We start from the raw sequence: 72,089 nt of genomic DNA, 5'->3' as shown, positions 1-72,089 counted from the left end.
TTTCATATTAGGGTTACAAGCTCTTCTGTATCTAGAAATCCGTAGAACCTAGTAAGCCTAGGATAAGATTCTAGGTTCATTCTTTTAGTAATGGAAATGGTGGCTATTACTAAATTTTGGGTTAAGGTAGTAATTAATACTTTTGTAAGAATGATTTTTGGCCTTATTCTGATAAGTGCCTTGTTGTTGATAAGCAGAAGTGAGTTGAGTAGACGAGGTAAAGGCCGAGAGAGAAGTCAAGGCACGACAGAAACGGGACGGGTTTCGAATCAGACCATTGATTCGATAACAAAGTTGATATCATTCATAAGATAGATGGTTGAGTCTCAAGCCAAGTTCAGAAAGGAAACGATCGAGTCACAGGCTAAGCTAATCGATGAGGTGGCTGAGTTTAGGTAGCACTAGACAACTTCACAGGGAGGTATATACTGTTCTACCCCAGGTTCCACCACAGTGACCACTACCAGGTTGTGCCTTTAAAGAATGAGAGAGTTTCCCAACCCCAAGTACGAGTAGATCCGAGGATATGGCTAAAGAACTTCCAATAATTACATATACTGAGATTTGGGGGTTTTTCCAACCCAACTAAGGTCGCGAAGTGGGTTCTAAAGACTCCAGAGATTTTGAGTGCCATACATTGCCCAAAAGACCAATGAGTGACAGTGGCTACATTTTAGTTAGACGAGGATGTCAGTTATTGATGGCGTTCCGAGAATAATGTATTGGAAAATGGATCGTTTGAGTAGGCAGATTTCAAGAGGATATTTCTCGATAGATTTATATTCGAGATTGCTCAAGAAATTAAGCACCATGAGTTTTTAGGATTGGTGCAAGGTAATCTATTAGTTACAAACTACGAGCTGAAGTTTACTCGGTTGGCATATTATGCGCTTGAGTTTATTTCGATAGATTTGTAGAAGGCCCCAAGATTTTTCAAAGGATTGCGACCCTATCTAAGGGTTAGGATGTCCATTATTGAAACTACTAGTTATAGGGATACAATGAGTCGAGCTTAGAGAGTTGAACAAGAGGAGATGTAGTTACAGACTTCTAGGGGCAAATTTGTTAATCCCAGACTTCTTTTCTTCCCAAATCAGATCTGGCCAAGAGCCCAATGTATTCGAGGCTAAGTGCCTCTAAGTCAGCATATTCATAGTACAGAATTCCCCAACTATCGAGCTATAAAATAATTAGGGCTCTAGTGAAGCCAACATGGCCAAGGGGACTAATAAGTCAGATTCAGAGACCAAAGGCTCCAACTTATCGATCGTCTGTTCCACCAAAACCTATATAGACGAGACCGTCAACATGTTTCACGTATGGCCAGGTGGGACATTTCAAGAAAGAGTGCCCTCTATTACAGTCGCAGACAAGGGTTATTCTTAAACTCAAGGACAGGATAAATCTTTTGACTAAGAGGTACTTGTTTCTGACGAAGTTTTGGAAGATACGATTTTAATTTATAATGTTCAAATATGAGTTTTATTCAATATTGGCTCTTCTAAATCATACATTCTACTAAGATTGCACATTTACTAGAGGTAGAAATTACTAACATGGGCTGAATGATGAAATTATCTACACCGTTGAGTGACAATCAAATAGACCAAAAACTATGTTGAGACTGTGTAATTAGGATAGAGGACCAGGAAATGATTATTGATCTCATGTTACTAGATGGTTGTGATTTTGATGTTATCTTGGGGATGAATTGGTTAGTATAGAATCATGCCTTTGTCGATTGCTTCGTGAAATAAGTTGTTTTTATGAAACCAGGGTATCTGAGGGTCAAAATCTAGGGGTCCACATACAGAAGAGACGGTTCTTTATACAAACAGTTAGGAAATCTAAGAGTGTCAGAGATAGAGACGACAGTGGATATGGTAGAGGTAGTTAGAAAATTTGGAGATGTCTTTCCAGAAAAATTATTGGGTTTGCCACTGTGTCACGAGATAGAATTCTTGATTGATTTGGTACCAGGCATAAGGCTTATTTCTATTTCACCATACCAAATGGCCTGGTATAAATCCAAGAATTGAGAGTGCAGATTGATAAGCTTATGAGCTTGAGTACGGGTTCTCTTCGTTAAAAAGAAAGATGGGTCACTACGATTGTATATTGATTACTAAAATCTAAATACCCCCTTCAGTGCATTGATGATCTGTTTGACTAACTAGAAGGTGCCCAATACTTCTCTAAAATCGATTTACAATCTGGGTACCACCAGTTGAGAATTCTGGAGGTAGATATTCTGAAGACTATATTTTGGACGAGGCTAGGAAACTTTAGTATCTAGCCTTTTGGTCTGAAGAATACACTGATAATATTTATGGATCTTATACACTGAGTATTTTGAGAGCACCTTGACAGATTTATCATTGTATTCATAGATGACATCCTGATCTATTCTAAATAGAGGAAAGATCACGAGAAACACCTTAGAATCACACTATAGATTTTACGAAAACATAGGCTATATGCCTAATTTAGCAAGTGTGAGTTCTGGTTTCGTAAGGTGAAATTCTCATGGCACGTAGTATCAAATGAAGGGATAGCAGTAGACCCTTCCAAGGTTGAAGTCGTGATATCGTAGAAATAACTAAAGATAGTGACTGACATCAGAAGTTTCTTTGAGATGGCATGATATTATAAAAGATTTATTAAGGAATTTTTCACTCTTGCAGCACCATTGACGAGACTGACTAAAAAAAATGTCTGGTTTGAGTAGGATGATAATTGCGAAATTGCATTTCAGGATTTGAAGAAAATATTAACTACTGCTCCAATTCTAGTATCTTCAATTTCGGGTGAGGGTTTGACTATCTTTACCGATGCATCTGGTATTGGATTGGGGGCTATACTAATGCAGTTTAGGAGTGTAGTGTTGTACACATCCAAAAATTTAAGAATTGTGAAAAAACTATCTTGTTCATGACCTTGAGTTGTCTGTTAAAGTGTTCGCACTACACATATGGAGGCATTACCTATATAGAGAGAAGTTTGAAGTATTCTCCAATCATAAAAGCTTCAAGTATATATTCTCACAGCGAGAATTGAATATAAGATAGCGATGCTGCATGGAATATCTAAATGACTATGATTTTACCCTTGAATATCACTTAGAAAAGACGAATGTAGTTGTTGACTCGTTGAGCAGGAACAGTGTAGCACATATGATGGTAAAGGAATGATAGTTGCTTGAGCAAGCCACAGAAACATTGTTTGAGACTCTGAGGTAAAGGTATAAATTGCACATTTATTTAGGTTCACTAAAGGTAGAAAATGAATTAATAACTCAAATTAGAAAATCTTAGATAATAGATGAGGATATGAAGGAATACGAATTGAAAGCTAAGGAACTAATAGACCTAGATTGGTCAAAATGATCAAATGAGGTTCTCAGATTCAAGAATAGGATGTGGATACCTCAAGACTCACAGTTGGGGTTCGATATACTGGATGATGCACACCATTCTCGATATTCTATTCACCTAGGAAGTACGAAACTATATTATGATTTGCGTAGAAATTTCTGGTTTCCAAGTCTGAAGAAAGTTATCGTAGAATATGTGAGTAGATGCCTAATGTGTCATCAGGTTAAGGCAGAACACCACAACCTAGCAGGCTTACTCCAGCCATTACCATAGTGGAATGGAAGTGGGAACATGTGACCATGGACTTTGTAGTTGGGTTATTGAGAGCTAATAACGGATCAGACGTCATATGGGTGATTGTGAATTGACTAAAAAATTGGCACATTTCATTCCGATTCGAGTTTCATTTGACATCGATAGACTGAGTCAAATATATATAGTTGAGATAGTTTGACTGCATGGAGTGTCAGTTGCTATCATGTCAGACAGGGATCCCAAATTTACTTCCCAATTTTAGAAGATTCTACACAAATCCATAGGTACTTAATTGAACTTCAGTTTGACTTTTCATCCACAATCAGAGGGACAGTTTGAGTGGGTGACACAGATTTTAGAGGACATGCTACAGGTTTGTGTTTTGAACTTTGGAGGAAGTTGGAAATGTCACGTACCATTGGTAGAGTCCTCTTACAACAACAATTTTCAAGCCAGTATCGGCATGGCACCATTCGAAGCTTTATATGGTAGACCGTGTCGATCACCAATATGTTGGGTAGAGACAGGAGAGGCCATGGGTTTGGGACTTTAGATTGTTGAGAAAACATCAAAGATAGGACACATTATACAAGTAGATTAAAAATTACCTAGAGTAAACAAAAAAGCTATAGAGACAAGTGACATAGACATTTGGAATTTCAGGTTAAGGATAGAGTATTCTTGAAAATATCACCCCGAAAAAGAATCTATAAATTTGGTATGAAAAGTAAATTGAAGTCGTGATTTGTCGGACCATTTATGGTAGTGGAACAGATAGGGCGAGTGGCTTACAGATAGAACCATTGAGACAACATCAATGCAATATTCTTTTTACTTCAAACCTAATTCAATTTTACGTAACCGATTAAAAACAATTTTCGATAATAAGTTATCTAAAATAAAACACTGAAAGAAGGTATTTAGAATACTATGAAGAAGTGTAGATTGGTCTAATCCACCATTGCAAGTTCTTTTAATAGGTTTGTGGTTCTCTATTTATCTCAATCCACTAAACAAAGTGAATGTTTGTGAATTGGAAAATTGAACTGTTATATTAGAAAGAAAATTTAAATTATGTGATTAATGTATTAAGTCAAGATTATAGGATAAATATTAAGTATTCTCTGTGAAGCATGGTTTAGCTTGAACTTATCTAAGAATAAACCATCAAAACTGAGGAACAAGTAATATTAATTCCGATAATATTTACTTAAAAGTAGAAAAATAAAATAGTAAGGCATTATTATGGGAATAGTAAAGAGATTAATAAAAATTTGCTTCCTTCACTGATTTAACAGAAAGTTTAGTCGATAATCATTGCAAGAACAATAAAGTAAAAATAAAAGAAAGAAAACATGAAAGTGAGAGAGGAAAGATGATAAAAAAAGTATTCTTTATTGATTCTTGATTCTAAAACTGACAAACCTTCTTTGATTACAACTTCTTTTAAACAAATGCTCAAAGAAAAATATGAACTAAAACTACTAAAACTTTAGATATACATTTACAAATCTCCCTATTTAATAGATATCCTTTTAGCTCTGGTCTGATCTCCTATTTATAGAGACCAAGTTAGGATTTCTAGAGTTCAGGACTCTTTTGTAAACATAAAAATTATAAAATCCTAATTTAATGCTAACAATATTTAGTCGCAAAGTTTCTGCGTGAATCTCGAGGTTGGATTCATCGATTTAACCATGCCAGGGTCCAAGTGGGCCAAATTGATCTAGGTCTTGGTAAATTGACTTCTCCCAAGTCCTTGATCGCAATGACTTCTTCTACTTTTCTAAATTATTTTTAAAAATTTACGACTTTTTCATGTTATACGAAAATAATAGCAATCAATTCCAAAATATATCACTTTATTGAAATTAATAATTATTATGGCCTAACAATGAACTATATCTAATTAGAGGATTTAGTATATAATTTACTAATAAAGTCTATGTAATTAAGACCCTAGAAATCACTTTCTAGACCTTGATCATATCCCAAACCTATATTTTACTAGTCCTGAGCAAAAATAAAATAAAAACTAAGTTACATACCACTTTCGTAGGTTACACAATTGCATTTAGCTAATACAACAAGCCATTAAACCCCTAGGTTATGCCTAGTGGATGAGTTGGACTCGTGAGGATTTATAATGAATATATCCACAAAATTCAAACACTCTATAAAAATATCAAAGTCAAACTCAACAGATGTAAGGCAAACATAACGATATTTCACAAATCAATCACAAGGCCTTTACGTTTGAGCAAAGTTCTAGTTTTCATTTCTCACTTTAGAAAATTTTAAGAATAACTTGAGTACTTATGCAATTTTTTTGATTTTTTTTTTAAAAGTAACATTTTTTTTAGGAACAAGATTTCACTTCTAAGGGATAGTAAAATCATGTTTAGGATTGTGAGAGGTGTGGATGTTCACTTTAATACCTCTAAGGGATTTTATCTGTGATATTACAGTTTACTCACATTTTTACCATTGACAGCTTTCACACCATTGAAACTATTTGTTCTCATCGGACTCTTTTCATTGTTGTACTTTTTCAGTTCAAACATTTTTGCTTTGATTTAATCTTCTTCACATTTTTCTGCTTTTTAATTTTTAACTTTTTCTCACATTACCATTTTTCTGGTATTCTATTTCAAAATGTAGGTATCCCTTTTCAAGGTGCTTAGTCTAATCTTATGGTTGTTATCTAAGTCATACTAACTTCAATTCTATTTTTTTCTACTCAGCCTACCAAAGGACAAAGGGGTCATAGTTCACTAGATTTGATTTCTCCTAACATTCTAGACAGAGAAGAGGGTCGACTTTTGTTCTATAAAATCTTATTTTTACTCAATCAAAAGTGTCGTGAATTTTCAAAGTAATCTTTTGATTTTCTTGATGAGGAATAAAAAGAACGCATGATCAAAAATTAAGACATGAGCTTGGGATTTGAAATTCATATGTAAACTCTACATACAAGGATTTTGAAGAAAATATTTCAAAAGTGTTAAATATTTTTAAAAATTTTCATCTTTTTTTTAAAACTTCAAAATAAATTAACAATGCAATTATAAGCTAACCTAATACCCCAATATGCAAGTAGTCAAGAAAGAGAGAAAAAAGATTAGATCACACCTGAAACGGATGATTACAACTAATCTGAAAAGAGTGAAAGTTATAATAAGTATAATTTTTGAAATAGTTTTGCATAAATTCTACCTAAGAATTGAAAATTAACCTAACTAAGAATAACATCTTAATCTAATAACTAAACTCATCCTAATCTGAATATGAACTTTCAGTGACCCATGCACTCACACGTTTCTTCTTCTCCACAATATAGGCTAACATTTGTCTCTACTACTCAATCAACAAATGCCGACTAGTCTATAGTCCTAGTAGCGCTGGTTGATTGGTTTGGTTGAAAGTTGGCTTGAGGAAAAAGATAATGAGAAAGAGATTAGTGTTTGTAGGTTTTTAAGTGAAATTTTTCCAGGCAGGAAAATAAATTTTATCCTTCAAAAAATTTCAAGAAAAAAAAATTTGCCAAGAAATGCTTTTAAGAAAAATTCATAAAATTTCAACCATTGTACCCCTTTTGGTGAGTTCAAATTGAGAGAAAGAAAAGATACTAAGTTCCTAAGTAGAAGCCTATTATGTGGTTAGAATCCGATGAGCGGTGCTGATGAACTCTGCCACACGGTTCCAAAGTTAATCCTTCTACCTCATTACTAGTGCTAGTATAGTACTTGCCAAAAATTCTCTAACACTTAAGTTAGAAAAGCAAAAGATAATCTAATCAACTGGTTAAACCTCCAATCCTCCAAAAGATCCTTTCCTATGTGCTAATCGTTTATTTATGGATCCTTTCTACGAATCAGGGTTTCCCCTTCTCACAAGGGGTGATCCCAAGGAATCCCCTGATTCCTTGGATCTAAAATGGAAGGGAAATCTTCTGGATTTGATGTACTATACTGAAAAAATCTCTTCTGAAATCTCTAGGCTTGACGTGCGTATATCAAGATTACGGGTAGTCTTTTACAAGGTCTGCCCTACTTAGCAGACCAGGTTTTATTCAGTGTTTTGTTGCCCTTCTAACAAGACTAGGTACTCTTTACTTTGACCTACCCTGTTGTTGGGTAGCGCCCGTATGCTGATCAGCACATGGTACCACTCAACCGGCTTGGACATGTATACAGTCTAGATAATTGATTGATTATTTTCCTCTACAATTACCCCCTATTAAAGAGATGTGAAGTCTCGCAGTCTTCTCAAAAAACGTAACCGCTTTCTCATTGGCTGTCTTGATTCTCTATAATTACTTCTATTCTTAATGAATCAAAGATTTAATGCAATGTTGTTTCAAATCATTTCTGATAGCTAAGATGAATTGTCCTTCATCTGTGTCTATCCACGTGCCTCACTATCATCAGTAATAACCCCAAAACTACGACGTTTAGGTTGGATTAGACTATCTTTTCAGGTGTACGTAATCCTTTACATTCTCTTATAAATAGAAAAGTTAGTGTTAATTTTCCCTCTTATTGTGCTATTACTCTCTATGATCTCGTCTGTCTACATTTTACGAAAAACTCTTTCTCTTCTTCTTTCTTCTTTGTCGTCATTTTTACCTTTTTCAGACCGAAGTAATCTTCTTCTCTTTTCTGCAAACTTGATTTCTTAATGACTGCTAATATGACCCAATTTCGGAGGGGACTTTATATCCTTACCTCTGTGTCTATTCGAGTCTGCAAGGACCCTAACGAATGTCATTAGAGGGAAATTATGGTCTATGCCAGCCAAATTAAGGTTGGCCTTAGTTTTCCTCTCTTTCCCCTTCCTTAGGGAGATGTTGAGTAAGATAAATCGGGTCCCAAGTAAATATTTGGCAACTTCTACCATCTATTGGAGATAGTAGAGAAGATGGGTATAACCCTTAATGACTTCCTCTTCAAGTATAATCTAAAAGCTATTCCCTAGTACCTTAGATATTACTTGTTGTCCTCCAAGAGTGCAGCAGTTGAACTGGCTCCATCTCTCCCCCAGTGTTGACAAAGGGTGGTATAAGGACCCCTTGATTGTTTTCGAGAATTGGGAGTTTGCTTTTGGCGTTCCTTGTGAGGGATTTAGAGTCTCTCGGACCTTCTAGGGTAAAACTAGTTTTTTGATACGTGACTATGTCTTATTTTTCGATTTTGTCTGTAACTAAATTTGATTTTAACTTTGCTTTCCTTTCTTTCCATAGATTCTTCTATCCTTCCTACTATTGAGGCTAGGAAAGAGTAACGCAAAACATCCAAAGATAAGAGGCTAGTGGCAGTGGACCTCCAAACTAGAGCTGTTGAGGGGGTGGTGGAGAGAGATCAGATCTATCTTTCCCCTTTTATTTTTCCTCGGCCACCTACAAGATGGGTTTTTTTTTATAAAGCCGAGCCGACCTCAGAAGATCTTTCTTCTCTTTTTGAACATTGACTTCTTGAAGTTCCTTTTACCCTTCTCCCATGTCGTCAAGGCTACCCCTCCTTTTTATCAGGGTAAAAAAAAGAATTTGGTCCCTCATGCCTCCACTTTCACTAGAGAAACAGGTTAGTTGACACTGGTGCGTGGTGAACGAGATGACCCAGCTTCTACCTCTGCTTCTGTTTCAACTTCTTCTGTTGCTGTTGCAGCTGTTGTTCCTACTGAGTTTCCTGACGAGATTCAAGCTCAAGAGATGCAGAGCTCGAACACCATCAAGGAGAGCAGCCTTATCTCTAAACTTCAACCACGCAAGAGGCAGAGGTTGATTAGGAAAAGTTTGAAAAGTCATTCCCCTCTAGAATAGTCTGCGCAAGAGGGTCCCAGTCACCTCAAGTCTCCTCTAAAGGAAATTGCATTCTCTTAGAGAAGTCGTGGGGCCTTCCTCCAGGATAGAAATGAGAACAATGATTTTTGGTCCTGTTTTAATCATGTCTACAATAAGAACTGCAGAGGTAAGGAACCCTTTTATTACTGTCTTTTTGCTATCCCACTCTATTTTTTCCAATGATTGGGATGTTGCAGACCGGGCCAATGCTAACCTAGACTTCGATCAATTTGTTCATGGCCTTTTTCAAGTAATCCTTTGTTCTTTCCACTCTACTTTTTACTTTTTAGACTTTACTCACTTAATTACTTTATTCTTCTCGCAAGCTAGTGCCCATGGAACCTTGGCATTCCTAAAATGGCGTGAGGATAAAGACCAAGCGGCTGCTCCAACTAGGGAGCATGAGGAAGGCATTGCTCTATTCCAGGCTGAACTGGCCTCCTCTAGTCAATTTTCCCAAAAGGTTAAAAAGGAGATGGAGACTAACTTGACCCAATTTTTCAAGGCAAACTTAGACTTGGAGGCCACCAATAAGAAGCTAGTAGATCTCTAGGGTGTTATTTAACTAGAGTTGGCCAATTACAAGGAGAGAGTACATAGGAAAGACGTAGAGTTGGTAGATCTCCAAGAAAAAGTACAACAGCAAGAGCTTGAGTTAGGTTCCCTTAGGACTGGTCTTGAAACGACTAGGGAAGTCCAAGTCAAGGAAGATGAGGCTAAAACCAAGAGACTACTGGGGCAACTACAAACCCAATACTCTCAGTTGGCAGAGGAAGCTTCTTATATGGCTTAGTATGAAGATTTTAAGGTGCTTGACTTCATTATGAGGAGGACAAAGAAGATAAGGAGGATGAAGGTCCTACTGGTCATCCTATCAAATAGATTTTTAACAAGTCTGGTGACTATGGGCAAGCCCCACCCTTTCAATTAGATGAGAAGAGGAACCCCATCGTTGTCTTGGATTGAGTCCTTAGTGATCTTATGAAGATTGGTGTAAACACCCTATTTTTGCATCTGCCCAATTCAATAATTCGTCACCCTACTGTTGTGGATTCCTAATGATGAGCATAAAATAACTCAAAGGCTTGTGAGTACTGCTTGATTCCTTTTGTTTCTTATCTTTTAATCTCCCTACTCGTCACAACTCGACATAGAAAGTTACACACGCTTAGGATCGCTACATCTTACGCCGGACTTAGCAAGCACATACGCATAGGTTTACTATACAGTTCGATGACTTAGACACCACGCTAACAGGGGCACTTCCCTTTGTTACTAGATATGTTTCAGAAATTCAGATGAGGTATCTCAAACTAACAAAACTGTAAAAACTATACTACGCTAGGAAAATATAACCCCCAAAAACATAGAAATCATCATCTTGTAGACAAAAAGAATTTTTATGATAAAAATCACTAAAAATGATGGAATGCATTGGTAAGGTACTTTTTGGTAACACTTTCCATAATTGCCTTGTGTGTGGCTTCATGGGAAAAATGCAATTTTGAATTGTTAAGGGAATCACTAAACGTCATATTTCCTTTAACATATTCAATATTTGCGATCTTTCCTCTTAGAAAATAACTTTCAAAACCCTACCTTCTTATCATCTATCTTTCCATGCCGTCATCGCTCCTTGTCAACACATTTACCGATTGAGGAGTCTACTGCAAATCATTTGTCTAATGAATGACGTTTGATCGCCAATTTTATTGAACTTGTGAAAAATGATGAACACCAATTGTTTTCAGCCTTCAAATCAAGCAAAGATGTTAAAATTCTTAACATCGATTCTCAAAAATGTAGAAATAAAAACTTAATAGAGAGAATCGAAATCTTAAAAATTCCCAAAAATTATATAAATAAACATACCTCCAGCCATTGATTTTCAAACTCTTCCGCTGTGATTTTTGCATCTCGATTGGCACTTCCAAAACTCGGATTCATTTTTTTAGATAGTGTAAAAATGAAGGAGATTGAGAGAGTGAGAAGTTTTGGGGATCAAACGGAGCTTTTATTACCAAACTTGGTCGAGGCTTCCATCAAGTACTCGTCCACGTCTTGGTTCGTTGTCACAACTCAGATATATAGTGGGTCACATTTCCTAACTACAAGAAACGTGTTGGAGACATCGTGGACCACTTCAAGAGCTCCGAAAGAGAAGGGTTACAGATTTGTTTTAGATCTGTCTACAAGAATCAGGGCTAACATTTTCCCACTTGGTCCACAATACAAATGTCCTATCTTAAACCAATCAATAATCTGTATTAAGTAATAAACACATGAATCATGACGATAATTCCTCTAATGACGAGTATCACCTTCCATGTATTACAATATATTTATTTCTTAATATTATACTTTATGTGGTAACATTTCTTAATGAATAAATCCTATATTTATTCTGGTCCTACACAAATGAAGTTTCTTAAAATAAATTAAGGTGCACATAAATATAAGAAAACATATCAATCATAACAGTTTCATTAAATAACATTGTACATACAATGAAAAACTACATAATGGAACCAAGTCCCATTTTTACTACATAATCCTTAAATTTCAACGATGGTATGCTTTTAGTTAAAGGATAAACGATCATGAATTCAGTGCTAATGTTCTCAATGACCACTTTCTTTTCTTTAACACGTTCCATTATAGCTAAATACTTAATGTTGATCTATTTACTTCAACTTCCACTTTTATTGTTCTTCGCCATGAAAATAGCAATTGAACTGTCGCAATACATTCTCAATGGCTTAGAGATAGAATTTATAATTCTAAGTCTAGATATGAAACTCTTAAGCCATATACTATGCGAAATAGCCTCAAAATAAGAAACGAACTCGACTTCCATAATGGAAGTGAAAGTCAAGGTCTGCTTGGCACTTCTTTATGATACAGCTCCACCGACCATCATAAAAATGTAACTTGATGTTGATTTGCATGAATCAACACAACCAGCAAAGTCCGAATCTGAGTAGCCACTTACTTTCAGATTGTCCGTTCGTCTATACATAAGCATGTAGTTTTTAGTTCCTTGAAGGTACCTCATCACTTTCTTTGCAGCTCTCCAATAGTTTAAACTTGGATTACTCTGGTATCGTCCCAACATTCCCACAAAAAATGCAATGTCAGGTCTTATGCAGACTTGAACATACATTAGGCTTTCAACAGCAAAAGCATGTGAAATATTTTTCATTTGTTCCCTCTTAATGTCGTTCTTTGGGCATTGGTCCAAATTGAATCTATCACCCTTCACAATGGGAGCAATACTTGGTGAACAATCCTTCATCCGAAATCTCTCTAAAACCTTATTGATATAGGTTTCCTACGATAGACCCAAGATACCTCGAAATTTGTCTCTATGGATCTTAATGCCAATGATATAAGACGCCTCACTCATATCCTTCATATCAAAGTTTTTAGAGAGGAATTATTTCACCTCATGCAGCAAACCCTTATCATTGGTTACTAGCAAAATGTTATCCACATATAAAACGAGAAAAAAAAATTTACTCCTACTAACCTTTTGGTATATACATTGATTCATAATATTTTCTACAAAATCAAATAAAGAAATTACATTATGAAATTTTAAATACCATTGGCGGGATGCTTGTTTTAAATCGTATATGGATTTCTTGAGCTTGCAAACCAATTGCATACCATCAATAGAGGGGCATCCTTCAGGTTGTTTTATGTAAACCTCCTCCTCTAAATCTCCATTAAGAAATACTGTTTTCATATCCATTTGTTATAATTCTATGTCAAAATGGGCTACTAATGCCAAAATAGCGAGCAAGGAATCTTTCTTAGATACAGGAGAAAAGGTTTTTGTGTAATTGATTCCTTCTTTCTGAGTGAATGTCTTAGCAACGAGTCTTGCCTTGTATCTCTCAATATTGCTTAATGAGTCTTTCTTTGTCTTAAAGACCCATTTACAACCAATAGTTTTTGCACTATTAAGCAACTCAACAAGGTTCTAGACTCCGTTACTCTTCATAGAATTCATCTCTTCTTCCATGGCATTGTACCATAATTCTGATTCTTTGCAACTCATGGCTTATGAAAAAGACTAGGGATCATTTTTAGCTCCAATGTTGTAGTCATATTGTTGCAGATATACCACATAATCACTAGGAATTGCTGACCTCTTAGTTGTAGCAGATCTTCTTAATGTCGCACCATCATTTTCCTCAAAAATATGAGGTTCAACTCGTTGTTCAGAAGTTTTGGGCAACTCTTGAACAACCTGATTTACCAGAATGTTGTCAACAACTTGTGAAACTTCAATGATTAGTTGTTCAACACCAGTTTGTACTTGAGGGGCATTGTGAACAATAACTAATTTATCACCTGAAGTGGAAGGTTGAGACTCTGAATGATCCTTCTTAGAACCTATAGTCCTGATTTGATAGCTCCCACTGATCAAGTCATTTTCAAGAAACTTTACATTTCTTGATTCCATAATCCCAGTACTATAAGATAGACAAAAAAAATCAGTAATCTTTAAACCTTTCAGCATATCCAATGAAATACCCATTAATGGTTCTTGGGTCCAACTTCTTTTCTTGTGGATTATAAATTCTTACTTCAGACGGGCATCTCCAAACGCGCATATGTCGCAAACTTGGTTTTCAACCTTTCAATAATTCAAATGGCGTTTTAAGAATAACCTTGGTTGAAACTCGGTTTAATATATACACTATCGTCTTAAGTACTTCAGCCTACAAGGAATTAGAAATATTGGAGTTGCTTAGCATACTCCGTACCATATCCAATAATGTTCGATTTCTTCTTTTTGCGACATCATTGTAATCCGGTGAACCAGGAATGGTGTATTGGGCAACAATCTCATGCTCCTGAAGAAACTTTGCAAATGGCTCAGGTGCTTGCCCATCCTTTGTGTATCTAACATAATATTCTCCACCTCTATTTGATCTCACGATCTTAATTTGTTTGCCGCATTATTTCTCTACTTCAGCTTTAAAAATTTTAAAGGCATCTAATGTTTCGTTCATGTTATGAAGCATATAGAGATACATATATTATGAATAATCATCTATGAAGGAGATGAAGTATTTTTGACCATGTGAGTCCATGTCTAGATTACATATATCAGTATGTATGATTTTTTATATGACCGAACTTCTATTAACATATTTCTTTGACTTATTGGTCTACTTTCCCTTTATACAGTTCACACAAGTCTCAAAATTAGTAAAATCCAGAATACTAAGTGCTCCATCATTAACTAATATTTTAATTCTTTCTATTGAGATATGACCTAATCTCCGATGCCATAATGTAGAGGAATCTTCATTAATAACACATATTTTGGTGCCAATTTGAACATGCATAGCATTATGAGTGGTATTATTTCATAAATTAATGCAGTAAAGACCATCAGACAAAATATCATTCTCAACACAATCAAATTTGCAAAATAAATGAAAACATATTTCTGAAAAGTGAAAGGAATATCTAAAAACTATAAGTCTTGAAACTGAAATCAAATTTCTAGAAAAACTTGGACCATAAAAGGTCTTTTTTAACTCTAGAACAAAACCACTACTTAAAATTAAGCAGCATGTCCCTACAGCCTCTACATGTGAGCCCATCTTATTTCCAGATAAGATGTTTTGCTCACTTCTCACTGACTTCCTTAGGTTTTACAAACCCTTCAAGGAATTTAAAATGTGGATTGTTGATTCAGAATCAATCCACCATATGTTAATATTTACATTAACTATATTATATTCATAACAAATAAACGAGATTGAAATACTTTTGTCCTCAAGTCATTTCTTAAATTTGGCACATTCCTTCTTCATATGTCCCGTCTTTTTACAAAAGAAACACTTGAAATTTTCCTTGATATCAGCTTGGGGAGGTATTTTACCTTTCCCTTTCTGATTAGCCTGAGATTTGCCCTTTCCTCACGTAGTCAGCATTGCACTCTCACCCAATTCCATCTCCAGTCTCCCTTCCTCTTGAACATATATGATCATGAGTTTATTAATTGACCATTTATCTTTATGTGTGTTATAAGATATTTTGAAGGGCCCATATTGATGCGGAAAGGTATTCAAAATGTAATACACTAGAAAGGACTCTGATATTTCAACATTGAGATTCTTTAATTGAGTCGTAATATCCTTCATATGCATGATGTGCTCGCGTACACCTTTGACACTAGTGAGCCTTAAGGAGGAGAATTTCATGATTATAGTACTTGCAAGCATCTGTCTGAAGTGACGAATTGATCATCAATGGCTTTTAGTAAGTTCCGGACATTATCACACTGATGTACAAAATCATGAATACTAGTAGAGATTTTTGTCTTAATGAACATTACGTTTAGATGATTAGATCGCTTCTATTTTTCATAAAGCCTAATGTCCGTTATAGAGTTGGTATTAAAAATTGCAGGTGGTTCGTCTTTTCTAATAGCATAATCAATGTCCATCTACTCTAAGTGAAGGAGAATCCTCTCTTTCCATACTTTATAGTTACCATCCTTTAATTATGGAATATCACATCGGATATTAGAAAAATTCACAGTTTGTGAAGATGCATAAATTAAAAATTACATGTTTATGTTAAAATTGATACCTAAATAAAATTTTATGTTTTACCAATGTAAATCATACTTCAAAATTAAATCTAATGACAAAAAATTGCATGTGGGCAAAATTTTTAATTCAAAATATTCAATCATTCTTTATGATAAAATTTATCAAATTATTTACTTAATTCATAATTATAAAGGGTATATAATTATAATTTGATATATATTTTATCTTAAATTAAACTTTATGATAAAACTACAGAATTATTAATTCATAATTCCTGTAAGTAAGTTATGAATAATTTGATATTTTATCCTAATTAATTATATAAATATAATAAAAATTCCTGTGGGATAAAATTTATTATATTAAATATAATCAATTATAATTAATATTTAAATAATCTTACGTGATCCTAATTAATTATAGTTTTATTTAATTAAAGATGTCGTGGCTATTATCTAATTAATTAAAATTATATGGATGACTTAGACATTATTCTTTTATACTTAAAATATTGTTTTGCATAAAAAATAACTGAAATTAACATGTCATTACTATGCATAATCATTCTTATAATTTCAAGCATAAATATTACATATTTTAAAAATAATATATTATGCATATCACTTTAATTTCATGCTTTCAAACCATATATACTCATCCAAAATTTTGCATAATTAATTTAAGCAGAATAATTAATTCATGCAAATATATAAATATGAGCATAATTAATTTAGGTTTTGCATAATTTTTTAATTAAATTTTATTATTATTATAAATTGCATACGATTAAACAAACTGAATAACAGATGCATAAATAAAAAATAAAAAGAGTAAAAAGTATGCATGTTTCTAAATAAATGTCTAAATATTTCTAGAATTTATTTATTTTTATTTTATTTTATAAATTGGTCATCTTCAACCTTCAGCAGGGTGGTTTCGACGACCTGATTTCGATCCGACGCAACCCAACAGCCAAAATCGATCTCCAAATCATCATTTTTATATCAAAAAGATTGTTTAAAAAATAAATAAAATTTAGAAATCTAATTTCTCAATTATTTCTAATTCCAATATGCATCAAACTAAAATTTCAACCAAAAATAGAAAATTATATATTTTCGAATGCATAAAAAATATCAAGGTATAGATTTTGTGGCTCTGATACCAAATGTTAAAATTCTCAACATCGATTCTCAAAAATACGGAAATAAAAACTTAATAAAGAGAATCAAAATATAAAAAATGCCCAAAAATTATATAAATAAATATACCTCCAACTATTGATTTACACACTCTTCCGCTGTGATTTTTGTGTCTCGATTGGCACTTCCAAAACTCGGATTCACTATTTCAGATGGTGTAAAAATAAATGAGATTGAGAGAGTGAGAAGTTTTGAGGACCAAACAGAGCTTTTATAACTAAACTTGATTGAGGCTTCCATCAAGCACTCATCCACGTCTTGGTTCGTTGCCACAACTCAGATCTTTAGTAGGTCACATTTCCTAACTACAAGAAACATGTTGGAGGTATCGTGAACTACCTCAAGAGTTCCAAAAAAGAAGGGTTACAGATCTGTCCGCAAGAATCAGGGCTAACAGAAGATTGTCGATAATAATGATCATTGTTATTTTCAACCAAAATCCATATTGAAAATATGTGATATTTGGTTGTTGGATATTTACCTATATTTAGGCCGATTTTTCTCCAATTTTTATTTCTTTTCTTCACTCTTAACTTGCCTTTCTTATATATTTTCTCATGCCTATTTGGTTAAACAATAATTCTACAGGAAAAAAAAAATGGTGGTGAATTATTTGTCTTTTGTGTGTCTATGTTTGTGAGTTGGTTATAAGCATTAACATATCACTATTTTCACTGTGTCCTTAAAGTGATAACATGTGACCCTTACCTATGTCTTTATCTCTAAGACTTAACATAAATGAGCGAAATGCCATGGTCTTCAAATTCTATAGAATCCCTTCAGCCTTTTTTTTCCTTGAAAATTTGTCATCTTCAAAGCTATTTTAAGTAAAAAAAACCTTTCCTTTTCTCCCAACGATCCTTCATAGTCAAACTTTAATCCATGGTTATCAACTTAAGGTTTAACCTGTTGTTGAAAACCCTTGATATTTCTATCTAAAATTAGTTATTGTCGTCTTCTTCCCCCAAAATTCATATCACGTTCTTGAGATCTGTAAGTTGAAGTAACTAGAAAATTTTCAAATAATGCTAGAGTGACTGTGCAAGACACTACATTTAACAATGAGCTGACATCATGGTATGCACGACATCATAGATGCTTTTCACTCGTGCCTCGAGAAAAAGCATTTATGGTTCTATGCATATCTCGACATCTGTGCAGTATTTAACTCAATGTCATAGGAAGTCATTTAGCAATTTTCAACATTTTGAGGTTGAAGATGAGGTGAAATATTTTACCCAAGAGATTGAAAATGGATGGGTTTGGGAAAATCCATCATTGATTTTCTACCCAAAACAAGTAATCGTCTTTTTCTAACCCAAATTTCTATCTCAGTTTGTAAGTTAAAGTTGGTATAATTTTCAGCTTTAAAATGGATGATTTTGGGAAAATCCATCCTTGTGATTCCCCTAAAATCCTATATAGTTATTGAAGTTTTAAGGTTTAAGAAGATGACATGTTAAGGTTAAAGACTTGAGGGATAAAATCAAGGGTTTCTCTATGTAGAGGTTGAAGAGAAAAACATTTAGGTTATTTATTATACTCTCCCCAGGCAAGATCACCAAGGTCAAGGGGGCATTTCATTAGTTTGAAAACACTAGGTTATCTCTGATAAAAATATTTAAAATGATTTAGCAAGACAACCCATCATTTGAGACAAAACAAGTTGACCAAGTCAACCTGATATTACAGACGATTGGACGAGATGAGAAATCGATGAGCCTGGATGATTGGATAAATAAAGAATATTAAGGGCTGGTTCATAGATCAAGTGGCCTATTGGTGCAGAGTATATAGTAGGAGGAACCGACTATTTGAACATCAGCTAGTACCCGTTGCACTTCATCACTTAAAACCATTTTCCCTCCAATGTTATGATTGCACTCCAAATTCCAAAATAATAATAATAAAAAAAATGTATTGCTTTTCTTCTTCTTGAAAACAAGAGAGGAATAACAACACTAGAGCTTCATAAACTCCAAATTTAATTTTCAAAGCTTCATGATCTACAAGTAGATTAAAAATCTATAAGAACTTCAAATAATAGGTAATGGTGTAAAATTCTTTCTTGGGGTATAACAAGAGAGTCCAACTTTGAAGCTGGCGCCCGCTTCAAAATTTGAAGGAACCCTCCTTGTCACAAGACACGTGGCATTTATAATTTATTTCACCCTAAATTTCCAACAAAAATGCCACATGTAATCCAATGGAGAGGGACAGGATAATAATAATAATAATAATAATAATAAGGGTGAAGTACCATTTTGTCAGCTGAAAATGAATTATTTACTATTCGGCCTAACTATTCATTTTAATTACCAAAACGTTAATGATCATGTTTTCAATTTTTTTTTTTTTTTAAATCAGAACTCTAAGGGATTGCGTGACTCATTAATATAACAACAACAAAATCATATCCCAAATATTTGGGTCGGCTACTCGAATCCTATTACTTAATTTATTTATATGATCTATGTTTTTATTCTTATTGAGCTAACATCTATTAACTAACTTATAATAGAAAATAATAATTATTTAAAAAGATGACTCATTTGAGAGAAGACAACTCGGACGAGTCAACTTGATCTTGGCGGGTGACCAGACGGGATGAGAAATCCATTAATGAAGAATATTAATCCCAAGATAACTGTATACTTAGAAAAAAGTGGACTCACCCTTAGAAAGATTATGCTAATCTGTATGAAATCTGAAATTTTCCTCTAATCCTTACCGTCAGTTTGATAGTGAGCCACAAATTTAGAAAAGCCCAACAACCAAATATAAAAAAAAAAAAAAAAAAAAAGGGAGAGAGAAAATATGCTAACCTTTGAAAGGAGGGTACTGATAAGTTTTATTAGATCGAAATGAAGGTACGTACACAGTTCATTCTTTCCTCCAAGTGCCGCTATCATCTTTGTCCAAGTCAAAAGGGAGTGTTTTCAATTTTGGACATTTGACAACTTTTAGGTGTCTTAAAAATGGCATTGCCTTTTGCATTTTCGACCAGTCCTCCTCCAATTCGTATAGCCAGCCAAGGTATAAGACTTTCAATTTCCAAACAGTAGTAGTATTGTCATCTCCAAAGAATTCTGGACTCATATGCCTGAGATATTTACTATTGTCAATGTAAAGATACCGTAAATTGGGAAGAGAAGTTGGATTGAGCCAAATAGGTGTCTCTTCTCCTACTTCTCCTAGAAGATATAACTCTGAGAGCTGGTTAAGAGGTGAGAGTAGTCGTTCCTTCTCCACATCAACATCATTGTTGTTGTTGCTTGGAAATCTTATACACAACCACTCCAATTGTGTGAGTTCTGACAACACCTTCAGTTCCCCTTCTTCTATTCCATCTTCTGCAACTATGTCAATGGAAAGTTGTTTGATCTGAGTCAGATTCTTCAAACCAGAAATGCGAAACCCATCCTTGACTTTTGAATTCACGGTAAAAGAGAATATACACAGTTGTCGAAGGTTTCCAATTTCACTGGGGAGGAATTCTGTAGACTCACAACCAAATAAATCCAAGGTGCATAATTTCTCCAAGGATGCTATATTTTTTGGCAATCTCTTTAAATTAGGACAATTCACTAGGCTTAAAATTTGAAGACTTTGACAGTTTCCAATAGAATCTGGAAGCCTCTCCAATTCAGAGTTTCCTATCTGAAGACAAACGAGATGCTGCAGTGATCCTATCCCACTCAACCAATCTACACTTTTAAGTTTCTTCTCACGTGATGAATCCTTAAAATGAATAACCAAAACCCTCAACCATTTTAATTGGCATAGATTTGATTCTAGATTTAGAACCAACTCCTCACTCTCTTCTAAATCAATCCCTATTATTGTCCGCAATGATTTGAAATTGGTTTGCTCCTCAGACATACAGAAATTCATATCTGTATTCATCACCATTCCTACTCGACGACGTGATTGGATTTGGATAGAGGAAGACTGTCCCCCATCATTCATGTAAATAAAATCTTCTTCATCCGCGACCCTTCTAATCATTTCTCTTACCATATCATGTACTCTTATCCAAAGAGCTTTTGCCCCAGAAAACTCCTCAATTTTAGCAAATAATAAACATTGTCTGATTAATTCATGAAGATAATCTTTTCCAATATCATATGCAGTCCTTCCTTGTTTCCCTATTCGAACAAAGCCCTCACCAATCCACCAACCAATAATTTCTTCAGATGATATATCACAATCTTCGGGATACACAGCCAAACACAACAGACATGGTTTCAAATGACAAGGAAGCTCATCATAGCTTAATTGTAGCATAGAAAAGATTGGTTCACCTTTGATATCCAATTCTTCGCTTAGGTTCTTAGATATTCGCTCCCATTCCTTGGCCGAACTTCCTTTATTTATCATCATTCCTCCCACAACTTTGATTGCCAATGGGAGTCCTCCACATCTATCAACAATCTCCCTACCGATACTCTCAAGCTCAGAATTCATACACTGACCCCCTTCCTCTAAAAATGTTGTTTTCATGAATAATGACCAACTGTCCTTATCAGAGAGAGGTCGTGGATGATGTGTGCGTGTCTCAGTGGCTCCCATTAAGCGAGCCACATCCATATCCCTTGTTGTGACAATGACACAACTACTGCTGTGAACCAAAACTGCCTTCAAACTTTCCCACCATAAGCCTTCATCTAGTCTCCATACATCATCCAGGATAACCAAACATTTCTTCTTCTCCAGTATGTCCTGTAGTTCCTTCAGTAAATCATATAAATTGATGTTCAAGAAGTCTCTGGGCCCGCCAATTTTTTTCAACATACACTTGATTGACTCTTCAAATTTGAAAGTTTGTGAAACAGTCACCATCAAGACATGATCGAAGTAATGCTTCACATCATCATCATTATGTACCTTTTGAGCAAGGGTGGTTTTTCCAATCCCACCCATACCGACTATTCCAATGATGTTCAACGGCGACCCATGTGGGTTTAAGACCCACCGTTTAATTTTCTTCATATCTTCCTCCAGGCCTACTATTTCAGCATCTTTCATTAGAATTGGGTAACTCACCGGTCGATTACTTCCTAACTGATCTTGGTTCAGAGGGATAGGAGGAGTTGCAAGAAGGTAAGAACTCAACCTACCTCTATGAATCTGTATTTCTTTATTTATCCCACCAAGCTTCTTTCCCAATCTATAACGGGATTTCCAGGATGAATGAAAGCAATAACGCTTGAACTTTGAGACCCTTTTTCTTCTTTCTAAAAACAACTTGCAATCTGATAGAATATCTTCTGCATCATATAGTAACTCTCTCATTTGTCCCACACAAGTCTTAAGAACTTCATTTTTGTCCTTCCTCCTTACTCTCTCTACTTGTTTGATGTAGCTCTGCATTAACTCGAGCTCTTGATTCACAATCTTAAATTGCTTGTGGAATTTAAGCACATGACAACTTTCATGTAGGAGACTTTCGACCAATTTTTCTATAAGAATGTTTAGGATTGCATCTGTCATTTTCCTGCACATTTTTTATCGAAATATCGCAATCTTTTAAAACGTAAAATTAGGAAAGGACAAAATTAACAACTTAAAAGTTAAATATAGTGTCATTGGCTATAGTTATTCCAATAGTAGAGAAGAAAACTAAAGCATTAATAGTGCAAGCAACTAGTCGAGGAGTTTAATATTAATCTTTAAATTGAACTTTAAAATCAAACCATGAAAAACGAAAGATTAATGGTATGTTTATTTGTGCATTTGTTGGGTAATTGAGTTTTGGTTGAAAGCCAAATTTTCCATGATCACAAATATATATTTTCTTAATCTTCCAATCAATAAAAGATATTTCCATGGGTAGAGAATTCTCTTACATTAAATCCTTCTGTCTATGAGAAAGTTTTTTCGACTTATTAATCATTTGCCTCCGAAAACAAACATATCCTAATATAAAATACATGAGCTTATGTTCCTATCTTTCAGAGTTATGTATAGTAAGATTAGAAACGTCATTGCTGAGATAATTAATTATTACTAATAAAAATCTATCTATTTCTTGTAAATTTTAGAGATGCTTAATTCACAGTAACGCCTATAATTTTTGTGCACAAGGATATCCTGTCATTTGGAGTTTTCATTTTAACGTGCGAGCATATGTATGTATGAATGAGTATATAATGAGCCTATTTAATATATCAACAATGTAATATATTATTAATTTGTACCATATAGTGTACAATCCTAATTATACTAGTCATGAAAGCACTTATTGTAATTACCACAAATAAGATCATGTATTAATGAATCTGAGATCCATTGGTACTGAGACTAAATTAAAAGAAAAAAAAGCATATGATGAAACTAATTTAATATACTTTGAATTAAGTGGAAAAGTCAAGATTTGGGGTTACAGCTTGAAGTCTAAATTCAACCTTCAAATCTCAAAACAAAATAGGATATTTGAAGCATGATGAAGAAAATTGTTTAGAGGTTGAAAGTTTGAAAATGACTACTTTTAGGAAGAAAACAAAGGGTTTTGGGTTCCAAATTTAAGACGAAGATATTGAAGTCATCAGTCATCATTTTGTTAATCTAAAAAGAAGACCAAGACAAAAGAGATTTTAAACAGTCTAAAAACATGGGGGAATCTAAAATTTTCATCAAAAGATAATAGGGAATTGTCAAAAGTTTGAAAACCTTGGGAACTTCAATTTGGGAAGGGATCGGCTTCAAAGTAATTTCTCACAAGAAGAGACGTAGGGAATTGTTATATCAACCATTTGGATTTTGTGTTTAAAGGGTTGGGACCATGTGTTTTTTTCATGAGTCATTCTTAGAGGCAACGGATCCCAATCTCATTCTAAATACTCTAACTTTAAAGCAGTGACTTGAGAGTCCAATTAGTCAATCTCAACCTATTTTGATTCAATCATCAAGATTGACCATTTTTACAAGAATTGATCTAGATGATCGAAATCATCAATAGAAGATTACAAATGATTGATCTTCACCATTTTCTCATCCAATATGATTGATACCGACCGGGTTTGATCCATTCTTCGAGATCCACCCTTTTATGATAGTGATCTCAATGATTTAAATCAGCGACATAAATATATGGCCAGTTTATAAAAGTTGGAACTTTATAAATTTGGAAGGGTAAGGGGATTTTTGCCAATTTTGTCAGACTCAAAAGTACTTTTAAAGGCTTTGGTAAAAGATATTTATCGTAGAAATTTTGTAATTAAATTGAAATCTAAATCATTAGGGTGTATTTTAGCCAATAAACGAACCATTAAAACAAAGATATCTTAGGATAATTAGTTCGACCGAAATTAAAACAAATATAATAACAGAGAAAAATCAAAAGAAGTAAAAACTTACAGTTTATTAAGGAAGAAGAGAGGGGATTAATGCTAAGGCAGCAAAGCTTTTGATATAGAAATGCAGAGGAGACTAAGAGAGCTAAATTTGATGATAAGATGTAGAGGTGCTTCAATAGCCTGTTTGTGGTGTTTTTCTCCAAACCGGGTGGGGCCCATTTCATCAAAGTTTTCTTCTCCAAACCGTGTGGGGTCATCTATTGCATGATATAATAACAGAGAAAAACCATAAGAAGTAAAAACTAGCAGTTTATTAAGGAAGATTAAGAGAGTGGATTAATGGTAAGGCAGCAAAGCTTTTGATATAGAAATGCATAGGAGCTAGATTTGGCAGGGAGGGGTTGATCTGATTATAAGATGTAGAGGTGCCTTTCAAAAATTTCAATAGCTTTCGTAATTTTTTAGCGTTTTTCTCAAAACCATGTGAATTATTGTCCGACAAAAGTAACACGTGCTTTCAAATTTCAATAGCGGGTTTGTAAAATTTATGAATGTGCTGTAATTAAAAGTTAGGGTGCCAATTTTTTTTTATTTTTTTGGTACGGGTGAACATGATCTGGTTTCAAAAATACTATTAGGGGTGGGGATGGGTTAAAAGATTCATACCCAAGTCGGGGTTGGGGTGGGTTCGGAGGGAACTCCCATCTCTTTGCCATCCCTACCCCTACCCTACCCTACGCTACCTTGTGGCATTGGATGGTACAAGGTACGTTCAATGACCCTTAATAAGATTTCATAACTTAGTGAATCATACTAAGTAAGGCTAAACTTAGTTCCCCCACTCAGAAAAAAAAAAAAAAAAATTGATGTTAATTAAGATCTCTCAAATTCCGACTACTTAAGAAATTGATAGTTTCCAAAAATAAAAAATTCTTTTGTTGAGTGATAGTTTTCCTCCACTTTCAATTCCTAGAAGCAATTTCTAATCACTATTAAACACATTATCTATCATTTGAATTAATAAAAGTCAAAAGTATTATTCCCACACCAACTATTTTCATACCAAATCAATTTTATGAAATTAAGATAACAATAACAAAACCTTATCCCAAATATTTGAGCTTCGTTACATGAATCCTATTACTTTATTAATATAAACCATATTTTTGTATAATTGAACTAAGTGTTCGATGCAGATTACAGATAATAAAATGAACAAGTAGAACTTTGGGAAGTAAAGGTTGATCCATGTGGACAATGATCGATTCGAAACTTCTTTTGATTTAAACAGATGCAAATTTAGTAACCAAATTAAAACAGAGTAAGGAGAGATTATAGCTACGAACGAATGAAAATGAAATGTAGTGTAAAGAGTAGAGGGGTCAAATCCACCCTTGCACGCTATCTCAAAATCTGGACGATTTTATTTCTATCTCAATCCACGCAACAAAACTCTTGTTCGTGGATCGGAATATCAATCAATTAATTTTTTATGTGAATCCTTAACTAAGATGAGATTATCAAATTTATGTCTCAAGTTTGTCATTGAGTATGATTAAACTTGATCTTATCTAAACATGAATCTGTGGACACGTGATTTATTCAATTTTGAATATATCATCCACTTTGGGGGATTTTGGAGTCGCCACCATTCATATTTGAAATGGGTGTGAATGGTCACCTGGATTGCAGTTTTTTGAAAAATCATGTTTTTTGACATTTGATGACTCTCGTACGGATATGGCTCATTTGGTCCAACTTTTGATTCAAGGTAAGGGGTCCATTTTATGGAGTAGGGAAGGTGTTAAGCACCCTACTCCATCTACCATTGGTGGTATCCTTAAACTCGGTCCATCTTGAAAATAAAAATAAAATAAGAAAAAGAATCGAAAAATCCGATGTGTGCCCTCAAGTATGAGGGGCTTTGATGTTAGTTCAACCCATTGAGGGCACCTTTATTGAAAAAGGGGTCCTTTGATGGTTCAAACCATGGTGGTATGTGTGAAGGTGTGAAGAAAGGGATAAGTAGAAGAAAGGAGTTGCAGGAGGTGTTCTTTTGTCCAAACCCACCTTGCTCATTTGTTGACTTTCTTTGCCTTTTCTTGATGAATCAATTTGAATTTCTTGGATTTGCTTGAGAAGAAGTTGAGAGTTGAGAGTTGAGGGTAATGGAGGTGAGTTGAAAGTTAGAATTTAAGAGTTGAGAGTAGTGAGGTGAGTTGAGAGTTTTTTTTTTTTTTTAGAGAGTATTTTTTTCAAATTTTCATTAGGTAATGAGAGTTGAGAATGAGTGGGGTTTTATAAAGTTTGGGAGTTATTTTTAGGGGTAAGATGGGGTGAAATGAAGAGAAGTGGTAGAATGGTGTGGGGTTTAAGAAAAAAATAGGGATAAATTAGAGATGATTGAAGGGCATTTGTGTAAGAAACGTAAATGGGTCGTTTTACAATCCAAATGAGTTGGATCTTTCAACCCATTTGGGTTAAGTATTAGATGGAATAAAATAAATGAGAGTAGTTGAGAAGATGGGATTGTGTAAGAGAGTAATTAATTGGTGAAGTGAGTTGAGGGGATGAGATTTTAGTTAAAAGAAGGGTTGTGTAAGAGGGTGGTTGATAATATTTTGGGAGGGTGTGGGAGATGATGTCATGTGTTAAAATGGGTGAAATGAAGGGTTGAAATGAATTGATGGGAGAGTATGAGTGTTTGATTTGAGAGGAGGGGTGTGGGTTTAGATTGTAGATATGGGTTTTGTAGGGAATGATGAGGGTAGATTATGGGGGAGGTATAGGTTAGGGGTGTGGGTAGATTAGATTTTTTTAGAGAAAAGATGATGGGTTGATGTGAGTAGATTAAGGGTAGGTATAGGTTAGGGGTGTAAGTAGATGATGTTTAAAGAAGAGGTGATGGGATGGTTAGTGGGATGAGGGAGGTGAGTTGAGGTAGTGACATGTATCCCACCTTGATGATTGTGTTGATTGGTTGTGATGTTGGGTTGGGTTGAGAATTGGGCTTAGGTATAGTGTGGGGTTGGGCTTAGGTTGTGGGTTAAATAAGAATAGATATTGGTTGAGTTGAATGGGTTTAGTTAATGGGTAGAATAATTGGGCTTATGTTGAATGGGTTGAAGAGTGTAGAAAGGTGGTGAGGAATTGGAGTCTTTGGGCCACGTGGGAAGCCTTGGGTCATTTATTGAAAGAAATAGAGTTTTTTTTTAAGGTTTGAGCTTTGGGGATGGAGCGGTGAAGGTGGGGGTGAACCAATTCTTTTTTATAGGCCCGCTAGACCATTAGAGGTCTCAGGGGCCTCGATTCGATAAAAATGACATTTTGAGTGATTCAAGCTTTTGAGGCCCGTTGGCCAAATTTGTTATTTTTTGGACCCTTTCGAGTGGGGGCCGTTCAAATTGGAGTGTCTACAGAATTATTAAAATTAGAACACTAGTTATAAATAAGATAATCCCAATCTTAAGAGTCTTCACAAAAGTACAATTAAAACAGAGGCAATAGACCTAACTCAACAAGATTAAGTTAAACTCGTTCCAACTTCATTAACCTCTCTATGGAGAATCTAGTCAATCTCCGCGAAGAAAAAATTGAAATAAAGTAAAATAGAGAGAGTACAGTGGAGAAGAGAATGAGAGTTTCTTTGTTACTTTTTTATTCCAAAAATCAACTTGAATCTCTTTGATTACACAGCTTGAAAGTATGGTAAAAACTAAATTTAGACTACAAGAAAAAAAGAAATAACAAAAGGGGAAGAGAGGGTTCTAAAGCTCTCACTCTACAAGAACTCTCTTTTTCACAAAAATAGAAAATTACATAGTAAAACTAGAAAGAATGGAGAGGGACCCCTTCCTTCAGGACAATCCCTAAATTTATAAAGTTTTATTTCAGGTTTCTAGGTCATATCTGTGCTAGTTTCTTCGAGAAAGATCCATCAATTCAATGGCAAAAAGGCCTAGAAGCTTCAACACAAATCCCAAGGAAATTCTCCCTAGGATCGTCGCGGCGCACCACACCCTTGCCACAGTGCGGTGACGTGGAAGATTTTTGCTCCGAGTTTTGGGTGACTAATCCTCATTGGCTCAAGCATTGTAATGATAATTTTTTCCATTTTCATTTGTCTCCGAAAATTTGACTTTTTTACCTGTAATCAATAGAAATTCTTTTAGTTATCAATAATTTGAAATTTTTACATGATTTATTTTTTACTTTGAGAAAATAATAATCAAGTGTAGGTAATCCATGTGTAATTATAGTCCTAGAAATAACTTTATGGGACCTGATCACAAAGCATATATTAATCCAACTTATAACAGAAAAATAATAATTATTTCAAAAAATATTCAAAATGATTTTAATAAGATGACTCATTTGAGATAAGACAACTCGGACAAGTCAACTTGGTTCTGGTTGGTGACCGGACGTCCATGAGTCAGGATGATGGAATAATATATTATAATTAATTGGATTAAGAAAGAATATCAGGGCTGGCTCATAGATCAAGTAATCCATTGGTGATGAATAAAATGAGATAATGTGCTCATTTTTGTGAAACATGCATACATTGAAATAAAAAATAGCTTTGAATTGAATGGGAATTATTAAAAGCGAGTCGAAAAAAAAAACAAAAGACTTAACCGGAGTTAAAAATTCAAGTGATATATAAAGAGAGCTGCTATTGCATCCCAACTTTTACTTATTACACCCCAATTAAAAATAATGGAAATAAATAAGGGATTTTTCTTAAGACGTGTACAACTAATGTCCAAATTTAGGTTTCGGTACACTGTCCATTTTAATTCCCAAAAAATGCATTTGGAGTGAATTCATCACTTTTAGAATCAATCAATGAATTTTCTAGTATAACTACGAATTCGTAGATATTAAAAGTGACGAACTCACTTGTTGGTAGTTTATAAAAGTTTTCTTCTCTCTCGATAGAATCCTAACCATTCGACAATACCCCAACCATTCCTCTCTCTCTCTCTCTCTCTCTCGCCCTCTCACCTGCTATCATCTTCATCGCACACTGTCAAATAATTATATATCTTGACATCGTTCTCACGGCTGAGCATTATACGGTGAAAAGCATCTTCTTGTGCATTATCCCTCGCCTGATCTCAAGGGGTACGTTATAAAACTGATTTCCAAAATGTTCTCTTTTTTACTGTAATGATAGGACATAAAATATACCATGATTGGTCTTGCATGTACTCCGATTGTTATTCACTTTGTGCCATGCACCAAGTCGAAGCACAAGGCATGAGATAAATCACCATGATTGTCGATAGGTTAAAACAGATAGCAGAGGTTTAAAATAGAGGTTCATAAAAGTTTGAGGATATATCAAGTATTCCTTTATTTGCAAGTTTTGATAGTTAGTTAATAGTGTCGATGGCCTAATTACAGGATCGACACAAATTGACAGTGTAAAACACCCCTTCTCTGCAAGCTTTGCCTTATAGTGTCGATGGCCTAATGTGCGACACTTCTGCACATTGACAATTCGATCACAATGACTTTGAATGGATGGAACTCACTTATTTTTTAAGTCAGTGTAACAGAGCTCATTCAACAATCACAACCTTTTTAAATTTTTGTAAATTTGTTGCATTGCACATACTCGAGATACACCTGATATGAATTGAACAGCCAGCATCATGTGGGTTCATAATGCCATTGATCCGGACTAGTTCCACCTGATAGAAATATTAGGCAGATAGATGCACACATACAGATAGACATCCAAGAACACTAAAATTAGATGATATAGTTTAACAGTCATTGAATGTTTTGGAAATATGTAGCTTCAAACAATCACAAATGTTTTTCCAAGGAAAAAAAAAAACAGAATTTAACTATTACAAGATCCATATTTCAAAAGCAGCAGTAAAAAGTTGTTAATAAAGTAAGGAAATTCAAGAAAGAGGGCATTGATCCCTCCATTGTAAATTCATCCATTAGCTCCAACCAGCCCAGCTTTGTCCAATTGGTATTGAGATCTCTGAAAGCTGCACCACAAGAGCGTACATAACCCAATTACTTATATCTAGTTTAAGTCATGTAAACCACACATTTGTCCAACAACAACAAAATTGTAAACTTGTGGATTTATTTACTAAATCCCCCCCAAATCAATTAATGAAATTAATATAACAAAATAAAAATTTTATCCTTTGATTTGGACTCAGCTAAACAAATCCTATTACTTCATTTATATGATTTTAACAAGATGACTCACTTGAGACAAAAACCTCAAACGGGTCAACTTGAAAGTTTGGTCAACCGGACGAGATGAGAAATCCATGAGTCAGGATGATTGAAGAATATAGTATAGTTAGATAAATGATGAATATTATTTATAGATCAAGTGGAAGACTTAAATTGAAACCAACAAAGAAAGAAAGAAGGAATACACTAGCCTCTCCATCAAATTCTCAGTTGGGATGCTATGGATTCCAAAAAAAAAAAAAAAAGTAAAAATTGTAACCCTATGCAAACATATTAAAGGAGCATACAGTTTACAGTTTAAAGGAGGGTACTACTTACACCTAAATGAAGAGTTTATTCTCGTCTCCAAATGCCGGTACCATCTTCACCATGGTCGAAAGGGAGTCCTTTAAATTTTGGGCAATCCAAAACCTTTAGTAATCTTAAAGATGGCGTTGCTTGTAGTATTCTGGGCCACTCCTCCTCCAAATTGTATAGCCTAGCAAGGAATAAGACTTCCAATTTCCAGAAAGTAGTGTCATTATTGTTGCTATCCTCTCCAAAGAATTCTGGACTCATACAGGTGAGAGATTTACAACTATAAATGTGTAGAAGCCGTAATTTGGGAAGAGAGGTTGGATTGAGCCAGGCAGTCTTTTCTCCTAGATCGCCTCTAAGATATAACTCTGAAAGCTGGTATAGAGGTGGGAGTTTGTAAACTACTTCCTGCGTATCATTGTTGTTGTTGCTTGGAAATCTTATAGACAAGGACTCCAACTGTGTAAGCTCTGACAGCACCATCAACTCCTCATCTTCTATTCCATCTTTTGAATCTATCTCCAAGTCAAGTTGTCTGATTTTAGTTAATTTCTTCAAACCAGAAATGCGAAACCCCCCATCCTTGACTTTTGAATTCACAGTAAAAGAGAATCCACACAGTTGTTGAAGGTCTCCAATCTCATTGGGGAGGCATTCTCAAGAACCAGTTAAATTTAAGATGCTTAATTTCTCCAAGGATGCTATATTTTCTGGCACTCTCTTCAAATTAGGACAGTTTCTTAGGATTAAAATTTGAAGGCTTTGAAGATTTCCAATAGAATCCGGAAGTCTCACAAGTCCAGCGTTTCTTATCTGAAGACATACGAGGTGCTGCAGTGATCCTATCCCACTTAACCTATCTACTGCAGGGGGTTGAGATAAATGTTTAAAATTAATATTCAAAACCCTCAACCATTTTAATTGGCATAGCTTTGATCCCAGATTTTTAACAAACTCACTCTCTTCTAAATAAAACCCTCTTATTGTCCGCAACGATTTCAAATTGTTTTGCTCAGATACACGGAGATTCCTTACTACCCCTACTCGACGTGATTGGATATTGGAAGACTTCCCACATTCATTTATGCAAATAAAATCTTCTTCCGTCGCGACCCTTCTAATCATTTCTCTTACCATATCATGTATTCTAAACCAAAAATCTTTTGCCCCAAAATACTCTTCACGTTCAATAACTAATAAACACCGGCTCATTAATTCATCCAGATACTCTTTTCCAATATCATATAAAGACCTTCCTTGCTTCCCTTCTCGAACAAAGCCCTCGTCAATCCACCAAGCAATAATGTCTTTAGAGGATATATCGGAATCTTCAGGAAACACGGCCAAACACAGCATACATGGTTTCAAAAGCGAAGGAAGCTCATCATAGCTTAGTTGTAAAATAGAAAAGATTGGTCCTCCTTTCTCATCCAATTCTTCAATTAGGTTCTTAGATATTCGCTCCCACTCGTCGGTCGAACTTCCTTTATTCATCATCATTCCTCCCACGTCCTTGATTGCCAATGGGAGACCTCCACATCTATCAACAATTTTCTTGCTGATATCCTCAAGCCGTTTAGGACACTGACCTCCTTCCTTTGAAAATGCTATTTTTGTGAATAATGACCAACTATCCGCGTTAGAGAATCGTTGATGACAATGTGTGCGTGTCTCATCGGCTCCCATTGAGAGAGCGACATCCACATCCCTGGTTGTGACAATGACACAAGTGCTGCTGTGAACCAAAACTGACTTCAAACTCTCCCACCACAAGCCTTCATCTAGGCTCCATACGTCATCCAGGATAACCAAGCATTTCTTCCTCTCCATTCTGTCTTGTAGCTCCAACAGTAAATTCTGAAAATTGACGTTAGCGAAGTCTCTGGGCCCGGTAATTGATTTCAACATAACCTTGATTGACTCTTCAAATTGAAAAGTTTGTGAAACAGTCACCATCAAGATGATATGTTCGAAGGCATTCTTCATATCATCATCGTTTTGTATCTTTTGGGCAAGGGTAGTTTTGCCTATCCCACCCATACCAACTATTCCAATGATGTTCAAGGGCCTTTGTGGTGGGTTTAAGACCCATTGCTTAATTTTATTCACATCTTTCTCCATGCCTACTATTTCAACATCTTTCGTTAGAATTGGGTAACTTGCTGGTCGATTATTCCCCAATTGATCATGATTAGAAGAGATAGCAGGAATGAAAGGTTTCATCCTCTCTAAATGATTTTGTATATCTTGATTTATCTCACTAAGCTTCTTTCCCACTTGATAACAGAAGTTCCAAAATGAAGGAGAACAATAGCGCTTGAGCTTCGATGCCTTTTTTCTTCTTTCTAGAAACAACTTGCAATCTAATATTATATCCTCCACAACATATAGTCTCTCTCTCTCAATTGTCCCACAACAGTCTTAAGATGTTTATTGTGGTCCCTCCTTTTCACTCCCTCCACATGTTCGATGTAGCTCTGCATGAACTGGAGCTCTTCATTCACAGTCTTAAACTGCTCGTGAAATTTAGGCAAATGAAAACCTTCATTCAAGAAAATTTCGACCAATTTTGTTATGAGAACATTTGTGACTGCATCCACCATTTTCCTGCACATTATTTTTCTTTATTAAAATACAATAAACTTTTAAAATGTAAAACTATGAAAGGAAATAACTAAACTAAAATGCCCAATATACTAATATAGTGGTGTTCTTGCCAAACTGCAGTATTAATAGAGTAAGCATCTAGATCAGTATACTAATATGAACCTTTAAATTGAATTTCAAAATCAAGCCACAACAAAAAGGAAGATTAATTGTAATTTTGTTTACTAGTAAAATCCACTAGGAAAACCAATTCTTAAGAAAAAGTGAATTTGCACGCCTTTGTTTCAGCATTTCGTCGGAAAATTGATTGCAGTTGATTTTCTTGATGTTTCACGAGTAGGAAAATTCAAGATAATTTTTTTTTTTTTTTTTTTTTTACATTAAATCCCACCCTCTATGAGAAAATTTGTTGGAACGATCATTTGCCTATGAAAATAAACAGATTCATTCAAGGACATAATTATAATGTGCTATGAAAAATCTAGTTATTTCCTATATATTTTAGAGATGCTTAAATCACAGTGAAGTATATATTATGTTTTGTGCACAATAAGGTCATGTCATCTGTAGGTTTTTCCTTTTAGTGTGTAATATATATATATGAGTGTATATAATCAGCCCATTTAGTATATAAATTATGGGAAATTTATGAATGTGTACCATGTAGTGTATAATCCTGAATATATTGGTTATAAAACCAATTGTTGTTGTTACAAAAAATAAGACGTAATACTGAATTTGAGATTCATTGGTAATGGGACTAAATTGAAAGAAGAACAAATAGGCTCCGAAATCAATGTACATAATAGTGCAAAAGATTTCGATGCCAACTTTATTCCTACTATATATAATCATAGTTATTTTATATATTTTCCTATACAACAAATATATACACAAAACTAAATTAATTTTTTTGTAATTCCCATTTTGGGCTTTTATGTTACTTGTTTTACTTTTAATGTACTAGCAAAATCCAGGTAATTTGCATGTTTATTATATATTTTTAGAGAGTTGCTATTGACACACCAACTTTTACTAATGCCACACCAATTGTGCGCAATTCTTTGATGTTTTATATAAGAATTGGTGTGGCATTAGTAAAAGTTGGTGTGGAAATAGTAGCACTCTTTTTTTATATAAAATTATAAACTATTATTTTTAAATATTGATAGCAAAGAATTAGTTATTTGACTCATATTAGTTTCATATCATATTTCATACTTTTCTTTCGTTTTTTTATGGTTTACTGGAAGGTCACACTTGCACATATATCAGAAAGGCTTATTTTTAATTTAAAATATTGATTAAACAATTTATTAATATTACATAGTAAAAAAAAGATATTTTTATTTATGTTAGAAACTAAGCAACGTGATTCTAGGCCGGGGATTGCAATTTTCTGGTGTTTTGGCCAAAATAGCCCACATTATATTAAACTTAGGAGTCGTATTGGAGTGACCTCAAGATTGTATCTTACATTACACATCCTGACATGAAAGTGTATCTGAACTATAAATGCTTTTTTACTCGTATCTTGATGTAAAGCATCTATGGTTTTTATACACTTTCACGTCAGGATGTGTGATGTGAGGTACAATCTTGAGGTCACTTCAAGATTATTCTAATATAAATATGACAATGGGGGCATTTATGCACACTCAAATTTTGGTGTCGAACCACTTCTACTTTGCCTTCTCCTATTAAATTTGACCTATCTATTCCTTTAATTTCAAATCGTTAGTATCCTCCCTTGACCTATCTAATTCTCTAATAAGGTGAAGTTAAAAGATGAGGGTATTTCAATTATTTTATCTTGAAATACAAAAAATGCTCCCACTTTTACATTTAGGTCATGTCCGGTTAGATAGTTAGAAAGTCACCATGGAAGAAAGTAGTTTTGGGAAAAAGTAATTTTTGAAAGTAGAAAGTAGTTTTCGTTTTACTCTTTAAAAAGCTAATTTTTAAAATAAAATAAAAAAATTTAAAAGTAATTTTTTAAAATTAATCCAAAGAAAAATTTCAACTTTCAAACGTAAAAAAAGAATAAAAAAAAAATATTATTTTTTAAGTGTATCCAAACAGGTCTCCTAACCTCTCTATTATGAAGGTGAATTTTTCCAAAAGGAATAGATTTTCAATGTCACTTCCCATAATAAAGTTGGTTAGTTTTTAGCTTTGTAAAATTATTATCTACTAACATCATCTTGGTTAATGTTTTAATTACAGAATACCCTTCTTCCACATTAAATGATAGAACAATGTTATAAATTAATTTGTCTCTATTTAAATATATATATAGATATAGGGGACGGTTCACCAGCCCTAAAGTTTGCCAAGTTTGGTGCCAAACATTTTTCAAAATATGGGTTAGAAGCTTTGGAATGAGCTGATTTTTTGTGAGGATGATCTCTATGAAGAGGAGATCATCCTCACCAAAAATCAGCCAATTCCAAAACTTCTAATCCCATCAAAAGTGATTTACAAAAATTGGACGGTCCACGATTCTTCAACTTGTAAACTAGGGTTAGAAGTTTCAAAATGAGCTGATTTTTGTGAGGATGATCTCTTCACCGTAGAGATCATCCTCATAAAAAATCAGCCTATTCTAAAACTTCTAACCCCATCAAAAGTGATTTACAAAAAATGTTTGGCACCAAACTTGGCAAACTTTAGGGCTGTTGAACCGCTCCCTATATATATATATATATATATATATATATATATATATATATATATATATATAGGGTCGGGTTATTACGTCCCCCATTACGACCCCCTTTGCGACACACCATTTTGTCTTATATGGGCAAAAATGTTTGGAATGGGCTGATTTTTTGTGAGGATGATCTCTGTGATGAGGGGATCATCCTGGCAAAAAATCATCCCATTCCAAAACTTCTAACCCCATCAAAAGTGATTTACAAAAATTGGACGGTCTATAATTTTTCAACAAAAATCGGACGGTCTAGAAGTTTTGGAATGGGCTGATTTTTTGCCAGAATGATCTCCTCACCATACAGATCATCCTCACAAAAAATCAGTCCATTCCAAACATTTTTTCCCATATAAGACAAAAAGATGTGTCGCAAAAGGGGTTGTAATGGGGGTCGTAATAACGCCATCCATATATATATAGGGAAATGTTCAGCACCCTAAGTTTTACCCTACACTTTAACAAACGTTTTTTGTCCTACATGGGTTAGAAGTTTTGGAATGGGCTGAATTTTGGTGAGAATGATCTCTATGATTAGAAGATTATCCTCCCCAAAAATCAGCCCATTCCGAAATGTTTAGCCTCATGTTTACAAGTTGAAAAATCGTGGACCGTCCATTTTTTGTAAACCATTTTTGATGGGGTTAGAAGTTTTGGAATGAGCTGATTTTTGGTGAGGATGATCTCCTCACCATAGAGATTATCCTCACCAAAAATCAGCCCATTCCAAAACTTCTAACCCATGTAGGACAAAAAATGTTTGTTAAAGTGTAGGGTAAAACTTAGGGTCCTGAACGGGACCCATTTATATATATATATATATGGGTCCCGTTCAGCAACAAACATTTTGGTAAAACATTTTTCAAAACATAGGTTAGAGGTTTTGGAATGGTCTGATTTTTTGTGAGGATGATCTCTACGGTGAGGAGATCATCCTCACCAAAAATCAGCCCATTCCAAAACTTCTAGCCCCAGTTTACAAGTTGAAAAATCGTGGACCGTCCATCTTTTGAAAATCATTTTTGATGGAGTTAGAAGTTTTGGAATGGGCTGATTTTTGGTGATGATGATCTCCTCGCCGTAGAGATCATCCTCACCAAAAATCAGCCCATTCCAAAACCTCTAACCCATGTTTTGAAAAATGTTTTGCCAAAATGTTTGTCAAAATGTTTCTTGCTGAACATTTCCCTATATATATATTTTAATTAGAGACAAATTAATTTATAACATTGTTCTATCATTTAATGTGGAACAAGGGTATTCTGTAATTAAAACATTAACCAAGATGATATATATATATATATGGGAGCGGTTTGCCAGCCCTAAAGTTTGCCAGTTTGGTGCCAAACATTTTTTGTAAATCACTTTTGATGGGGTTAGAAGTTTTGGAATTGGCTGATTTTTGGTGAGGATGATCTCCTCTTCATAGATATCATCCTCACAAAAAATCGGCTCATTCCAAAGCTTCTAACCCATATTTTGAAAAATGTTTGGCACCAAACTTGGCAAACTTTAGGGCTACTGAACCGTCCCCATATATATATATATATAAGTTTCAAATCTCTACTTGTAGAAGCCCTACTAGTAGACTGTCTTCCTGGAATTAAATTATTATCTTGTAAGGGTATTGTAGTTATAGTACTGGTTTCATCTGTTAGTATTATTGATCTTTTGAATGATGGGAAATTAATTTCTATGTTTCCATCTGGGTATTGGATGATTGATTCAGGTTCTTTGTTTTCTGGTATTTGTGATAGACCTTCTCCTGTTAAACTCCAAGTTGTCGGTAATTGAACATCATTCCAGGAGATTCTTTTGGGTACTAGTTTATTTGATTTGTAGATATTGCTTTGTAATAGAAGAGTTTCTCCTTCTAAGGAAGGCTTTGTTAAAGCTCCTGGGTTTATTGTTGTAGTCATGGTTTTGTAGACTATTCTAAAAACTAGAGCTAATGGTTGTGATCCTGGTATCATATTATATCCTGAAGTTTGGATGTTTAGACTTAAAACTTTCATTATTCCTGGGTCTGTTAAGACTACTGTGAAATTTGGAAAGCTGTCAAAGTAAATTGGTCCATCACAAAGACTTGATTCTACTAGTCTTAACAAAGAATCTGTGAAATTTAAATGTCTCTTATCTCTTAGACACAATAGTACTGAGGCTTTTAATCCTACTCTTGTTAAGAGTTTAATTCCTACTTGTATTAATCCAATGTGTAAAAACTTATGTTTTTGCTGGTGCTTTATTATAGATTCTCTTGAAAATAATTCTACCGCTTGGTGTTCTGTGACTAAAGGGATTGTTTGTTCGCAGATTTTTATTGTATAATCTGTTTTTGTGAGAAAATTTCCTTTTTTATATATATTCTTGATAAGAACCATTGGTATATTCTAATTATATAGGCTAGATTCTACATTAACTATAGAGTTTTCTTCCATGTTCAAGACATCTGGGTTTTCTGGATCCGAACTATGTTTTCCAGAAATGAATATGACCAATGAATTCATATTAGACTTAAATGCTAAAATTTTCCAGACTGTCAACGATTTATTCCCGAAAATCGGCTCTTCTGGCCTAGGAGAGGGATACGCGACTTAGGTCAGACGAAATTTTTTGCAAATGAGTCTATTATTAATTCTTTGTTCAAATACCCTTTTGGAAAACTTGGCTCTGATACCATTCTACACAGGATCTTACAATTATTTTAGAAGTTCTTTAGTTTGATGGTTCAGAGAATCTAAAACCTACTTTATCTTTCTTCAAACCTTAGTTGTGATATTCTAAAAAACTCTTCTCTTATTTCTGTTAGCCTTTGATGGTCTTCCCAATATTCTTCGTCTCTTGTTTTTCCTTATCTTGAATAAGATAATTCTTTTTCAATTAAATCAGCAAAATAAACTCTTAATAATTGATATCTTTCTTCTATATTAAAAGTATAACGAGGCATAGGAAGGCATATAGAGCAAACTTTGAATAACAGATACAGAGTCTTACAAACTTGAAAATGAAACTTAAACAGAATATTACAAGATTAAAAATTGAAAAAGGAGTTCTTAAGATAAACGGAAAATATTACCTAAATAGTTCTTTTTTTCGAAAGCTTTGGTATTTGAAAATTGGGATTTTAGTTGGATATGGATGGATGGTTGAGATGAAGGCTTGGTAGGCTTGGATGAGATGAAGGCTTTTTTTGGTTCGAGTATGATTTTTCGATGTCTTCTCCAAGAAGTTTTCTTTTCTTTTATAGGAAGTGGATTTGAAATGGATGTTTTGAAATCTGCACAGGACAGGTTTGAGCATACTTCCTTTTCTAGTTTTTCTTTGAATTTTTGGATTTTTACTTTTAACTTAGGATCATCTAAATTTTCTTGTATTTTTAAGAAATTTATTTCTTGTTTTAAGAATTTTATTTGATTTTCTTTCTTGTTTAATAGATTGATTGTAATAGAAATAGCCTTGTTTTTTATTATATCTAATTCTCTTTCTTTGGGTTCTTGTATAAATTTGAATTGTATATCTTGATCTAACAATTTGCACTTTATTCCTTTTGAATCTACTGTAAAGGGTTGAATTAAAACTAAGAATAGTGTTCCTAGGATGACAAATTTCGTTAGATTTTTTACTAATATAAAATGGGTATTTATACAAATTCCTTGGTTGCAAACATGAACATTTGAAAGTTTGTATTTTATTTTTAAACACTATCCGTCTACAGTAGATATTCCCTCTGTGATTTTTTCAAAATATTTGGTTGGAATAATACCTTCTTGTATGCAATTTAGATCTACTCCTGAATCAACCAGAGCTACAATTGTTACCATGAATTCTTTGTTGATTACTAATTGAATATTGATGAACCATTTTTGAAATTGAATTTTATTGATTATTTGTACATAATTTTCTATTTCTTCAGTTTCTTCATCTCCTGGAGGAATCTCCTTTTGTTTAAGTTTATTGAAATTTAATATGTCTATTTGTTCTTGTTGCCCTTTATTTATTATATGTAATCTTTTGATTTCTTCTTTTATCTGGTTTATTTCTCTTTGTAAGTCTTGAATTGTTATTTCTTTTCTTTGTGACTTTTCAAATCTTTTGAATATTTCTTGTAAGTTGTAATCTGGGGAGTCTTTGATCGTTGATTCTTCCTTTTTTATTGTCTCTCTTAATTGTAAAAGATAACCTTTTTGTAATTCTGGATTTTCTATTTTATCTATATAGTCAAATAATATTTTTTGTTGTCTTGTTAAAGTGTTTATTGATTTACACCTACATGTAGTATTACAAAATTGAAGTGGTTTACTAGTTTTTTCAATCCGTTCTTCATTGTCACTATTACTGGAGTTCTGTATTTTCTTCTTTCTCACTTCTTGAATATTCTGAGTTGATCATTAAGTTGGATAATTGTATTTTCAGGTTTTCATCTATTTCTAATTCATTTATTTTTTGTTTTACTTTACATTGGTTCTTATAGTGTCCTACTTTTCCACACTTGTAACATGTGGGTATTCTTTTCTGTGGGTTTTGTGAACGTTCAAAAGGTTTTTTTTATTTTGTTTTGGTTTTTTCTTGTAATATTGGGCTTTGGATTTTGGTTTTAGGAATTTGTTATTATTTTTATTTCTACTACTATATTGGGGACGAAATTTTTTTGAACGTTTAGATATCTTGGAAGGAGATGATTGAAATGGTGGAGGAAGTCCACATTGTTCGCAGAATTGGCATAATTCTTTTCTACTGGAGAACCTATTTTGTTTTAATTTATGTTGTAGAAAAATTTCAACCAAACATTCCCCTAATAAAACTAGAATACATCTCGTCCAAAGATAGGAAAGAATTTGAAGAAAAATCAGAAAATTATCAAGAGCAAGTTTGGAAATTTTATTATGTACATTTAAATAAAACTAAAAAAGAAATTCCATTCTTTGATTGGTATTACAAATATTTTAAAACTCCATTAAAGTAATTAAATGTTTTAAAAATAAATCGTTGGGATGTTCCTAAAATAGGACAAATAGAATCCCTTCATCCACCACCAATAAACGAAATCGTAATCCCTGTACACAAAAATACAGTCATAGGATCCCCTTATAAGTCAATAGAATTTAAAGACTTAGACAATGGACCAACACTTAAAGATATTAATAATATAATGAAACAAGGCAATTACACCAACAGGTATTTAAACTCCCTAGGTGACCAATTGACAAGAATAGAAAGTATTTGTACAAAGACAAAAACCTTGGAAGACACAATAAAAACAAGTTCTTATCAGAAATAAGTGAAGAGTTTTTTAGAATAACACAACTGAGGTTTGAAGAAAGAAACCCTTGGTTTAGGTTTTTAAAAGAAGAGGATAAAGTAGGTTTTAGATTCTCTGAACCATCAAACTAAAAAACTTCTAAAATAGTTGTAAGATCCTGTGTAGAATGGTATCAGATCCAAGTTTTTCAAAAGGGTATTTGAACAAAGAATTAATAATAGACTCATTTGCAAAAAATTTCATCTGACCTAAGTCGCGTATCCCTCTCCTAGGCTAGAAGAGCCGATTTTCCGGAATAAATTGTTGACAGTCCGGAAAATTTCAGCATTTAAGTCTAATATGAATTCATTGGTCAGATTCATTTATGGAAAACATAATTTGGATCCAGAAAATCCAGATGTCTTGAACATGGAAGAAAATTATATAGTTGATGTAGAATCTAGCCTACATAATTGGACTATACCAATGGTTCCTATCAAGAATATATATAAAAAAGGAAATTTTCTCACAAAAACAGATTATATAATAAAAATTTAGGAACAAACAATCCCTTTAGTCACAGAACACCAAACGGTAGAATTATTTTGAAGAGAATCTATAATAAAGCACCAGCAAAAACACAAGTTTTTACACATCGGATTAATACAAGTAGGAATTAAATCCTTAACAAGAATAGGATTAAAAGCCTCAGTACTATTGTGTCTAAGATATAAGAGACATTTAAATTTCACAGATTCTTTGTTAGGACTAGTAGAATCAAGTCTTTGTGATGGACCAATTTACTTTGACAGCTTTCCAAATTTCACAGTAGTCTTAACAGACCCAGGAATAATGAAAGTTTTAAGTCTAAACATCCAAACTTCAGGATATAATATGATACCAGGATCACAACCATTAGCTCTAGTTTTTAGAATAGTCTACAAAACCATGACTACAACAATAAACCCAGGAGCTTTAACAAAGCCTTCCTTAGAAGGAGAAACTCTTCTATTACAAAGCAATATCTACAAATCAAATAAACTAGTACCCAAAAGAATCTCCTGGAACAATGTTCAATTACCAACAACTTGGAGTTTAACAGGAGAAGGTCAATCACAAATACCAGAAAACAAAGAACCTGAATCAATCATCCAATACCCAAATGGAAACATAGAAATTAATTTCCCATCATTCAAAAGATCAATAATACTAACAGATGAGACCAGTACTATAACTACAATACCCTTACAAGATAATAATTTAATTCCAGGAAGACAGTCTACTAGTAGGGCTTCTACAAGTAGAGATTTGAAACTTAAAGGAGTTAAGGATGAAACAATACCAATCCCTTACTATCAAGATCCCAGGAAGATAAATTGCACCCAACAATCTCCTAATTCTTCTCCCACTCAATCACAAATGCAAGATGACTCACCACAAATACATGTCATAGAAATATATATATATATATATATATATATATATATATATATATATATATATATATATATATATATATATATATATATATCATGTGTAAATCCTAATTTTTTTAATGGATCGTGATAATCTGAGTACCCCATGTGGCATCTCAATAAATTCTCCTAACATGACAAGTATGGGAACCGTAGATCTGAATGCCTCACGATACAAAACTTCACTTTCTCGAAAAAAATATGTATCCCAAGGAAACCATGTATCCAAGGCGTACAGATATACGGTTCATGAACTTATCACATCAACATCAGGAGAGTTGATTGAGTGTGCCACGTGAGGTAGTTTGATTATCAAGGCTTTTTATTTTTATTTTTAATACAAGTGTGTTTGCATATCTAAATCTTTAAGGTCATTTACAATTTTGCCTTGGACTGCTTTTGGATTCAGAATTTTACATGAATCCAAAAGTAGGGTCATACTAAACGACACTCACTCTGTCTTTGAAGACCGATCAAAGGTTCAAAGTGCTAGTCATTTTGCACTAAACTTGGTGAAAGTGATAGTTGAGATGTTAGGGATTTCAAAGAAAGATGTATCCTTAGAAGAACGTATAAATTCCTGGAAGATCAATACTAATCTCTAGGAAAATTAAGTTGTTAATTCCTCATATCTCAACCATATAAGGGTTTAGGTTAGAGAAGTCCATTTTAACACCTGTGGAGTCAGATTTACAGGGCAATCTTCAAGAATTTTCCTAATAAGATTGATGGGAAAAATAAAGAGAAAAAAAAAATGACTTACAAATAATAAATAGCTTCCTTCTTTCGAGATTGGCCTTTAGATGATTAATGTTACTGAAATTAAAACATCCAAATAAACAATTACTATGATACACAATAAACAGAGAAAAATCAGATGGCATAAAAAACTGAACAAACTTATAGTTTATTAAGGAAGAAGAGAGAGGGGATTAATGGTAAGGCAGCAAAGCTTTTGATACAGAAATGCGGAGGAAACTAAGGAGCTAAATTTGAAAGGGAGGGGGTTGACCTGATTATGAGATAGATGCAGAGGTCCTTCAATTATTGTCCAACTTTAGTCTTTTTCACATTTTCTTAAACCTGTGTAGGGTTGGTACCATCTATCAAAGGTTTTTTTTTTTTTTTCAAATGTTCAAAGGTAATTTTAGGTCATTACATATATGGGTCCCGTTCAGCACCAAACATTTTGGCCAACATTTTAACCAACCATTTTTGTCTTACAAGAGTTAGAAATTTTAGAATAGGCTGATTTTTGGTGAGGATGATCTCCAATGAACTGATTTTTGGTGAGGATGATCTCTACGGTGAGGAGATCATCCTCACCAAAAATCAGTCCATTCCAAAACTTCTAGCCCCATGTTTACAAGTTGAAAAATCATGGACCGTCTATTTTTTGTAAATCATTTTTGATGGGGTTAGAATTTTTGGAATAGGCTGATTTTTGGTGAGGATGGTCTACTCACCGTAGAGATCATCCTCACCAAAAATCAGCCCATTCCAAAACCTCTAACCCATGTTTTGAAAAATGTTTTGCCAAAATGTTTGTTGCTGAACGGGACCCATATATATATATGGGTCCCTATCCGTGGCCAACAGTTTGGCAAACATTTTGGCAAACACTTTTTCAAAACATGGGTTAGAGGTCTTGGAATGGGCTGATTTTTGGTGAGGATGATCTCTACGGTGAGGAGATCATCCTCACCAAAAATCAGCTCATTCCAAAACTTCTAGCCCCATTTTACAAGTTGAAAAATCGTGAACCGTCCATTTTTTGTAAACCATTTTTGATGAGGTTAGAAGTTTTGGAATGGGCTGATTTTTGGTGATGATGATCTCCTCACCATAGAGATCATCCTCACCAAAAATCAGCCCATTCCAAGACCTCTAACCCATGTTTTGAAAAATGTGTTTGCCAAACTGTTAGCCATTGAACGTTACTCTATATATATATGGATAGCTTTATTACGACCCCTATTATGACTCACATTGCGACTCACCGTTTGTCTTATATGGGCAAAAATGTTTGGAATGGGCTGATTTTTTGTGAGGATGATCTCTGTGATGAGGGGATCATCCTGACAAAAAATCATCTCATTCGAAAACTTCTAACCCCATCAAAATTGATTTACAAAAATTAGATGGTCTGAAATTTTTCAACTTGTAAACATGGGGCTAGAAGTTCCATAATGAGCTGATTTTTGGCAAAGATAATCTCCTCAACATAGAGATCATCCTCACAAAAAATCAGCCCATTCCAAACATTTTGGCCCATATAAGACAAAACGGTGTGTCGCAATGTGAGTCGTAATAGGGGTATATATATATATATATATATATATGGGTCAGGTTCAAAGGACAACCATTTCTACACACATATAGACAACGTGTTTTGTCTTATATGGGCAAAAATGTTTGGAATGGACTGATTTTTTGTGAGGATGATCTCTGTGATGAGGAGATCATCCTTGCCAAAAATCAGCTCATTATGAAACTTCTAGACCGTCCAATTTTTGTTGAAAAATTATAGACCGTCCAATTTTTGTAAATCAATTTTGATGGGGTTACAAGTTTTGGAATGGGATGATTTTTTGCCAGGATGATCCCCTCATCACAGAGATCATCCTCACAAAAAATCAGTCCATTCCAAACATTTTTGCCCATATAAGATAAAACACGTTGTCTATATGTGTGTAGAAATGGTTGTCCTTTGAACCTGACCCTCTATATATATATATATATATATATATATATATATATATATATATATGGGGTCAGGTTCAAGGGCCATATGAGAAAACATATGAGAAAACTTTCGTTTTTCAAAGTAAGGGTTAGAGGTTTTGGATTGAGCTGATTTTTTGCAAGGATGATCACTATGATGAGAAGATCATCCTCACAAAAAATCAGCTCAATCAGAAACTTCTAAATCCATCAAAAGTGATTTACAAATTTGTAATAAAAATTGGTAAAAAATCGACGGTCCACATTCTAAATCACTTTTAATGGGGTTAGAAGTTTCAGATTTGGCTGATTTTTTTTTTTTTTGAATGATCTTTCCATCATAGAGATCATCCTCACAAAACATCAGCTCAATCCAAAATTTCTAACCCATATTTTAAAATTTTATTTACCGTCGAAAGTTTTCTCATATGTTTTCTCATATGACCCTTGAACCTGACCCATATATATATATATATATATAGAGGGTCAGGTTCAAAGGACAACCATTTCAACACACATATAGACAACGTGTTTTGTCTTATATGGGCAAAAATGTTTGGAATGGACTGATTTTTTGTGAGGATGATCTCTGTGATGAGGGGATCATCCTGGCAAAAAATCATCCCATTCCAAAACTTGTAACCCCATCAAAATTGATTTACAAAAATTGGACGGTCTATAATTTTTCAACAAAAATTGGACGGTCTAGAAGTTTCATAATGAGCTGATTTTTGGTAAGGATGATCTCCTCATCACAGAGATCATCCTCACACAAAATCAGTCCATTCCAAACATTTTTGCCCATATAAGACAAAACACGTTGTCTATATGTGTGTTGAAATGGTTGTCCTTTGAACCTGACCCATATATATATATATATATATATATATATATATATATATGGGAAATGTTCAGCACCCTAAGTTTTACCACACACTTTAACAAATGTTTTTTGCCTACATGGGTTAGAAGTTTTGGAATGAGCTGATTTTTGGTGAGGATGATCTCTATGATTAGAAGATCATCCTCCCCAAAAATCAGCCCATTCCGAAATGTTTAGCCCCATGTTTACACGTTGAAAAATCGTGGACCGTCCATTTTTTGTAAATCAATTTTGATGGGGTTAGAAGTTTTGGAATGAGCTGATTTTTGGTGAGGATGATCTCCTCACCATAGAGATCATCCTCACCAAAAATCAGCTCATTCCGAAACTTCTAACCCATGTAAGACAAAACGCGTTTGTTAAAGTGTGTGGTAAAACTTAGGGTGCCGAACGGGACCCTATATATATATATATATCAAGGGCCATATGAAAAAACATATATAAAAACAATGTAACATCAATAAAATTTTAAAATATTAGTTAGAAGTTTTGAATTGAGCTTATTTTTTGTGAGGATGATCTCTATGATGGGAAGATCATCTGGAAAAAAAATCAATCCAATCTAAAATTTCTAACCCCATTAAAAGTGATTTAGAATGTGGACCGTCGATTTTTTACCAATTTTTATCACTAATTTGTAAATCACTTTTGATGGATTTAGAAGTTTCTGATTGAGCTGATTTTTTGTGAGGATGATCTTCTCATCATAGTGACCATCCTTGCAAAAAATCAACTCAATCCAAAACCTCTAACCCATATTTTGAAAAACCATTGTTTTTTCATATGTTTTTACATATGGCCTCTGAACTACCCCCTATATATATAGGGTCCCGTTTAATGGCTAACTTTTTGGCAAAACATTTTTCAAAACATGAGTTAGAAGTTTTGGAATGGGCTGATTTTTGGTGAGGATGATCTCTACGGTGAGGAGATCATCATCATCAAAAATCAGCCCATTCCAAAACTTCTAACCCCATCAAAAATAGTTTACAAAAAATGGACGATCCACGATTTTTCAACTGGTAAACATGGGTTAGAAGTTTTGGAATGGGCTGATTTTTGGTGAGGATGATCTCCTCACCGTAGAGATCATCCTCACAAAAAATCAGCCCATTCCAAAACTTCTAACTCATGTGTTTGAAAAATGTTTTGCCAAAAAGTTAGCCATTGAACGCTACCCATATATATATATATAGGGTCCCGTTTAGTAACAAACATTTTGGCAAAACATTTTTCAAAACATGGGTTAGCGGTTTTGGAATGGGCTGACTTTTGGTGAGGATGATCATCCTCACCAAAAGTCAGCCCATTCCAAAATTTCTAGCCCCAATTTACAAGTTGAAAAATCGTGGACTGTCCTTTTTTCGTAAACCATTTTTAATGGGGTTAGAAGTTTTGGAATGGGCTGATTTTTGGTGATTATGATCTCCTCATCGTAGAGATCATCCTCACCAAAAATCAGCCCATTCCAAAACCTCTAACCCATGTTTTGAAAAATATTTTTCCAAAATGTTTGTTGTTGAACATTGCCCATATATATATATATAAATGGGGTCCCGTTCCCCACCCTACAATTTAACAAATGCGTTTTGTCCAACATGGGTTAGAAGTTTTGGAATGAGCTGATTTTTGGTGAGGATGATCTCTATGGTGAGGAGATCATCCTCACCAAAAAGCAGATCATTCCAAAACTTCTAACCCCATAAAAAATGGTTTACAAAAAATGGACGATCCACGATTTACCCTAAGCTTTACCCTACACTTTAACAAACGTGTTTTGTCCTACATGGGTTAGAAGTTTTGGAATGGGCTGATTTTTGGTGAGGATGATCTCTATGATTAGAAGATCATCCTTACCAAAAATCAGCCCATTCCGAAATTTTTAGCCCCATGTTTACAAGTTGAAAAATCGTGGATCATCCATTTTTTATGGGGTTAGAAGTTTTAGAATGGGCTGATTTCGGTGATGATGATCTCTATAGTGAGGAGATCATCCTCACCAAAAATCAGCCCATTCTAAAGCTTCTAACCCATGTAAGACAAATATGGTTAGACAAATTGTTGGGTAAATGGTTGGGTGCCGAACGGGACCCTATATATATATATATATATGGATTAGGATCCGTATACACATAAAACTACTCATAAAGTTACAATGTGTTTTGTCTTATATGGGCAAAAAAGTTTGGAATGGGCTGATTTTTAATGAGGATGATCTCTATGGTGAGGAGATCATCCTTGCCAAAAATTAGCCCATTATGAAACTTCTAGCCCCATGTTTACAAGTTAAAACCGTCCAATTTTTGTAAATCACTTTTGATGGGGTTAGAAGTTTTGGAATGAAATGATTTTTTGCAAGGATGATCCCCTCACAACAGAGATCATCCTCACAAAAAATCAGCCCATTCCGAACATTTAACCATATAAGACAAAAACGTTGTAGCTTTATGAGTAGCTTTGTGTGTCTACGGAACCCCACCCTATACATATATATATATGGGTCGGGTTCCTGTGACAAATATCTGGACAAAGATCCAGACAAATGATCTTGTCTGTTGCAACTTCATAGGATGAACAGTGTAGATTTATTTAAAATTAGTTGTTTCATTGTTTCACTTACATCTTTTTGATATTTTCAATTACCTCCCCATGACCAAAAACTTCAAATAACTTTTCTTCACTTCTCCACACTAAACAAGTACTCGTCTTCTTCACCAACCCTAAGTTGAGATTTGCAGTGACAACGGAACTTCGTCTTCATCCCGGCCAATGATGAGTAAAAATCCAAATCATAAACCCTAGAACGTCTTCTTCACTCTTCATTGTTTGCTAATAGAGAAATGTCAGGCTTGTTATCATGCTCTCTGCTTAATCCTCTCTCCTGCCATTAGTGATGGATTGAAATTCTTGGAGAAGATCCCAACAAACATCGAATTTGAAAGTTGTTCACGATTTGATCTTAAGATCCCCCTCTCTCTTTCACTTCCTTCTCTTCTTTAAATTTGACTAGAGGTTCAAAGCTTCTAGGATTTTTAGAGACTTGTTGGAGTCCGCCATTAATGGTCAACTGAACTCATGTATATTTGAGAAATTGGATCTGAATTGCCATCAATGGTGGACTAAACCCATGTATAGAATGGATTTTATTTTATTTTTCTTTTTCAAAGTGAACCTGTAATGATTAATACAAGAGAAATCAGATCTGAATTTAATTTAAGAGAAGAAATCAAAATTTGATTTGGGATGAAGAACGTTAGGAGAAGAATGTGACAAAGATAGATGTGGGGTGGGTTTTAGGTCGCCACAGCCGTTATCGTAGCTTGAGTTGTTATCGTCAACTGGGACAGAGACTACGGTAAGAAGAGTGAAGAAGATGAGCTATTAGCCTGAGTTCTATTAAGAGAAGAGTGAAGAAGATGAGCCGGGTGGTTTGGGATTTTTAAGACGTGGGGAAGCAATTGCAAATATCAAAAAGTTATAAGTGAAATTTTTTAACAGATCTATGCCATTGGATATGTGGAGATCCGACAGACATAGTCATTTATCCGGATCTTTGTCCCAAAATTTGTCCGCTGGTCCCTTCCCTATATATATATATATATATATATATATATATATATATATATAGGGGGCGGTTCAAGGGCCATATGTAAAAACATATGAAAAAACAATGGTTCTTCAAAATATGGGTTAGAGGTTTTGGATTGAGCTGATTTTTTGCAAGGATGGTCACTATGATGAAAAGATCATCCTCACAAAAAATCAGCTCAATCTGAAATTTCTAAATCCATCAAAAGTAATTTACAAATTATTGAAAAAAGTTGACAAAAAATCGACGGTCCACATTCTAAATCACTTTTAATGGGGTTAGAAGTTTCAGATTGGACTAATTTTTTTTTTTCGGATGATCTTCTCATCATAGAGATCATCCTCACAAAAAATCAGCTCAATCCAAAATTTCTAACCTATATTTTAAAATTTTATAAATGTTACATTGTTTTTACATATGATTTCTTAGATGTCCCTTGAACCTGACCCATATATATATATATATATAAAGTATTGACTGGTTTGACATCTCAGGCGGCATACTCTCATGACATGGCACGTGTAATAATCATAAATCTTTACTCCTCAAACTACACAACTGCCCATATTTATGGGAATGTGCATCTTGAGACATTAAAAATTATGAATTGGACACATGCCACATCAAGAGAGTATTTTGAATATGCCTTGTGGAGGAGTCATACTATCACGACTTTTACTAAAATAGACTTGAAATTGAGACCTTGGAGTGAGTTTCCGAATTATATAAATTAAAAATTTTCAATAATTTTCGTGGTTAAACCTCATACCTAGTAACTGGTGTACCTGAGATATATTAATGAGATTAAACAAACTAGATTAAACGGGTGTGTCATCTTAGAATTGGGAATGCTCCTCATGACTCAGTGGAGCTGTCCTTTGGACCCATTGAACCCACCTAAAGAAAAGAGTTAGGAATGCTCCTCATGAGTCATCTAATATCGATAAAAAAAAAAAAAAAGAAATTGTGCCAACACCACCACAGGCACATATTATGAGCAGTATTTGCTTCCGAAGAATTTACCTTTGAATCATTTCTATATATAAGAAGAGTGATTGCATAGTTCAATGGAATTGCCGTTTTGGAATTATAAAATCGATGAATATTGTTTGATAAGAAATTATTTTAATCATAAATTAATTATTAAGGTGGTGGAAGTGGCGATGGCTTATTTAAATTACCTTCAACAAATTTCTTTTCCTTCATATATAGTAAAGATTAGAGATGAGTTGAGCACTTTGATGAGGTCTAATTTCAATTATTTAAAGATTCTAAAAACCTGAAAAGAAGACCTAAAAGGACTTGAATTACCCCAATGTAACGTAGATATAATAAACTATCAATAAGAAAAGAAGTGGCTATGGTAAATAAGTTATTTTTTAAATCGGCAAAAGCCTATAATTAAATTGAAATATCGATTTTGTCCATACAATAAGAGCATAAAGTACAGGTATTTATGGTATTTTATTGAAAAAATGATAATTTTGACTTAGGTTCCTACATTTTGGTGAATATTAGAGATACGCCCTACTTTTCTCAAACTTTTGACAAAATTTCTTACACTTTGGTATTTTGTTATTGACTGTAAAATGACGTAAATACCCTCATCTTCAACCTTTTAACCTGATGTGCCAAAAAACTCTTGGATTTTTCTTCCCCAAAATCAATCATCTTCAATGTTTTCATCTTCCATTAATGTAAAGTTGTGAAGGTTATATACCTTAGAATCCGAAGAATACTCTAAGGCCCTATTCTTTTCAGTTTCAAGAGCCAGATTTTTTTTACTTTTTTAGCTTTTAAGCTAAAAAAGTCAGATAAATGATGTTCGTTTGGATTTTTTTGGCTCTGTAGATTTCAATTGAAGTCCAAAAGTATCTCCTAAAAGAAGTCGCCCAAGAGGGGCTTCTTCAAATGGCTTTTGTTAGAAATCAAAAACATAAAACGATTCAAGTGTAATTACCAAAATACCCTTCATCTTTAATCAAATTTCCAACTAAATTTAACTTTAAAAAATGAAATGAGATTACTAAAATACCTTTCATATTTATCAAAATACCCTTCATCTTTAATCAAATTTTCAATCAAACTTTACCTTAAAAAATAAAATGAAATTATCAAAATACCCTTCTACTTTACCAAAATACCCTTTATTTTTAATCAAATTTTCAACCAAACTTAACCTTAAAAAATAAAAGGGAATTACCAAAATACCCTTCATCTTTAATCAAATTTCCAACTAAACTTAACCTCAAAAATAAAAAAAAATTACCAAAATACTCTTTATCTTTACTAATTATCAAAAGACCCTTCATCTTCTAAAATACTCTTTATCTTTAATTAAATTTCCAACCAAACTTAACCTTAAAAAATAAAATGGAATTACCAAAATACCCTTCATCTTTAATTATATTTCCAATCAAACTTAATCTTAAAAAATAAAACAGAATTATCAAAATACCCTTCATCTTTACTACAAAGACCAAAAGTAATTCATCATCACTACTTATTACCAAAACACCTTTTATCTTTATGTGGATGTTAAATTGTATATTATGCATGTATTTTCTTTATCATATGTTCATTTTTAAGAGGAGATGCTATCGGAATTTCAATAGAATTATAAAATTTATAAATTTATTAAAATAATTATTTTTATAATTTTTTAATATAAATTTATTATATATATATATATAGTGTAATTATATATTTGTTAAGGTATTCTACTAATTTTTTATGCATTATAGGTGCATTATCAATATTAAAGGTATTCTAGTCATTTTATAAGAATCCAGCAATAAAAAACTGTCAAATGAACATCAATTTCTGGTTTATGTGCTTCTGTAATGAACAAGCTTCTGCTAGATGTGACTTTTCAAGCTCTAGGCTTTTACTTCTTTCAAAAATCAACTTCTGAAGTTGGAGCTTGCTTCTATAAAAAACAGACCATAAGTATTCAGGAAATCTTAGACAATGAAGAAGTTTTCTTCAACAATGTCAATGATCAGGCTTCAGAGGATCGACTCAATCAAAGAGAGGTAATGAAAGCGCCCTCGATCCGTGGGGTGCGCGGATCCATTTTTAACCTTTGAGGTTTGGGAGTCGCCACCTAGTTATTATGGTCTAGAAATCGACCTTAGACTCTAAACGAATAAATCAACTAATTTGCTATAAAAAATACTGAGTCCGGGGATCACATTACGGGGTTGGAAGGTATTAGGCACCAACTCCACCCAGCAAACACCAGTCTTTACTAATTCTCAAATAAACTACATTGCCAAAATACCTAAGTAATAAAAAATAATAAGAAATATATACCTTTTCGAAGACAATGGTCTTATTCTCTCAGATCTGGTAGAATAGTTCTTTGTATAATACTCCTGTCTTCGTTCTGTCGCTGGATTCGCTTCAGATCTCCAAGGCAAGGTATCTCTTTCTTAGATGTAGATTCTTCGGATTTGTTTATGGATTTTTAGGTATTTTTAAAAGGGCTTCTAGGTATTTTCCGAGCTAAAGTTGAGGTATGGGTGTTAGGTAAGGAGTTAGAGCTTCAAAATTAGGATTTATGGGACGCTAGGGAAGCTTTTTGACCTACTTCTCTTAGGATTTATTATTTGATACGAAAATAAGTTGTAAGGACCCCTATTTATAAATTTTTTTAAGTGCATGTTTTGATAGAGTTAGTGTTTAATTAGAATTATTTTAGGTAGAGCTATATTTTAATTAGACTTATTTTAGATGGAGTTATATTTTAATTAGAATTGTTTTCAATAGAGTTATTGTTTAATTAGAATTCTATTAAGGTTTTGACTTTTAGTCTCACTCGATTGACTTTAAGATTTTGACTTTAGTCTTACTTGATTGACTTTAGTTTTTTTACTTGAGTTTTACTTCATTGACTTTAAGATTTTAACATTAGTCTTACTTGATTGACTTTAAGATCTTGACTTTAGTCTTACTTGATTGATTTTAAGATTGATTTTAGTCTTACTTGATTGACTTTAATTTTTTGGAGAACCCCCTTTATTATATTTTTAATTCTTTGAGTCCCCAAATGGGGGTCCTTTAATAAATATCTTGGCAACCATCAACAATTTTTCTTGAGAGCCTGATTGATAGATTTTTTTGTTTCAAAATTACCGTTTTGCCCCTAAAGAGAATTTTTGCGTTTCAAGTTGGTTTTTGATGTTCCAAGATGTTTTAGAATCGATTTTTCATAAGGAATTCAATGGAAATATTGGTTTGTGTCATTTATGAAATTTTTTGTGAGAAATGGTTGTGAACTTTATGAGGGACATTTTCGTAATTTTGTCAAATTTGGTGAAAATTGGCGAAATGATTTATTTGATTTCGATTTGTTATTTTATGTATTTGAATGGATTTTCCTAAGCGTAATGTAGGCTCGAGGAATGTTTTGAGGTTAGAGTTATTTTGGTAATTTGGTCATTTTTTAGTGATTTTTATCGTAAAATTTGTTTTTGTCTGAAAAATGATGATTTCTATGTTGTTGGGGTTATATTTTCCTAGCGTAGCGTGGTTTCTATAGTTTTGTCAGTTCGAGATACCTCATCTGGATTTCTGAAACATATCTGGTAATAAAATAAAGCATTGGAATAAACATCCATCATTGGGAAACGTTGCAATCGGGTTGACGAGTTGATTAATCAGGCGAATGCAAGAATGGAGTGTCTACAGATGCCCCTCTTTGGAAGAGGGTTGAAGCAAACTAGATAGCAAATCTATTTTTGTAGATAGTGTGATACCTGAATGCAAAAGCTAGTGACAGTTCATTTTACAGCCTGATTTAGCAATTCGTCGGGGTATTCGGATCCTTGAGGGTAAAACTCTCCCCGAACTAAAGGTTGTCAGGTCCTCGAGCGAGAACTCTTACTGATAGTGTCAGATCCTTGAATTTTAGAAAATTCTCCTTGACTAATGTAACAACTGTAGAAGTGTGTTCACTTAAAATCTAAGATAAATTTTAAATAGTTTAAGTGAGGATTGAGTAAAATCTAAGCGTAAAGTGGGTATAACTGAGCATAATTCCAAGAAACCTTCGGCGGTATCTGAGCATAATTTGAAAAAAACCCTCGACGGTAACTGAGCATAATTTCGAAAAACTTTCAGTAGTATCTGAGCATAATTCTGAGAAAACCCTCGGCGGTAACTGGGCATAATTCCAAGAAACCCTCAGCCATATTTAAACATAATTCCGAGAAAACCCTCGATAATAACTGAGCATAATTCCGAGAAAATCCTTGGCAGTAATTGAGCATAATTTCGAGAAAACCCTCAGCGATAACTGAGCAAATTTTTGAGATACCCTCGACGGTATCTGAGCATAATTTCGAGAAAACCCTCGGCGGTAACTGAGCATAATTTCGAGAAAACCCTCAGCGGTTACTGAGCATAATTCCAAGAAAACTCTCGACAGTAATGAGCATAATTTCAAGAAAACCCTCAGCAGTTACTGAGCATAATTCTGAGAAAACCCTTGGCGGTATGTGAGCATAATTCTGAGAAAATCCTCGGTTGTTACTGAGCATAATTCTGAGAAAACCCTCGGCGGTATCTGAGCATAATTCCCAGAAAACCCTCGGTAGTTACTGAGTATAATTCTGAGAAAAACCTCAACGGTTACTGAGCCTAATTCTGAGAAACCCTCGGTTGTAACTGAGCATAATTCCAAGAAAACCTCGGCGATATCTGAGCATAATTCCAAGAAAATCCTCGATGGTAACTAAGCATAATTCTGAGAAAATCCTTGGTGGTAACTGAGCATAATTTTGAGAAACCCTCAGCGGTATCTAAACATAATTCCAAAAAAAGCCTCGACAGTAACTGAGCATAATTTTGAGAAACCCTAGACGGTATTTGAGCATAATTCTTAGAAATCTTCGGTGGTATCTGATTGAGTAAAATTGAAAATGAATCTGAAAAATAGTGATTGAATCTGGGAATGAATAGATCTGGGAAAGAATGAATGCCCTATCTCCTATTCTAGGTGAAAGGGTTATGAATTTATCTCTGTGTACAACCAAATGTGAGATCCGAAATGCTTTTGTTTGAACCTCAAGGTTTTATCCAAAAGTTTTATGAATTTAAAATCTGAGTTCTTATTTCTTTTGAACCTCAAGGGTTTTTTGAAAAATAGTTATCAAGAGGGTAACTTAAGTTTGGGGTTCCCATTATCTTTTACGATTAACATTGCTCAAAAACAAAATGCCCTTGGTTTGATAATAAATATGACATTGGAGATAATTGAATATATCATGCAAAAAATAAAAAAAATACCCCTAATATAAGGGGGAAAAGCTACATATTAAAGAAGAAAGAAAATGTCTCTTGTATGAAGGTTTGAAATATTTGATTACCACAAACGCAATAAAGATCCAACTTTTAATTTTGATTAATTTTATTTAACGTTTTGAGTCAGGCTCAAGAAAATAAAATATTTTCTTTTGAGACTCATCATAGAATTCATCCTTCTCTCCCTTGGTTCACTTGGGGAAGTAAAAATTTTCAGATCGATCGTAAACAAGATACTTGTGGCTTCTGAGTCTGTGTCTGGTTTAAGCTAAGTATTGAACTTGATTATTTAGACTTGTGATGTTTCAGCTCGGCCGCTCTTTGTGTTTCTTCTGTTTTGCTTTGTGGCTTTAACTTTTGCCTAGATCACCTTTTCAGATTTTCAATCTAACGAGTTTTCTTTTTTTCTTTGCTCTGATTGTTGTCAAAGTTGTCCTTTCAGATTTTCAACCTTGCGAGCTTGCCTTAAGTTTTACCTAAGTCACCCTTTTGGGGTTTTCAACCTAGTAGCCTTTTTTTTTCTTTCTTGTGGAATTACTATCTGATCATGCTTTGCCATCTTCCTTGACGTTTGTACGGTACTTAGGAGGACTTTTATAGGTAAACTTAGGATTGGGTATAAAAAGAAAGGGATTTTGAGGCTCAAAAACCCGAATGCCCCTTGTGTGGTATTTCTTTTATTTTGCCTTGAATTTTCTTCCCCATTTTGAAAATATTTCTTTTTTCTTTTGAATTTTTTCTAGATTTTTTTATTTTGATGTGGTCGGGCCTGAATTAACTTCTCAGGTTGCCTACGTACCCCAAAAATTTTGGGATTAGACCAAAACGTAGTTCGAATTCTTTCCTCCCTTAGGTTGGGTAATCGGTTGAGAAATAAAAAGGCATAATTTTTTCTTTTTGAAAAGGCTGCAAAGGGGTTGAGAAAGGATATATTGAGCTGGGTAATAAGATAATTGATTCGGCCAAAGATACCCTCCTTAAATGTAATACCGTTTGATTTGGTAAAGGTTGGTTGGTTCTAGTAATTCGAATCCATTATGATCTTGAAGCCTGACAGCTTCTCCTGGTAATATTTCCTTGATGATGAACGGACCTCTCCAATTTGGTTTGAACTTCCCACTAGGGCCAAAGATAGGTGCCCGATTCTTTTTGAGTACTCAATCCCCGACTTGTAAGTGACGAGCCTTGATTTTTTTGTCAATCGCACTGGCGACTTTTCTTTTATAAGCTTGCACGTGGTACAAAGCTCTTAGTCATTTTTCTTCAATCAAATTTAATTCTTCATACCGTTGACAAACCCAACCTACTTTTGACAACTGACTTTTCAACAAGACCTTGAGAGACGAAATTTTCATTTCAACTTGCAAGACTGCTTCCATGTCAAACACTAAGGAGTAGGGAGTAGCTTCAGTAGAGGATCGAATTGAAGTTCGATATGCCCATAGTGCAAATGGAAATTTTTCTGACCAATCTCGATGTGATTGACACATTTTCCTGATGATAGTCTTAAGATTCTTATTAGCCGCTTCGACTGCTCTATTGGTTTGAGGGCGGTAAGGAGATGATTTGTGGTGTGAGATTTTGAACTTTGAACACAATGTAATAACCTCAGCTTTGAAGTGTGACCCGTTATCAGAAATTGGTTCCGAAGGTACCCCGTATGACTGATTATGTTCATTTGGATAAACTTTGCAACTCGAGACGCAGTGAGGACAGCATAAGAGGCAACTTCGACCCACGTAGTAAAATAATTGATAGCAACTAGAATATATTCATGCTCGTTTGATGCTTTAGGCGATATTTTACCAATAATGTCAATTCCCCAAACTGAGAATGGTCACGGTGAAATCAGACCAACTAATTGAGAGGGTGGCACATGTATAAGGTTTGCATGTATTTGGCATTTGTGGCAAGTCTTAACCATGTGATGACAATCTATTTTCATCGTGGGCTAGTAGTATCCTTGTCTCATAATTTTCTTAGCTAATATTTTCCCACTCATGTGGGGGCTACATTCTCCTGAATGTAGTTCAATCATTATCTATTCAGCCTAATCTTTATCAACACACGACAAATGAATCTCATTATAAGACCTTTTGTGTAAACTTCCTGTGCACAAGATGAATTGAGATGCTAATCTTAGTAGGGTTTGTCGTTCCTTCCTTGATGCTTCTTCTAGGAATTCTTATTTTTTCAATACTCTTTTAATGTCTGTGTACCACGGCTTTCAATCAGGTAGTCGAGTAGCAATGTTGATCTGATGGCAATATGCATGTTTGTCTTTGACTTCGACAGTGATCGACCTCAATTCCATGATAGGGGCAAATGGATCATTAAAGATAGAGTGGCTAAAAAGTCACCAATCTATTATCTTCCCTTGATAAGTGTTGGAACAGGATAGCTTTAAACTTACTCACTAAGTTTAACAGATACTCATGATAAGGCTTCAACTTTTCATCCCGAGTCTTCTATTTTTCCAATTACTGACGTATGACCAAGGCTGAATCCCCAAAAACCTCAATTTTTGTAATGTCCAGGTTCAAAGTAGCTTCAAGCCCAGCGATACACACTTCATATTTTACTGTATTAATGGTGTTAGAAAAAACTAACTTAATGGCGATTGGAATGTGGCATCTTTCTGGAGAAAACATGACTGCCCCTCTTCCATACCCATTCTGATTGGTGGCCCCATCAAAATATAGCTGCCATGTTTGATTCTGTGATTCTTCTTCAACATGGAAGATATTTTCATCTGGAAACTAATCAAAAGGCCTTATTCCTTCTACCACTGATAATCTGTCAAGTATTCTGCCACAACTTTCCCCTTGATGGATATCTGCGTAACATGCGTAATGTCAAATTCGGTTAACAACAACAGCCATCGTGCAGTCCTCCCTGTCAGTGCCGATTTCTCGAAGAGATATTTGAGAGGATCCATCCGAGATAACAAGATAATCAAATGAGATAACATATAGTGTCGAAGTCTCTGAGTAGCCCATACCAGTGCCAAACAAGTTTTTTCTAGGGCTGAATACTTTCGTTCATACTTTAACATTTTTTTGCTGATGTAGTATATAGCCATTTTTTGTGAGTATCTTTGTTATACTATGCAAGCATACATCCCATAACTTCTTCTGTGACTAACAGATAAAGAAGATATGGTTCACCCGGTGTAGGTGGAACCAAAATAGGCGGATTCAAGAGATATTCCTTGACTTGATCGAAAGTCTTTTGACACTGTTCATTCCAAGATGTTGGTTCATTTTTCTTTAGAAGCTTGAAAATAGGTTCGCAGACGTTGGTGAGTTGAGCGATAAATCTGTTGACATATTGAATTATACCCAAAAAGCCTCGAATCAGCTTTTCAGTCTCAGGTGGTGGCATCTCTTGGATAGCTTTAATCTTCAGAGGGTCTACTTCGATCCCTCTTTCACTGACCACAAATCCCAATTTTTTAGAGGTTATTCCAAATACACATTTCTGCGGGTTGAGACGGAGTTGGTACTTTTGAATCCTTCTGAGAAAATTTTCTCACGTAGCAACATGCCCCAGTCGTTTCTTAGATTTGACTATCATATCATCTAGACTTCAAATTCCTTGTGTATCATGTCATGTAGTAAAATCGTGACTACTCTTTGATAGGTGACTCCAGCATTCTTCAAACCAAAAGGCATAACCTTGTAGTAAAAGGTTCCCCACTGTGTGATGAACGATGTTTTTTGCATATCCCGATGATCCATTTTTATCTAATTGTACCCCGAAAACCCATCTATGAAGGACAACAAAGCGTGCCCTGCTGTATTATCTACTAGAACATTTATGTGTGGTAAAGGAAAACTATCTTTTGGACTTGCCTTGTTTAGGTCTTTGAAGTCCACACACATTCTGACTTTTCCATCTTTTTTTAGCACCGGGACGACATTAGCAATCTACTCAGGGTATTCTACTACTTTCAAAAATCCAATGCTAATCTGCTTCGTAACTTCTTCTTTAATCTTTAGAGTCCATTCCAGCTTCATACGTCAAAATTTCTGCTTAATTGGTTGATCATTAGGATATAATGGAATCCTATGTTAAACAATATATGTGCTTACTTCCGGCATATCCTCGTAAGACCAAGCGAACATGTCTTTGAACTTTCTGAGCAAATCTACTATCTCTTTACGTTTATCGGGAGATAAGGTGAACCCAAAATGAATCTCTTGAGGACTTTCTTTTGTTCCGAGGTTGATAACCTTTACTTCCTCTATTAGAGGTTGAGCCCAACGTTCATTTTCTTGTTCAAGTAATTTGATTATTTCAATGAGAGGTTTTTCATCAGAAGACTCTCCCTCCGAAACCAGATTATTAGTTAAACTATTATTGCGCTCAGGGTAATAAAAAATTTCTTTCATTTCATTAAAAGGAGATGGGGTAACATGACTCATTGCAGACTTAATGGACTCACTTGACTTAGCAAGAAAAATAGACTCACTAGAAATAACAGACTCAGTAGAAACAACTAACTTACTTGACTCAATAGAAATAAAGGACTCATTAGGCACGTCAGACTGAATAGGACTAATAGGATTGACAGACCCAATCTTGACGTGCAGCATATGACTAATTACATGATAATTAGAGAGACACCCAATAATGGGTTTGATTACAGACCGAGGATTTGGGATCTCCTTCTCAATTGACAATACTAGGACACTGTGATCTTTAATGAATAATTGATCAATATTGAGAGAGTCTAGATTGAACTGCCAGTCTTCAACTTTTGTGCTTGCGTCATTTTCAGGAGATTCTATGCCAAAGAATATCTCAAATCCCGGCAGACGAGTACCTGAGATGTGATCAATGAACGATTCCGGGAACCCACAATAACGAAAATCTTCTCCTTCTTTCAGAAAATAGCCATTTAGGGTTTTACGATAAGGTTTCATTTTAATAAGATCCGTGGTGCGCCTTTGCCTTTTTGCAATTGCTCTGTCCCGCTTTATCTTCCAATATTGGGCCCAATCGTCCTTAGTAGGCTTATATCCTACCTTGAATGTGTCGATGACTTCTTTAATTACTGGTGCCTCTTTAATACCTTGTTGCTTGCGACCTAGGCCCATACCAGGGAAAAATCTCATTTTTTTGAACATATTGGCCATGTAACAGTTAAATGTATTCTCGATAGGAAAATATTCTTTCACCGAGTGATCTCATTGAACTGAGCAGATTTTCTCAAATTCAAACCAGCTAAGCTCTATCCCCTGTTGTTCTGGCTAAATCTTAAGCAGTGGCTCATTCTTGACTTCGGTACTGTTTACAATCCCCACAATCTCGGCATCTTCATGAAGGGTAATTACTAGTTCATTTTTAATAAATTTAACTTTCTAGTGTAGCGTGGAAGGTATGACTTTGATCTGGTGTAACCATGGTCTCCCTAACAGTAAATTGAAAGAGGACTGGATATCAATAAACTAAAATTTCACAAGAAATTCAGTTATGCCTGTGGACAATCGAAGGTGCAAAATTTCCAGTACATCACTCTTGGTGTTATCATAGGCCCTAACACCTTGATTAGTGGACTTGAGATCTTCAGCTTTAAATCCGAGGTAGGTAGCAGTCTTTAAAGGGCAAACATTCAGTGCACTCCTATTATCAATCAAAATCAAAAGTACCCTCATCCCTTTACAATTAACTGTGATGTGCAAAGGCTTAATGTGGCTTACCCTTTCTTTTGGGAGATCTGAGTCTGAGAAGGATAGGATATTCTCTACGTAAGTTGCCCCTCCTATATTGGCCAGCTGATATGGAGAAGTATCAAGGGAGACTTGGGCTGTACTTAACGCTTTGAGAACGACTTCTCTATGAGCAGTGGAAGTCATGAGTAAACCCCAAACTGAGATGTTGGCTCCTGATTTCTTCAACTACTTGATCACGGAGTTATCTTCTTCGATATTTTCTTTGATAGGATTTTCTCTTTCTTTTCTTGCCAAGGCCCCAGGATTATCAACATAGAGTTCTTGTGGCTTAAAAATTCTACCCCCTCGATTCATATGGCTAACTTCATCACAGAAGAGGGAGAAAGGCTCATCTTCTTCAATCAACATGTATGGATCTTCATCTGTTAAGGAGATAAGACTCTCTGGGTTCATTTAAGCCAAAAGATAGCTAGTGAATGTGGGCTACTGTAATGAGGTGGGGATAGACAATACGTATCATCTGAGGTTAGATCAAATGGTTCATAGTTTGTGGTGAAAACCTCATTAGTGAAAGCTATCCTGGTAAGGGGGTAACTAGGCAGTTTGACTCGGATTGGATGGATAAGAGAGACGGGATCGAATAGTAATGGGGTTTGAGAAATCATGATCAGGATTGGTAGAGGTTGATAGGTAGGTAGTGGATTAGTGGTGACATTTGGTGGGCTAGGGATTGTGACCTTTTTGTTGTCAATAAGGTTTTGAATGGCATGGCGCAAGGTGATACATCGATCCGTGTGATGGCCAAAGTTTTGATGGAATTCGCAGAACAAGTTAGAGTTGTGTCCAATTGGCAAGGGATTTGGTAAAGGTCGGGGTTCGATAGGGGTAAGAAGTCATTTTTTCATCAATTTGTGAAGAGCTACAATGAGACTCATCCCTAGATTGGTAAACTGACGCGGAGTTCAAGGTTGACTTAGGTGTACTTGGTTATTAGTCCGGGCTGGGGGTTGAGCTAGAGTAGCTGATGTGTTGGCTATGTAAACATGGTTGATACTAGGTTTGGGAAAATAGTGTTTCTTAGATTTGTTGTCCGAGGGGTTAGAAAGAACCCCAAAGGCAAACGCATCCTCGAGTTGGCTTCCGGCTTGTAATAGGGATTCAAAGGTAGGAAGATATTGAGTAACCAAGTGCTGAGCATATCCTTGTGTAAGGTTTTCAGGATAATCGCTATTTGTTCCTTCTCCGAGGGTCTATCCCATAGTTGGACAGCCTTGACCCTCCATCAACTAATGAAATCAGTAAATGTTTTCCTATTTTTCTGCTTAGTTGACTCCAAATCCCTTATTGAGGTCTCAATCTCGGTATTGTACTTATACTAATGCCAGAAGGCCTTTGACATGCTCTCCCAAGTACCCACAGTAACTGGATCTTGAGACATCAGCCAACGTAATGCTGATCCTGATAGAGTTCTCTGAAATAATAACGTCATATGTTCGTCGCTGAGTCCCATAGTGTGCATGTTAGTAACATATACCTTAAGATGTGTTTTTGCACATCCTATACCACTAAATTTGTCCATTTCCGGCATTACAAACTTCTCTGGCAGATGAATTCTAGGGATATGGTTCAGGGCTTCAATGCTTGCTGCAATTTCATCGATACCCTTTATACTTTTCATAGCTGACTCCAGTTGAGACATTCTATTGGCTAACACTGGATTCTCATCAACATACTATTCATCTTCGTCAGGCTCGAAAACCTCATGTGCACGTCTCGTTGTATTTTCTTCTACCCTTTTTCCTTTAGCATAGTCAAAGGGATTGCCCGTTGACTCTGAAATCTATTCTAAGACTTCTACTTTGCCTTTTATACTGTTGATATCATTGGCAAAGATTGCCAAAATCTTACGGATCTCTGTAAGCTCAGACTCTGAAGCCATTTCTGCATGTTGACTTGGTATTGACATTCGCTCTAACCGACTAGACTTACGACTCAAACTAGGAGGTGGACGCTTGAGTTTGGGTGCAATGATAATCCTATATGACCCCATCAAAGGTAGATTTAATCAATTTCAGTGTTACCCCCTTGATAACATTTTAAGGAGTCATTTTATTGAGGTTTGTGTACAAATCCATTAATTAATCCATTCACGCAATGATCATTCAAAAGGGAAATAAATGTTTATTCAAAAGAAAATAACTTTATTGAAAATTATTGAAAAAGAAAACGTTTTCATTAAAACATCTTTTAATAAATTTGATTTAAACTATTTTTTACATTGATGCTTAGCTTTTTTTTACGGTTATGAGGATTGCTATCAGGCTTGATCCTCTTGGCTCTAACAACTGACTCTTTGAATTCTGCTGGTTCGTCTGGATACCCTAAGGTGCGTTTATTCAAAGTTTTCTCAATGAGATTCACTAACTTTACAGTCAATGACTCGGGAGGAAAGAAAGCTTTGGATTGAGGCAAAGAGACCTCTATAAGTACTTCATATTGTTCTGGGATTAAATTAGGATGGTAAAAAGATGTTTCCTCTAGTCCAATTAGATTAACATAATGGGATCCTTTGGTTTCTAGAACAGGGGGGTCAGTCATCCACCAAGGGCATCTCAAACCGATATGACGAGCAATGCGAGAGTCTAACCATTTGTTCCAAGACTTGACTGAGTTGTGACGCACTAACAGGTTTCTTTTGAAAAAATATTTTGGCCCATACTCGAGGTTTGAAGGAACATCTACAATTTTGACACGATCATAAAGTCACATATAGAGTAAGTGGGGACTTTCTTTGAAGTTTTCCCTCTCACCATTTTTTATGACATTTAGACCTTAGAAAATTTCAGCTAGGATGAGAGGTACTGGGTTGGCTTTTTTTGAGAGTTGAGAGGCTATATCTATGAAGGATTTAAGGATAGTTTGACCATCACTTTGGAGGTCAGCATGTATTGGACTAGGATTTGGAGGCACAAACGATAGTCTCTAGTAGCTTGCCAGGCTTCGGGTTTTACATTGATGGGATGACTACGGGAGCGATATAGGCCCAGTAAAGGTACTAAATCCAATCTCCCATTATGGACTAGGGCCTTGGCTTCTTCTTTTGAAATGTTCAGTCTTGTAGTGAGGTCACCAGAATATCCGATCTTTAATGAGGGCCTGACTAGAGGTCCTGAAGTAGATATCCCCATAATGCCACAATAATCCTCGTGAGTGGGGCACAAGTGCATATGCCATATATGGAATATGTGAAGGTAGGGATTCCAACGTTTAGCCATAGCATGTAATAGGTTCCAGTCTATTTCAAACTCGTGGAAGTAAAGAGCACTCCTCAACATGAATCTCCCAAAATTGATCTTCTCTACATGGTGCATCCCAATGATGGTTATTTTGACTAACTGATTGATTGGGTTATCGCCTGTGGCTAGCATCCTGATTTGACACAAAAATGTATTTTAATACACTTCTAAGGTCCATGTAAAATTACATTTTCTTTTGAAAAATCTTGTTCTTATGGAAAATATTTTCTGAAAAATACCTTTTCTTGGAAAACATTTTTTGTTAGAGAACACTTCCTTTGGAAAACACTTTCTCTGAAAAATACTTTCCCTTTGTAAACCATTTTTCTTCTTTGAAAATTTGATTTTCATTTTGATTTAAATGGCCCGGCCCATCATGATTGTTCGATCGAGATGGACTGGGTCATTATTGCAAAAGAATGGATTCTTTATTGAGTCGATGCATCCATTTTAATCAGGTAAAACAAAAACTTGAGGACAACCATACATTCTGATCTCATCATTTACATACATTCTGATCTCATCATTCAAATACATTCATCATTCAATAAACAATCCGAGAACACCCACAATAAGTTCGAGTTGTGACCTATAGGAGAGGTTTCTAAACTCTAAGCTTACTATATGCAATGCATTTTATCTTGCACCCTTGCCCAAGTACACCTATATACCTCTCGAGCGTACTCAATCAGACGGTACGTGGTGACTTGGTTTGATATACCATATAGGTGATAATCTAAAACTCCAACCCACTTCTCTGAAGTAAAAAACAGCAAGTTTGATCCCCAGTTGAGAGATGGCGCACAATGCTGAGCAAGAGCCCACTTAAATACCTCTCATCTAGAATAGACGTAGTTTATCCCCCTCGTACAGTAGGGTACAACAGGGCAGGATCTCGCTTAGGCACCAATTTTGACAAAGAAGTACAATTGATGTACTTGGATTATCTTTGATGTATATGGGTACGGGTCAAGAGTTGTAGCTTTCATAAATGGTTTGGCATCCCACGAGGGGACCGACCACGTATTAGTACTACGTTGACAAACGGGACATGTGACTGTGTGGCTCACAATAAGTCAAAAGCTCAGGTCGCTCCCAACCTGGGTGCATCGATATACCTTTCAGAGTCTCCTGATCAGACGGTATTGATGCCCCAGTTTGATATACCCTAAGGTACGTGACTGGAATTGTGATTTTCATGAATGACGTCGCATCTCTGAAGAGACCGGATCACGTACTAGTGCCACGTTGGCTATATGGGACGTCCAAGCGTGTAAAACAGTAAACGTGCATGTGGTGTGTCCAAAACAGGGTGGGGTGTGCCCGGGGCCTTTTCAAATAGATCAATTCATGGGTCCATACAAGCAAAGGTATTGAACCATACAAATAAATGCATACAATGAACAAGAAAGATTAAAAACCATCCATATGGTTCAATTTGAGATCAAAACACACTGTAGACACCCCATTTTTGCATTCGCCTGATTAATCAACTCGTCGACCCGATCGCAAAGGTTCCCAATGATGGATGTCTATTCCAATGCTTTATTTTGTTACCAGATATGTTTCAGAAATCCGGATGAGGTATCTCGAACTGACAAAACTTAGAAACCACGCTACGCTAGGAAAATACGACCCCAGAAACATAGAAATCATCATCTTGCAAACCAAAAAGAAGCTTCACGATAAAAATCACTAAAATTACCAAATTACCCCTAACATCAAAACAACCCTAGAGCCTGCATTACGCTTAGAAAAACCCACTCAAACACATTAAACAACAAATCGAAACCAAGTAAACCACTTCGCCAATTTTCACTAAATTTGACAAAATTACGAAAATACCCCTCATAAAGTTCACAATCATTTCATACAAAAAACTTCATAAATGACAAAAACCAACATTCCCATTAAATTCCTTACGAAAAACTGATTCCAAAACATCTTGAAACATTGAAAAATGACTTAAAACGTAAAAAATCCTCTCCGAGGGTAAAATGGTAATTTCACAATTTTCATAATTAAAAAATTCGAAATTAATAAATAAAACATTAAATAATTAAAGTAAAACATTAATAAAATTAATTTAAAAATTTTAACCTAAAAAATTGATCAATCGGACTTTCGGGTAAAATTGTTGAGGGTTCGTGGGATATTTCTTTAAGGACCCCTCCATTTGGGGGTCCAAAGAATTAAAGATATTTTAGAGGGGGGTTCTCCAAAAATTAAAAGTACATCAAGCAAGACTGAAGTCAAGGTATTAAAGTCAATTAAGCAAGACTAAAGTCAAAATTAAAGTCAATTAAGTAAGACTAGAGTCAAATATTAAAGTCAATCTCATAAGACTAAAGTCAAAACCCTAAATCAAAACCCTAATCTAAACTAATCGAGTCAATCTCATAAGACTAAGGTCAAAATCCTAAATCAAAATCCTAATCTAAACTAATCAAGTCAATCTCATAAGACTAAAGTCAAAACCCTAAAACCCTAAAGACTAAGTCAAAACTCTAATTGAAACCCTAAAAGAAACCCTAATCAAACCCTAATGCTTCTAAAAACTTTATAAATAAGAGCCTCCACACCCTATTTTCGTATCAAAGAAAAAATCCTAGAAAAAGTAGGTAAAGAAGCCTCCATAGCCTCCCCAAAATCCTAATTTTGGAGTCCCAACTCCTTCCCTAACACTCCTACTCCGATTTTAGCCCAAAAAACACCCAAAAACCTCTAAAAAACATCCCAGAAATCCACAACAAATTTGAAGCACTCAGATCCAAGAAGGAGATACCTTACCTCGGAGATCCGGAATCAGATCCGGAGATAGAACGAAGTAAGGAATATGATACAAGGAGCCATTCTAACCAGATCTGAGGGAATAACACTTTTGCAGATCAAAGGTAAATTTTTTTCTATTTTTTTTAATCTAGGTTTATCATTAGCAATGTAGATCTATTTGGGATAAGTAGAGACCGGCGTTGGCCGGGCGGGGTTGGTGCCTAACACCTTCCAACCCCGTAATATGATCCCCGGATTCAGATTTCTATAGTAGATTAGTTCTTTTTATCCATTGTAGGGTCAATTTGGTTCCTAGACCGTAATAACTAGGTGGCAACTCCCAAACCTCAAGGGTCAAAAGCGGATCCGCTCACCCCGCGGATCGAGGGCGCTTTCAGTGGCGACTCCGCTGGGGACTATTGAGGATCAAACTTGAAAAACCCCAAGTAGGGGAGCATTGCCAAGATGACCTAGTTTTTTTTTATTATTTAGTTAGATTTATTTTATTTATTTTTTCTATTTATTTATTTTTTATCTTGATTATAGATGATTTTGGGTATTGCATTTTTTTTTCTCCAATTAAGGATCACTTTTTGATGACCCCTAAATAATGAAAGATTCAAATTGACCTATAAAAATGATGGAATGATGAAGGTTGGATAGAAATATTAAAATACTTTTAGAGAATATTCTAGTGAGAATTAAGTCTGGGAGCCTCTTAATAAAACATAGATCTCGTCGAGTAGATTAATTTAGAATCTGAGTTCACTCAATTTCGTTATCGGAAGCCTTAGATATCATTGATGCAAGTTCAATCTGTAAATCTGGAATTATTTCTGAATGAAAGTTGGGACAGCAACGTTAAAACTTTTTTACAGAACATTTTAGTGAGAATTAAGTCTGAAAACCTCTTAATAAAACATATATCTCGTCGAGTAGATTAATTTAGAATTTGAGTTCACTTAATTTCGTTATCGGAAGCCTTAGATATCATTGATGCAAGTTCAATCTGTAAATCTGGAATTATTTCTGAATGAAAGTTGGGACAGCAACGTTAAAACTTTTTTATAGAACATTTTAGTGAGAATTAAGTCTGAAAACCTTTAATAAAACATAGATATTGTCGAGTAGATTAATTTAGAATTTGAGTTCACTCAATTTCTTTATCGGAAGCCTTAGATATCATCGATGCAAGTTCAATCTGTAAATCTGGAATTATTTCTGAATGAAAGTTGGGACAGCAACGTTAAAACTTTTTTACAGAACATTCTAGTGAGAATTAAGTCTGGGAACCTCTTAATAAAACGTAGATCTCATCGAGTAGATTAATTTAGAACTTGATTTCACTCAATTTCGTTATCGGAAGCCTTAGATATCATCGATGCAAGTTCAATCTGTAAATCTGGAATTATTTCTGAATGAAAGTTGGGACAGCAACGTTAAAACGTTTTTACAGAACATTTTGATGAGAACTAAGTCCGGACACCTATTAATAAAATGTAGATCTCATCGAGTAGATTAATTTAGAACTTGAGTTCACTCGATTTCGTTATCGGGAGCCTTAGATATCATCGATGCAAGTTCAGATTGTATTTTCCTAATTCACAGAAAATCTGAATTTATCTAATGTTGGCACAATTAATGTTCTTGAGAGTGAGCTCATCTCAACCATTGTCATTCTATCATCAAGGTAACACCTATTGGAATCTCGATTTATTTTGGATCACCCAAAAGTGATCATTGATTGGACCTTAAAAATTATAAAAATTATGCTTATTGCAATGTTTGTTTGATCATTATCATATGCCATATTTATTGATTAATTTACCATGATCTTGCTTGAAATACATGATTGATGTTGATCGTAATGTTAATGTGCTTATGTACTGGGAATAATGTGATCTTAATTGAATATTCATATGATTTGAATGATTTTGATTTTGATTAAATATATGATTGGTTTGATTGGATCCATGGGCCCATTTGTTTAAAAAAGGTCCCGGGCACACCCCACCCTGTTTTGCGCACACCACATGCACGTTTACTGTTTTACTCACTTACACGTCCCATTTAGCCAACGTGGCACTAGTGCGTGGCCCGGTCTCTTCGGAGATGCGACGTCATTCATGAAACCCACAACTCCAGTCACGTACCTTAGGGTATATCAAACTGGGGGCATCAATACCATCTGATCAGGTGATTCTGAGAAGTATGTTGATGCACCCAGGCTGGAGCGACCTGAGCCTTTGACCTATTGTAAGCCACACAGTCACATGTCCCGATTGCCAACGTAGTACTAGTACGTGGTCGGTCCCCTCGTGGGATGTCAAACCATTTATGAAAGCTACATCTTGACTCGTACCCGTAGGTATAAAAGATAGTCTAAGTATATCAATTGCACTTCTTAGTCAAAATCGGTGCCTAAGCAAGATCTTGCCCCGCTGTAGCCTACTGTACGAGGGGGATAGACTACGTCTATTCTAGACGAGAGGTATTTAAGTGGGCCCTTGCTCAACATTGTGCGCCACCTCTCAACTGGAGATCAAACTGGCTGTTTTTGACTTCAGAGAAGTGAATTGATGTTTTAGATTATCACCTACACGGTATATCAAACCAAGTCACCACGTATCGAAAGGTATATAGGTATGTTTGGGCAAGGGTGACTAGATAAAAATGCATTGCACGTAGTAAGCTTAGAGTCTAGAAACCTTCCCAGTAGGTCACGACTCGAACTTATCTTGGATGTTCCCGGGTTGTTCATTGAATGGAATTTTATGAGACTTTGTGATTGATATGAATGTATGTGAATGATGAGATCAGAATGCATGTGAATGATGAAATGGATGTATGTGAATGATGAGATCAGAGTGTATGATTGTCCTTAAGGATAAAAAATGTTATTTTTGAAAATTAAAATGGGTGCACCGACCCAATAAAGAATCCATCTCTTGCAAATGACCCAGCCCAACTCGATCCAACAATCCTGATGGACAGGGCCATTTAAATCGAAATAGAAATCAAATTTTCAAAGAAGAAAAATAATTTACAAAGGGAAAGTATTTTCCAGAAAAAATATTTTCTAAAAGAAGTGTTTTCCAAAAAAAAAAAAGTGTTATTCTCTAGAAAAAATGTTTTCTAAAAAAACGTTTTCCAAAAAAATATTTTTCATAAGAACAAGATTTTCCAAAAAAAAAAAAAAAAAAAATATTTCAGAAAATAAGGGACAAATAATTTACAAAATGATTTATCTTTTCATAGAAAATGACTTACAAAAAAATCTATTTTTACATGGACCTTGGAAATGTACTAAAATACCTATGGATCCAGTTAGTTTGTAGTTAATCGATTGACCTATTTAGACTAAGTTTTTTTTTTTTTTTGATCAACTTTTACATGATCAAATGAATTAAATTGGTCGCATCACTTTGTCCATCGAGCTTAGTCATTATATTTATTTCTTATTTTGGTAAACCTGGTAATGATGAAGGATGCATCCGGATTTAATAAAAAAATGAAATATTTTATTTGGTCGAAATTGCTCTAAGACATTCTACATCACCCTATTTTGTATCTTTACCTCGGTTATTCTGTCAAGTCATCTAACTTGCTGCCTAAGCATAGTCTCTATTGTTTGGTCAAATCCTTTGCCCTTGTTGAACGTGATCTCTAATTTGTTTCCAAAGGATTATCAATCTTCAACACGGTTAATCTACGTCAAATCATG

At 34.6% G+C, this 72,089-nt stretch overlaps 3 protein-coding genes and 1 pseudogene across 3 annotated transcripts; all 4 read right to left on the bottom strand.

Annotated features, from left to right (window-relative positions):
- Positions 1-12,364: 12,364 nt before the first annotated feature.
- Positions 12,365-12,766, bottom strand: LOC147398193 (secreted RxLR effector protein 161 pseudogene; annotated as a pseudogene).
- Positions 12,767-20,034: 7,268 nt separating this feature from the next.
- On the bottom strand, positions 20,035-24,727 carry LOC147398192 (disease resistance RPP13-like protein 4). Its single transcript, XM_086447346.1, has 2 exons — positions 24,614-24,727; positions 20,035-22,751 (listed from the first exon to the last, which is right to left on the bottom strand). Exon 2 carries the CDS (start codon positions 22,745-22,747, stop codon positions 20,138-20,140), a length of 2,610 nt encoding a protein of 869 aa, XP_086303472.1. The 5' UTR covers positions 22,748-22,751; positions 24,614-24,727; the 3' UTR covers positions 20,035-20,137.
- Positions 24,728-30,318: 5,591 nt separating this feature from the next.
- Positions 30,319-43,933, bottom strand: LOC147398190 (disease resistance RPP13-like protein 4). The gene is made up of 3 exons (XM_086447344.1): positions 43,881-43,933; positions 31,105-33,690; positions 30,319-30,566 (listed from the first exon to the last, which is right to left on the bottom strand). The coding sequence occupies exon 2, from the start codon at positions 33,304-33,306 to the stop codon at positions 31,741-31,743; it is 1,566 nt and encodes a 521-aa protein (XP_086303470.1). The 5' UTR covers positions 33,307-33,690; positions 43,881-43,933; the 3' UTR covers positions 30,319-30,566; positions 31,105-31,740.
- LOC147398191 (disease resistance RPP13-like protein 4) lies at positions 31,120-31,566 on the bottom strand. The gene has a single exon (XM_086446671.1). The coding sequence runs from the start codon at positions 31,564-31,566 to the stop codon at positions 31,120-31,122; it is 447 nt and encodes a 148-aa protein (XP_086302797.1).
- Positions 43,934-72,089: the final 28,156 nt, after the last annotated feature.

The sequence above is a fragment of the Akebia trifoliata genome, chromosome 7, assembly GCF_017979445.1.
Source record: "Akebia trifoliata isolate Shusen 1 chromosome 7, ASM1797944v1, whole genome shotgun sequence".
NCBI lineage: Eukaryota > Viridiplantae > Streptophyta > Magnoliopsida > Ranunculales > Lardizabalaceae > Akebia > Akebia trifoliata.
Note: the sequence above shows the minus strand (reverse complement) of the source record. Positions and strands in the feature narration are given on the sequence as shown.

Bases quoted from the DNA above. Each gene is read 5' to 3' on its own strand.
- LOC147398192 (XM_086447346.1), bottom strand. From the start codon at position 22,747: ATGACAGATGCAATCCTAAACATTCTTATAGAAAAATTGGTCGAAAGT.
- LOC147398191 (XM_086446671.1), bottom strand. From the start codon at position 31,566: ATGGTGCTGTCAGAGCTTACACAGTTGGAGTCCTTGTCTATAAGATTT.
- LOC147398190 (XM_086447344.1), bottom strand. From the start codon at position 33,306: ATGAAACCTTTCATTCCTGCTATCTCTTCTAATCATGATCAATTGGGG.